The 72,089-nt window shown below is 35.0% G+C and overlaps 3 protein-coding genes across 3 annotated transcripts; all 3 read right to left on the reverse strand.

Annotated features, from left to right (window-relative positions):
- Positions 1–26,288: 26,288 nt before the first annotated feature.
- On the reverse strand, positions 26,289–28,445 carry LOC141661580 (uncharacterized). The gene is made up of 2 exons (XM_074468589.1): positions 27,881–28,445; positions 26,289–27,423 (listed from the first exon to the last, which is right to left on the reverse strand). Exons 1-2 carry the CDS (start codon positions 28,166–28,168, stop codon positions 26,857–26,859), a joined length of 855 nt encoding a protein of 284 aa, XP_074324690.1. The 5' UTR covers positions 28,169–28,445; the 3' UTR covers positions 26,289–26,856.
- A 12,615-nt stretch (positions 28,446–41,060) lies between these two features.
- LOC141660656 (uncharacterized) lies at positions 41,061–41,888 on the reverse strand. Its single transcript, XM_074467643.1, has one exon. It carries the CDS (start codon positions 41,886–41,888, stop codon positions 41,061–41,063), a length of 828 nt encoding a protein of 275 aa, XP_074323744.1.
- Positions 41,889–43,937: 2,049 nt separating this feature from the next.
- Positions 43,938–47,963, reverse strand: LOC141661581 (ent-kaurenoic acid oxidase 1-like). The gene is made up of 8 exons (XM_074468590.1): positions 47,084–47,963; positions 45,537–46,014; positions 45,175–45,438; positions 45,005–45,094; positions 44,833–44,911; positions 44,638–44,744; positions 44,412–44,533; positions 43,938–44,301 (listed from the first exon to the last, which is right to left on the reverse strand). Exons 1-8 carry the CDS (start codon positions 47,308–47,310, stop codon positions 44,199–44,201), a joined length of 1,470 nt encoding a protein of 489 aa, XP_074324691.1. The 5' UTR covers positions 47,311–47,963; the 3' UTR covers positions 43,938–44,198.
- Positions 47,964–72,089: the final 24,126 nt, after the last annotated feature.

The following is a 72,089-nucleotide window of genomic DNA, read 5'->3' on the forward strand; positions in this document are numbered from 1 at the left end:
CATTGGTTGTGTTTAGTACTCTTCTTTCATCAGCACTACCCAATCCAGATTTATCTCTTTCTTCCTTTCCAGTAACCACTCTTTCTTCAAAACCACTTGATGCAGTCTTCAAAGGTTGAGTCTGTTTGGCTTTGGTGAATCCTGGTAGGAGTAACTTTGAGGGTTTAACATGAGCAATGTCAGAGGTTTCCTTTTCCTTATCTTCTGATATCAAGTCAACTTGAGCTATGTCAGAGGTTACTTGCTTCTTTGTAATATCAGAACAAATATATCTTGACTCTGAACAACTTGAGCCATGTCAGAGGTTGTCCTAGAAATCTTCCTTGAAGTCAGTGTAAGATCAGCATCTTCAACAGTAATTTCTTCATCCACAGGAGGCACATAAACCTTTATAGGTTCACCAACTTTTTCTTTGCCCTTGGACCTTGGATCTATCTGCAATTGTGATTTGACCTTCGTTGCTACAGGATTTGTCTTTTCTTTTATCACAATGCCTTTGGCCTTAGGAAGTTTCTTTTTACCAACAGAAGCTTCAAATTTAGAATTGACTTTTTCTGACTTAAGTCTAGCTTCTTCTTCCATCAGACTCTCCAAGTCCATTCCTGGATTTTCTTTCAGAAATAACTATCTTGAAATTTCTTCATCAAGATCCAAAAGTTCATCAGAACTTATTCTTTTACCAGTATCAGAAGTAATTCTTTTTCCAGTATCAGAACTTGTTCTATGACTTGTAGCTTCAGCTCTTCTTGATGAGAAACCACTACCTTGACCATTACCTCCACCCATTCCAAAGTTTCCCTGGTCATCTTTTCATCATCCTTCCCCTTCAGTGTCTTAACAGTTTTGCATTTGGACTTAATTACCTTCTCCCCCTTTTTGGCATCAGCAGGTAATAGAAGAGAGACAAGCAATTCCACTGAGGATTGGATTTCATCAAGTTGAGATTGCTGAGAAGCTTGATTTTTTAAAATATCATTAATCTGAGACTGTTGCTTCTCTTGGGTCTTCTCAATGTAAGCAACTCTGTCAAAGGTAGGTTGGAAGAAAGTTTTCTTGTCAATTTTCTTAATCGTTTCTTGCTTGAGCAATTCTTCCTGAATTTTATGTAACTCTGCATGAGTTGTTGAATGTAGACCTTGCAGATGTCTAGTACCCAATGTAGTGACTCGAAGCTGTGTCTTGAAATCAGCATTAATTAACATCTCATCAGCTTTTGCCAAGTGCTCAGCAAGAATCTTTTCAGATGGAACAAAGGTAATTGTGTTCCATTCCTTAGTCCACTCCTGTCCTCTAGGAGTTTCACTCCAAGGTACTGGTGCTTCTCCTCGAACAAACTTCTTGACTAGTTCAGATTTAGAAACAGTCTGTTGAGGTGCATGTCCTGAAGGACCAGCTTCGTCAGCATCTGCATTTATAGCAGCATCACCAGTATCATCAGTATTTGCAGCATCAGAACTGACAGAGTCAGCATCCTCTAGTTAAAAGAACAGTATGAGAAGCAATTGAGACTTCAACATCCTCCTCTAAGTTATGATCTGCTTCCAAGTGCTGATCAACATCCATAGTCTGATGCTCACCTATATTCTGATCATCAACATCTAGATGCAGAGAAGGTGTTGCAGACAATTCTGGAGTTTCATTAGCATCAGTAAGTGGTGTTGTTGATGGATTTATTGCTATTGGAGCTTCTAAATAGAGAACCTCAGGCACAACTAGATTGTGAATATCAATTTCAGCACTTTTGCCTGGGTCTTCAGTAGATACTAGTTCATGTACAGGAGACACAGGTGGTGTAGATGCTTTATCTGTAGCAGTAGCTTCATGAGTTGGTGACAATGAAGAGGGAGATGCAGTAGCTCCAGCAAATTCTGGCTCTTTTGAGATCAGAGATTCCTGATCTCCTTCCTTAGCTGCTGCTTCCTCATCATCTGAAGCTGGCCTGTGAGCTCTCTGTTTCTTTCTTTTCTTTGAAGGTGTAGATTCCTTGGGAGTTTCAGCATAAGACATTCTTCTAAGCCTTTTGAGAAGCTTAGATCCCCCAATTCCAGTATCCTTCTGAGAAGAGACCTTCTCAGCTTCTTGTATAACAGGTTCTGACACGGGAACCTGTTCCTCACTATCTGACTCATCTCTCAGAACAAACTTCCTTCTCTTCTGTGTTGTCTGAGGTACAGTCTTTGTCCTCTTGGGCTTGGAAGATGAAGGCTTGACAGTATGTGCTGATGATGAAGGTTGAGGTAGCTGTGAAGTTTTGAGATATGTCCTGACAGAAGGTTGAGTAGATTGAGGTGTATGTGTGGTATGTTTTGATGGTTGTTGAGTTGTCTGAGTGGTGGTGGTGGGTTGTACATCAGGGTAAACAGATCTGTAGGTTAGAGGATCAGCATTTACCAAGATCTGTTTTACAGACTGAGGTATCTGTAAAGGTCTAACCACCTTTTTCTTAAGGACAGCATTTACCAAGTCATTAAAAGCACGTTTTGCAAGTTTAAAAGGTGGAAATAAAGAACTGGCCGATTGGGGTTCATTAGCACAGCAAAAGGTATATATAAGCTGACAGAATCTAGCAAAGTAAACTACATTTCTATCCTCTGTCATCCTATCCCCAATAAAGCCGAGCACAGCACTTGCAAAATCAAAATGAGTTTGGTGAATAATAGCATACCCGATGTGCTGACTCATGATTGGAATGACATCAAAGTTGGAACACTTATTGCCAAATGCTTTAGTGATGCAGTCGAAGAAAAAGTTCCATTCCTTTCTGATATGTGCTCGTTTCAACTGTCCAAGCTTGACCAAACTCTTCTCATACCCCAAATTGGCCATGAGCTGCTGTAGAACTGGTTCCTCCGGTGTTGAGAAAATGCAGCCTTCTGGTAAGTGTAGAGCTTTACGAACTGCTTCAGGAGTTACCACATGCTCAACATCATTGACTTCGAAAATAATACTTAGAGTACCAGTAGCACCACCATTGTCAAAATGCCCAGTCCGCCAAAACGTCAGAACTTGTTGGCTGGAAATGACTTGAGGCTGGGTCAATGCATACCCAATTTCACTGTGTGCTAGAAGATCTTGCACAAAGTATAACTCAGATGGAGCTTCATCATGATTTAAGATTGCAGCATAGTTGTTGGGAATGAACTTGGCTCCATCTATGATCAAATCCTTAGGTGCCATGAGAAAAATTGAGAATTAAGGTTGCCTGTAAGGTGTTTGATAAAATGTCTGTACGAAAAACAACGTCAGGAGATGAGAGAGAATAGAAGTAAAGAAAGATAAAGTGTGAAAGTAAATAAAAGATTTTACAATCTTCTCTCTCTTTTACTTATACACGGTAGAAAAAGTAACCGTTGGACACCTGTCAGACATGCAGCAGTAAGGAATAATTAATGGGCACGGGAAAACAGTAATCATTACTTATCACATGCAATTTTTCAAGGAAAAACCGTTCCACTCACCAAGTAATCCCATTAATCAAGGTAATTCAGTTTTAATTTAAGATTTAAATTGTTTCCACTTATTAAATCATTTTTACTACGAAACTAATATTCTGTAAAAATACATCAGGTGAGAGAATGACCAAAAAATAAATCAAGGAATCAGGTACTGCCATGTCAGAATCAGAACTTGATTTTTATCAGTAATAAAATGGTCATCAGAATATGAATAAATCAGGATTTAAAAATGTATCAGAATTTCATACAACTCAGAGACAACATCTTGCAAAAATATAAAAATTCATTAAGAGAATATATTCATGAAATTGAAATTACAGCACAGGATTACAAGAGTGTCCTAAGCTACAAAGCCTATTTCTTCTTCCTACTCTCTACAAACAGAACAGCGAGATGAATGATTCGCTCTTGCTATCGAAGAGCTTCCAGCCGTGTTTCTTCCAATTGCTCAACATGGCGATGGTAATCCATATAAAAGAACAAGAGGTCTGCTAGAACCTCTTGGGGAACAGAGTCCCAAACATTATCAGGAATAGCAGTAACATGCCATTCCTGTTGCCACTCTGGACAGCTCATGGTGAGAGAGAAGGTATCATAGTTTAGAGCTAAGTTGTAGTTCACCATGATTGTGATGAGAGAGAAATAGATGAGAGTGAGAGCTTGAGAGTTTGAGAGAAAATGAGAGATGTGCTGACTGGAGTGAAGTGTTAGTTTTTATAGGCAATGGAATGCCAAGAGACGCAAGGAAAATTTAATGCTGACAGGTAGAAATAATTCTACCTCGTCTCCCTAAGACTGAGGAGAGTAAAAACAGCCATTGGAAGTGTAAAACAGGGTTTAATGCACACAAGAAATAAGTAAATATTATTGTGCATGAACGTGTACCACTAACCCCAATTGTATTAACTGTTAATATTCCACTCAAACATAGTCTGATTTATAATAAGACTGTTTCAGATTTTAACCAAAAACAAGTCAAGTAAAGAATCAGAATTTAATATCATCACTTGGACTTATATCAGAACTTAACAGTCATCAGAACATGATTTCTTAACTCGAAAAGTTGAATGGCTATTTCTGTAATTCTTCACACAAACTCTGATTTCGGTTCTTCAGAACTTAATAATCAGAACTTCCATCAGAACATGTCCTCAAAATTTATGCAATTTGACACATAAACTGTTCATCTAAAACAACATTGATCGCCACCGTAATTGTTATCATTCATATGGTAAGTGTGTGCATTAAGCTAAATATCAGACAAGGAGTAAAGTATGATTCACTTCAGTACATCTTAGAAATAAGGCATAACTAAGAACTTTACTTAAAATCTGTCATTATTCTGAAGCCTACTATTGAATGATTTCATGCATGAGTCCACCTCAACTATTTTGTGCTTATTTTATGCATCTTTTGAAATTCCATTTTACAGTGGCTTCTCAGTGTAAGTGAGTCACGACTGCTTATCAGAATTTATGCTATTATCAGAGTATTTCTCCAGTAATCATAGAGTGTGAAAAGTCACCAAGAAAAATAATTATTTTTGCTTTTCTGATGCATATTACTTAATTCCAGCAATGCACTTGGGTCGTCCCTTCCACATTTTTACTCTAGATCTCAAAGGAGTACCTGATTTTTATTCCTTGTTCTTTTCCTTTTTCTTTTGATAAGTGAGGTTTATCAGCACTTAGTACATTCAGCAGATTTACTAACATCAGAACTTAACAAATGAGAAGCATTATTCTAGTTTTTGAGTTAGTAATAAGATAGATAAAGTAAACTTAACTAAGCTCAATGTCAGAATTTGCTTGTGTCAATAGATTTCCACATAAATAATTACTTTTAACATGGGATCTCTAGTATAGTAAAGACTACTAGGTCAGCATCTAGCACAGTGATCCTCATAGGATTGAATAGTCACATAAACAGTCATATCACTATCAGAGTTTAGAAATTCACATCAGACAACAATCAGTACTTAAGCAAATTTCAATTAGGCACAGAATACACAAAGAGAGTAATATCTGTAAATACTGATCATAAAGTCTGATGCATCAGAACAAAAGCTAAGCAGATTTAGAGAAAGAACCTGAAACCATTCCAAGTTCATTTACCAATCTTGTAAAAGTAGCTTCACATAGTGGTTTTGTGAAGATATCTACTAGTTGTTGATCTGTTGGAATAAAGTGCAATTCCACTGTACCTTCATCCACATGTTCCCTTATGAAGTGGTACCTAATGCTGATGTGCTTTGTCATTGAGTGTTGAACTGGATTACCTGTCATAGCAATAGCACTTTGATTATCACAGTAAATAGGGATTTTAAAATATGTAAACCCATAATCCAATAACTGATTCTTCATCCAAAGAATTTGTGCACAGCAGCTTCCTGCAGCAATATATTCTGCTTCTGCAGTTGATGTGGAAATTGACTTTTATTTCTTGCTAAACCAAGAAACCAATCTGCCTCCAAGAAATTGGCAGCTTCCACTTGTGCTTTTCCTGTCAATTTTGCAACCTGCAAAATCTGCATCTGAGTAACCTATTAGTTTAAAATCTGATTCTCTGGGATACCACAATCCCAGATCAGCTGTTCCTTTAAGATACTTGAAAATTCTTTTCACAGCTGTTAGGTGAGGTTCTCTTGGATCTGCTTGAAATCTTGCACAAAGACATGTAGCATACATGATATCAGGTTTACTAGCAGTTAGATAGAGTAGAGAGCCAATCATACCTCTGTAATCAGTAATATCTACTGATTTACCAGTATCCTTATCCAGTTTTGTTGCAGTGGCCATGGGAGTGGATGCACTTGAACAAATCTTGCATTCCAAATTTCTTCAGCAAATTTCTGGTGTACTTAGTTTGACAGATAAAAGTGCCTTCTTCATTCTGCTTGACTTGAAGGCCCAGAAAATAGCTAAGTTCCCCCATCATACTCATTTAATATCTTGACTGCATCAGTTTGGAAAACTTCTTGCAAAGTTTGTCATTTGTAGAACCAAAGATGATATCATCAACATATATCTGAACCAGAAGTAAGTCCTTTCCATGGTTGAGGTAGAACAGTGTTTTGTCTATAGTTCCTCTGTTAAATCCACTTTCCAGAAGAAACTGAGCTAAAGTCTCATATCATGCTCTTGGAGCTTGCTTAAGGCCATAAAGTGCTTTATCAAGCCTGTAGACATGAACAGGATATTTGGGATCTACAAAGCCTAGAGGTTGTTCCACATATACTTCCTCCTCCAATTCTCCATTAAGAAAAGCACTTTTCACATCCATTTGAAAGACAGTAAACTTTTTGTGAGCAGCATAAGCCAAAAATATCCTTATGGCTTCCAATCTAGCAACTGGTGCAAATGTTTCATCATAATCAATTCCCTCCTGTTGAGAATATCCATTTGCAACCAACCTTGCTTTATTCCTTGTAATTATGCCATCACTATCAGTTTTGTTTCTGAATACCCACTTTGTACCAATAACAGATCTGTTCTTTGGTCTTGGCACTAGGGTCCAGACTTTGTTTCTTTCAAATTCATTCAACTCTTCCTGCATTGCTTGCACTCAATCAGCATCTTGAAGAGCTTCTTCCACTTTCTTTGGTTCAGTCTGAGAAAGAAAATAATTGTAAAGACATTCATTTGAAGTAGTTGTTCTAGTTCTGACACCTGCATCAGGATTTCCAATAATTAAGTCAGGTGTGTGATTTAGTCCACTTCCTTGCAGATGGAAAGTTTTCTCTAGAACTGGATGCTCCCCCATGATCCATGCTATCTTCATCAACATTTTCTGATGCTCCCCTGAAACTATGCTCTCTGAGTTGGATCCTTCAGAATTTAAGTTTTCAGAACTATCAGAACTTGGCTTATCAGAAATTGATGAATAAGAACTTGAAGAGCCAGTTGTATGTTCTGATGCTTCTTGAGATGTGGATATATCTTCAGTATGCTCCCCCTGCACAGGTGCATCTTCCTTTGACGTAGTTACCACAGTTTCAATAACATCAGAGTTTAATCCATCAGAGTTTGCATTATCAGGATTTAGACTTCCAGGATTTTCAGTATCAGAATTTGAGTCTTCATTTTCGAATCTCCGCTGATCATGATCATTGAAATCTTCAAGTCAAGTAATCTTCTTATCATCAAAAGAGACATTGATAGATTCCATGACAACCCTTGTTCTTAAATTGTAGACTCTGAAGGCTTTTGTGGAAAGTGGATATCCAACAAAAATTCCTTCATCAGCTTTTAAGTCAAATTTGGATAGTTATTCAGGGTGAGTCTTAAGAACAAAACACTTGCATCCAAATACATGAAAATATTTCAGATTTGGCTTCTTTTTCTTTACCATCTCATATGGTGTGTTTCCATGCTTGTTAATGAGTGTTGCATTCTGAGTAAAATAAGCAGTCTACACAGCTTCAGCCCAGAAATATGTTGGTAGCTTTGCTTCATCAAGCATATTTCGTGCAGCTTCAATAAGAGTTCTATTCTTTCTTTCAACAACTCCATTTTGCTGTGGGGTTCCAGGAGCAGAAAATTCCTGCTTAATTCCATGGTCTTTGCAGAACTCTTCCATGATCAAATTCTTAAACTCAGTGCCATTATCACTTCTTATTATCTTTACAGAATCTTTGACCAATTTATCCAGTTGTTTGACATGATCAATCAAGATAGATGCAGTTTCACTTTTTGTGTGCAAGAAATACACCCATGTGTATCTGGTGAACTCATCCACTATGACCATAGCATATTTCTTCTTAGCAATAGACATGACATTTATAGGACCAAATAGATCAACATGTAGTAGGTGATAAGGCTCAAGAATTGATGATTCAGTCTTTCTCTTGAATGAAGATTTCCTTTGTTTAGCCTTCTGACAAGAATCACAAAGGCCATCAGGAGCAAATACTGACTTTGAAAGTCCTCTCACAAGATCTTTCTTGACTAATTCATTTATATTGTTGAAATTTAAATGAGAGAGTTTCTTGTGCCAGTTCCAGCTTTCTTCAATTGATGTTCTACTAATCAGACAGACTGCAGAACCATCAGTACTTATTGAAAGCTTGGCTTCATAAATGTTACCATGCCTGTATCCTTTCAGAACAACTTTGCCTGTAGATTTACTTACAACTTCATAGTGTTCTTCAAAGAAATCCACATGATAACCTCTGTCACAGATTTGACTAACACTCAGCATATTGTGTTTAAGTCCTGAGACTAGAGCTACTTCTTTAATGATGACATTCCCAAGATTGATATTTCCATATCCCAACGTTTTTCCAATGTTGCCATCTCCATAAGAAACACTTGGGCCAGCCTTCTCCACAAAGTCTGATAGCAGGGCTTTATTTCTAGTCATATGTCCTGAACATCCACTGTCCAGAACTAGGATATTTTTCCTGTTGCCCTGCAATCACAAAGACCACTAATGATTAGTTTTAAGGACCCAGATTTTCTTGGATTCTTTGGCCTTATTAAGTTTGTTAACATTTGCAGCGGATTTAGCATCAGAGTTTATGTTAACATTTTTCTTATCAGAATTTACACTATCAGACTTTGAATCAGAACTTACACTAGAAGGAACAATGCTAACTTTCTTTAAAGAAGGTTTTATTTGATAATAATCATAGTACAGACTATGATATTCCTTACAAGTATAAATGAAATGCCATAAACTACCACAATGAAAATAAGAATTTTGTGGCTTATATCTAACAGACTGACTCTTAACTCCTGACTTTGAAGGTAAGGAGTTTATGTTCTTATTCTTCCTGCAAAAAGAAGCCAGATGGTTAGAACTTCCACAGTTATGACACGTTTTTCTAGGAGCATCAGGAACAGGCTTATAATCATTGTTTTTATTCACACCTTCCTTTCCATTTCTATTTTTCCTAGGTGATTTTACCTTGTTTACATTCTTAACATCTTTCAGCTTATGCTTAAGCTGCTTCTTTGTCATTAAGCCTACATTTACTTCAGTTGTCTTTTCCTATTTTAGTTTGTCAGAAGTTAATTCCATTTTAACTTCTGATTTCTCAGTATCAGACTTTACAGCTACAAACTTAACAGGTTTTAACTTTGGCTTTTGTTTAACAACTATAGACTTAATATCTACAGTTCATTTATCATTCGTATCCTCTTCATAACCTAAGCCCTCTTTCCAGTTTTCACTACTTAACAAACTCTGAGTTGTTCTGCCAGAGTTAGTCCAAGTCCTGATAATCTCTCTTTCCTTTTCTAACTCAGCTTTTAGAGATTCATTCATTTTAAGTACTTCATCCCTAACATAGAAAGCATCATCTCTATCTTTCTGAGTTTGATGGAACATGACTAACTCTTTTTCTAAATAATCATTCCTCTTTTTACAAGCAAGATTTTCAGAAGTTAATCTTTCAAATGTTAAATTTTGGTCTCTATAGCTAATGAACATGGTTTTAAGATATCTTCTCAACTCATTAATATCATCAGTATGAAAGGCATAAGTAGTTTGAGGTACCTTTAACTCAGCAGCTTCAGTACTGCTTTCAGTATTTGCCATATCAACATTTTCCATCAAGGCATAGTTCTCCTCGCTTTCAGAGTCTGAAGTGTCTGTCCAGTTTTTCTTCTTTGTGACAAGAGCCTTGCCTTTGTCACTCTTCACTTTCTTGCAATCAAGCGATATGTGGCCTTCTTCACCACAGTTGTAGCATTTGGCATTTGTATAATCTCCTCTGTTAGACTTTCCTCCTTTGCCTTTAGATTTTCTGAAATTCTTCTTATCAGAACTTGCACCTCTCCTGGAAAACTTCTTTCCCTTCCTGAACTTCCTGTATGCAATCTTCGTGATTCCTTTCACCATAAGAGCACACAACTTCATCATCTCTTCATCAGCATCCGTCTCAGGCAAGCTTTCAGTTTCTCAGTCATCATCACTATCAGAACTTGATGACTCAGTATCAGACTTTGTGAAGAGAGCTTTACCCTTGCCTTTCCTTGAGGTAGATGTCTTGGGAGATTCTTCTTCAGCCTTAAGTGCAACTGTCCTTGACTTTCTTCCTTTTCTCTTGCTTCTTTGTTCCATCTCAAGTTCATGAGTCTTGAGCATCCCATAAATTTCATCAAGAGTCGTTTCATCAAGATTATAGTTGTCTCTTATAGTTGTTGCCCTCAAATCCCAGCTTTCAGGAAGAGCTAACAGGAATTTAAGGTTTGAATCTTCAAGATCATACTCTTTATCAACCAATGACAAATCGTTCAAAAGTTTGACAAATCTATCATATATATCAGTCAATGACTCATTAGCCTTTGAGTCAAAGTGTTCATACTCTTGAGTGAGTATTGTCTTCCTGTTCTTCTTAATCGAATCAGTTCCCTGACACCTTATTTCCAAGGCATCCCATATCTCCTTTGCAGTCTTACAGTTAATCACCCTATTTGACATTACATTGTCAATGGCACTATACAGTAAGTGTCGTACCTTAGCATTCTTAGCAATTGAAGCGATATCTTCAGCAGTGTAGTCGCTCTTCTCCTTTGGTACTGACTTTGCTGCTTCACCTGCAACTGCAATAGCAAGCATGGTTGGTTTGTGAGGCCCTTCATTGATTCTTTCAAGATATTCTTGATCAGTTACTTCCAGAAACATGGTCATCCTCACCTTCCATACGGGATATTCAGATGGCTTCAATATGGGAACTCTAATAGTCTCATATCGACTATGGATTTGTGTCTTTGGTGGTTCTTCAGTTTTGGTGGGCTTGGTTGGAGTTTCTGCTTCAGAAATGATTGTTTTTGGATCTTAAACTGTTTATGTGTTAACAGATAGGCTCTGATACCACTTGTTAGGTCACACACACTGTAGAGGGGGGTGAATACAGTGTATAGCACAATCAAATCGAATTCTAATAACACAAGTAACAGAAAACAAACTTTATTCAAAGCAATAAACTCTGTTACAGTATGGAACTGTCCTCTCTCAGTGATGAACAAATATCACGAGAGCTGCTAGGGTTACAATAAATAATATTCTCGATAACAATAACACTTATAGTGTAAACCCTATGTCTGTGTTTATATACTACACAGTTACAAGATAATCACTAATTGATATGGAATATAATTCTGCTTCCTAAAATATATCAATCAGATATCTTTTCTTCCAAGTATTCTATTCTTCATAGAATTCCTTCTTCATGCATATCTCTTTTTACGTTTGTCTTGATCTTCTTTTCCTTTCAATCAACCGCCTTCCTTATCTAAACGTTTCCTTTAAGTCCTGATATTATCTTCTGATAAATATCTCATGAACCTTAAGTACTGATAACTTAAGTTCTGACTTCAGTATAAGTGCTGATTTCAGTTAAGTACTGATTTGTTCTGTTTAAGTAAGATCTGAAAACTAAACATAAATCATATTAGTCATGACATTATCAAATATATCTAACATGGAAGCTGTTGAATCAACTTCAAGGGTCTGTGAGAATAAGGGAAAGGGGCTTGTAGTAGAAAGTGAAGATTTATTGAGCCAAAATGACATGGAGGACATTGATGAGCACCTAGCTTTTCTTTCCAGGAGATTTTCCAAGCTCAAGTTCAAGAAGAACTTTGGAGCAGCCAAGCCAAATAGAAACATGGTGGATAAATCAAAATTCAAATGTTTCAAATGTGGCTTGGCAGGGCATTTTTCCAGTGAGTGTAGGAAGTCAGATTCCAGTAAGAAAAAGTTTGAGTCTGTGGATTATAAGCAAAAATACTTTGATCTACTCAAGCAAAAGGAAAGGGCTTTTATTACACAAGAAAATGACTGGGCAGCAGATGGTCTGGATGAAAATGAAGATGTCAGCTATGTCAATATAGCCCTAATGGCCAAGTCTGATGAGACAGAAACAAGTTCCTCAAGCAATCAGGTAATTACTACAAACCTTGCACATTTATCTAAAGTTGAGTGTAATGATGCCATTAATGACATGTCTACAGAGTTATATCATTTGCGTGTTACACTTAAGTCTCTTACTAAAGAAAATGCTAAAATTAAAGAAAATAATTTGTTTTTGAGTGAGAGGAATAATGTGCTTGAGTCTCAGTTTATTGATTTTGAGAAATTAAAAATTGAGTGTAAGATTGCCAAGAAGGAATTAACTGAGTCCTTGAAAAAGGAAGAAATTTTGAAGAAGCAGCTCGAGCGTGAACAAGAGGTGATTAAGGCATGGAAAACATCAAGGGATGTCCATGCTCAAATCACCAAAGTTCAAGGAATTGAGTCCTTCTGTGATGAAGCCTGGAAAAAGAACAAAGAGAAACTAGAACCAAATTTGGTAGATGGACTGCTAACAGATGTAGACTCGACAGATGATGAGGATCATCCGTCGGACAACAAAAAGTGTTATCCGTCAGACAACAAAACGTGTTATCCGTCGAATGATGAAAATCATCATCCGTCGGCTGTGAGCAAGCCCATTAGTAAAGCCAAACTAGTTAAGCTGAATGAGAAGTATGGGTCTGTTTCTAAGAACTTTGTTTCAGGAGAGTCGAGTCAAGTTAAGAAAGGGAAAAAGGCTAATGTTGGTCACATGACTGTCAAACAGTTAAGTGACAGACTTGAAAAGATTGAGGTAAAAACAGAGACTAAAAGGAAAAAAAATAGGAATGGTAAAGCAGGGATTAAAATCATAATAACTACACACCTGATAAATATGCTCCTAGAAAAATCTATGTCAAGTGTGGTAGTGTAAATCATCTGTCTTTTAATTACAAATCTGCCATGCCTACTTCCATATTTGTGCAACCTCAATTTCCTATCATGAATGCCATGCCTCACATGCCTGTTAATGCTATGTCTACACAGAACATGAATGCACAGTTTGCTAATATGCCATTTGCACCTAATCCTTATTATGCTGCATATAGTATGCCATAAATGCCATTTAGCATGCCTTACTGGAATAACATGTTTACACATAGCATGCAATTTCCTGTTAGTCATAATATGCATGACAATTCTGTTGCAATGAATGGTTTCAAAGGCCCAACTCAAATGACTAAGGATGAATCTGAAATCCCTAAGCCAAATGAGATAAAGCCTAAGAAACAGAAAAAGAAAGCTAACAAGGCAGGACCCAAGGAAACTTGGGTACCAAAATCAACTTGATTTGATTTTGATGTGTGCAGGGAAACAGAAAGAATCTTTGGTACTTGGATAGTGGTTGTTCAAGACACATGACTGGTGATTCTACCCTGCTCACAGAATTTAAGGAGAGAGTTGGCCCAAGTATTACTTTTGGAGATGACAGCAAGGGTTATACTGTAGGATATGGCTTGATTTCAAAGGACAATGTCATCATTGAGGAGGTTGCTTTAGTGGATGGTCTCAAACACAATCTGTTGAGTATCAGCCAACTTTATGATAAAGGCAATTCAGTAACCTTCAACTCAGAAGCCTGTGTTGTAACTAATAAAAGAAGCAACAAAGTGGTTCTCACTGGTGTGAGAAAAGGAAATATGTACCTAGATGATTTCAACTCATCTAATGCAGAATCTGTAACTTGTCTTCTCGGTAAAGCAAGTCAGGATGAAAGTTGGATATGGCACAAGAAGCTATCCCATTTAAACTTCAAGACCATGAATGAGCTAGTAAAGAAAGAACTGGTCAGAGGCATTCCTCTAGTGGAGTTTTCTAAGGATGGACTGTGTGATGCCTGCCAAAAGGGGAAGCAGATTAAAGCATCATTCAAGAAGAAACTTGATTCAACAATTGAAGAGCCTCTGCAACTGCTTTACATGGATTTGTTTGGACCAGTCAATATATTGTCCATCTCAAGGAAAAGATTTTGCCTAGTAATTGTAGATGATTTCTCAAAGTTCTCTTGGACATATTTCCTAAAGTCTAAAGATGAGGCTAGTGAAATCATCATCAATCACATAAGGCAAGTCAATAATCATCCTGATTTCAAGGTTAGAAGAATCAGGAGTGACAATGGAACTGAGTTCAAGAATTCTGTCATGAGAGCATTTTGTGAGGAAAATGGGATTCTGCATGAGTTTTCAGCAGCAAGGACTCCACAACAGAATGGAGTAGTGGAAAGGAAGAACAGATCACTTATTGAAGCTGCAAGGACAATGCTTGAAGAATCAAAATTACCAACATATTTCTGGGCTAAAGCTGTAAATAATGCATGCTACACTCAAAATATTTCTCTGGTTAATCAAGCAAGATGCATGACTCCCTATCAATTGTTCAAGAACAAGAAACCAACTCTTAACTTTCTTCATGTCTTTGGCTGTAAATGTTATATTCTGAGAAATCAAACTGATCAAAATAGGAAGTTTGATGCTAAAGCAGCTGAAGGAATTTTTGTTGGATATGTTGTTGGTAAAGCATATAGAGTCTACAATCTAAGAACCAATATTATTGTGGAATCAATACATGTTGTGTTTGATGATAAAAAGATTGAAGGACTGAAAGATGGAGATTACCATGAGAGCCTCAAATTCGACAATGTGGAGATGGTTAGTGATGACAGTGATGATGAAAGTGATCAAGAAACATTGTCTAAGGATAATGTAGATAAATCCACTACCAATGAAGCACAAAACTCAACATCTATCGAGTTGCATAATGCTTCATCCATCGGGAGGCAATCTGTGTTATCCGTCGGGGGACAACCAGCTTCATTCGTGGGTACTCAAAATTCACCATCCGTCGGGTTATCAAAAGGAGCAGGGAGTCAAGATAGATCACCTATAGAAAGTTCCCCTTTCTCAAATCAAAGATCAAAAACTCAGGGGGAGTTTCTAACAATAAAAACTCAATCACACATCAAGACAACAATGAGGTTTCTTCATCTAGAGCTAATATACCTCAACAAAGGAAATGGACAAAAGATCACCCCTTTGAGCTTATCATTGGTGATGTTTCTTCTAGAGTTCAAACAAGAAGAGCAACTCAGGAAGAATGTCTATACAGCAGCTTTCTTTCCAAGGAAGAACCAAAGAAGGTAAAAGAAGCTTTGTTGGATCCTGATTGGATTTTAGCTATGCAGGAGGAGCTAAACCAATTTGAAAGGAATAATGTATGGAAGCTGGTGCCCAAGCCTAAAGGAAAGAATCCAATAGACACCAAGTGGGTATTCAGAAACAAGATGGATGAAAATGGCATAGTTGTCAGGAATAAAGCTAGATTGGTTGCCAAAGGCTACTGTCAACAAGAAGGAATAGATTTTGATGAAACATTTGCTCCTGTTGCAAGACTTGAAGCCATCAGAATCTTCTTAGCCTATGCAGCTCATGCCAATTTCAAAGTCTATCAAATGGATGTCAAAAGTGCCTTTCTGAATGGAGATTTGGAGGAAGAAGTTTATGTCAGTCAACCTCCTGGTTTTGAAGATCCAAATTTTCCAGAACATGTCTATTACCTTCTGAAAGCACTTTATGGACTGAAGCAAGCACCTAGAGCCTAGTATGACACTTTGTCAAAGTTCCTTTTGGAAAATCACTTCACAGGAGCAACTGTAGATAAAACTTTATTTTTCAGAAATTTTAATGGCTCTAGTATACTTGTTCAAATTTATGTAGATGATATTATTTTTGGCTCTACAGATGAGAAACTTTGCAAAAAGTTTGCCAAATTGATGCAAAGTAAGTATGAAATGAGTATGATGGGAGAACTAACTTACTTTCTTGGTTTACAAGTTAAGCAAGTTAGTGATGGATTATTCATTAGTCAAACTAAATATATTTTTGATCTTTTAAAGAAGTTTGATCTAATGGATTGCACATCTGCAAAAACTCCCATGGTCACTGCAACTAAGCTTGAATTAAACACTACTGAAAAGTCTGTGGATATTTCAAGTTATAGAGGCATGGTTGGCTCACCTCTGTACTTAACAGCTAGTAGGCCAGATATAATGTTTGCTACATGTTTATGTGCTAGATTTCAGGCTGATCCTAGAGAATCTCACTTAATAGCTATCAATAGAATTTTCAGATATCTCAAGGGAACACCAAACCTTGGCATTTGGTACCCTAGAGATTCTAGTTTTGATCTAACTGGTTATTCAGATGCAGATGATGCAGGTTGTAGAATTGATAGAAAGAGTACAACAGGAACCTATCAATTTCTAGGAAACAAGCTTGTGTCCTGGTTCAGTAAAAAGCAAAATTCAGTTTCTACTTCTACAGCTGAAGCTGAATATATTGCTGCTGGCAGTTGTTGTGCACAGATTTTATGGATGAGAAATCAATTGCTAGAGTATGGTTTGCAAGTTGAGAGGATTCCTATTTTCTGTGATAACACAAGTGCAATTGCCATCATTGAAAATCCAGTACAACATTCAAGGACAGAGCACATAGATATCAAGTACCATCTCATAAGGGAACATGTAATGAATGGTACTGTAGAACTACATTTTGTTCCCAGTGAGAAGCAGCTTGCAGATATCTTTACCAAGCCACTGGATGAATCCACTTTTTCAAGGTTGGTAAGTGAGTTAGGTATGCTTAATTATTCTTAAATCTATCTGAGTTAATTTGCAAGTTGAAATGCAGCCAGAAATTTAATTGATTTTTTCAGTCTTGGATGAAATTTTGGCTAAGTCAAAATTTACATCTCGACAGATGACCCTTATCCATCGAGTTTGGTCATCCGTCGAAATATACTTTGCTAATAAAAATCAATTACTTTTCTGGAATATTTTATGTCTCGACGGATAACAGTTTATCCTCATCCGTCGAATTGTCTTAATCTCAGCCGTTAATTCCCTGTACATTATCCATCGAGTATACTTACAGTTTGTAAGCATAACACGACGGATAATGAGTAGAATTTTTACAGTTTATTTTTAAACGGCTATTTTAGGCAATTTCTATTGGTTACTTTATTTTACTTTATTATTTTTATCAGTTATTTTTGAGATAGTATAAAAGCTTATTTCATTGCAATTGCTTTTCTTTTATTATTCTCAATTCAACTGCTCTAATTTCATTCTCTCTCAAAGCACTTACTCTCTTTCTCTTCAAGCTCTTATTCTCTAACAATGGCACCTGTTGTAAAGATTATGTCTCAAACTGGGTTCATTTATGAGAAGAACAATTTCACTGCATTAGTGAACAAGGGTATTCAGCAATCGGATGACTATCACAAGATGATGGACTTTGTGAAGAATTGCAAGATCAATTATGCCATGCTGGAATCACCCACAATCTTATGTGAAGTTTTGAAGAGATGTGGACCACTGCTACCTACAACTCTACAGATAAGACCATTACTCTAACCATTAAAGGTAAAGAATTCTGTATCAATAGTGATGTGATAAAAGCATGTTTCAAAATTCCTGATAACAATGTGACTTCACCATACACTGACACTGATATAGTCAATATGCTCAATTCCATGCATTATGCACTTCCTACTTCTAAACTGAGTAATATTAGGAGAATGGGTCTTAGGAAAGAGTGGAGTTTCTTGTGTGATGTAGTTACAAAGGTTTTCTCAAGAAAGATCAGCAATTTTGATTCAGTGAATATTTTCATGCTTAACATGCTATACATGCTAGTTACAGATAAATTTTATAATTTCAATGATCTTGTCTTGTTTGAGTTAGGTTTTAAATTAGGGGAGTTAAATAAAAGAGGTAAAAATGTGTATTATGCTAGATTTCTTATGTTATTAGCTAACCACATCTGTGAAGAGATTGTGCTTGAGAACCCTAACAACAAACTGGATTGTTGGGTTCAAGAGAGAAGGCTCATTGCAGATTTGAACAGGGCCAATCATCACAAGGATGTGCCAATGTTCTACTTTCCTATAATGCAAGCACCTCAGGTGAGTGAGGTAAGTTCATCCATCCCTACAACTATTCCAACCTCCACAATTTATTTGAGTTCAAGAGTAGCTATGGCAACTGTTCCAATGACCAAATAGTTGCCTACCAAAGCTGCCAAACCTACTATTATTTCAAAATCCAAATCAAAGAAAGCCCCCTCTGGTATTTCCCAAAAGATGCCAGTTGAAAAATCCACTAAAGCCAAAGAGGGGAGTGTGAAGGAGGGTAAGTTAGGTGAGGGAAGGGGTGAACATAAAAGAAATCCCAAGAATAAGGTTAGAGAGTTGTGTGAATCCCAACCTAGCCACACTGCAGTTTCCCAACAAACTGCAGTGCTTAAAAAGGACAAAAGCTCATTTCTAGCTGCATCCTCCCAAAAGGATGTAGCTATTGAATAAAGCTCTCAACCAAGAGCACAGGCCAAGAGGGTTAGGGACACAAGCTCACCCAAAACTTATGCCAGAAAGAAGAAATCAAAAACCTTTGGGGATGCACAGGGTACACACACTGTGCAAACTGGTGCTAAAGACACAGTCACTGCACCTTCACAAATTCAGCTTGATGTGGCTCCAATAAATGTGGAGTCACAGCCAAAATCTCTAGTTATAGAAGCACCTCAAACACCATACTCACCAACAAATTCTCTGGATGTGGATATGATAAACATATCAATTTCTGATTCCCCTTCTTTAACTCTGTTGGGGAAGCCAAAATCTAGTGTAAGTGAGCATCATCTTTTAGATGATTTGTTGGCTCACTTGCCAATTCTTTCAGGAACTGTTGTGTCATCTGTGCCTAAAATATCTTCAATCAGCACATAGTCAACAATAATTTCTATTCCCAGCTCATTCATTTCTACTCTCTCGACGGATATTGCTCATTCGTCGAGTAGTGATTGTATCCCGACGGATAAGCCTAACAGCAGTTATTCGTCGGATAGCAAAGTCACTCACTCGATGGATATCACTCATCTGTCGAGTATCTCTGCACAGCTTCAAACTTCAATTCTTTCAAGTGTAGAAGATTTAGTGGTTGTACAGTCACTCTTAGGATTGAGAGAGAAGAGTGTTTTGAGTGAGAGTCTGGGTTGCTCCCAGGAAAAAGGAGAGGAAATGAGTGAAAATATGCAATCCATTTCTTCAGGATTGGCAAAAGGGAGTGAGAGGAGTCCCACCTTAGTAGGTGAAGGTGAGGATGTGAGGGTGGGGAGCCAGGGTGAGACCCTGATGCAACAAAAGAGAGAAAATGAGAGAAATGCAGGTACTGGAGCAATATGGATGGATGTCATTGCTAGTGAGTCAATGAATGCCCAGGATGCAGACAGGGAAGGACTATCTCAGCATTCTAGAGTTGTTATAGATTCTACTTCTCTTGATGCTGAGGTATTTACTCACCTTGTTCCAGCTTATCAAATTCTAGCTAAACAGGGCAATGACAATTTAGAAAGGATGCTCAATCTGGTGCATATCACCCAGTCTATGCAAAGGGCTAAGGATGCCATCACAGCTTTGCCTTCTAAGCTGGTGATGTGGAGTATGAGACTGGGGGTTCAGCTGATTTCTTTGGAGATGGGAGTGGGGATAGTGAAGATGAAACAATGGACATAGGGGGAGAAGTAGGCTCAAGCTCAAGGTCAGGTATGCCATCATGGGCATTCTCAAAGCACTATGATGAGCATTACTTCAAGACAACCCTGATCCAGTTAATTAATCAAACTCATACTGCTCTTCAAACCACTACCAATTATAGCACCAAGAAGCTCCTTCAGGCACATCTAGCCTCCCTGCAACTTCAGCAAATCCAGGGCTTCTAGCATGCTAGAGATGTGAACACCATGAAGGGTGATATTGAGGAGATGAAGAAGGCCATTTCAGATAAAATAGACTCTAAACTTCCAGACACTGCAATGATTGACATCAAGAGGCAATTAAGGAAAAATTCTGATCTTGCAACCAAGATAGAATCTTTGGATACAAGAGTGTCAACTATGGAAGCATCTTTGACTGCCATTCATCTCCATCAAGCCCAACAGACTGATCTACTTCAAAAACTGGTGGCAGCTCAAACCCCCTCCACAACTCAACTTGATGATAAAAAAGGGGGAGAAAGAACCAAGTGAGGGGGAGAAGCTTCAGATACAAATCAGTAAAGTAATTGTGCCTTCAATTACTATCTCAAAGCCACTAGTCACAGATGGTATAGATCTAATTCAAGCAGCAGCAGCCAACTTGAAAGTTACTGAGAAGGAAAAGTTGAGTTTGGTCAACTGGGAGAAGATTGATGAGGAGATACAGAAGAAGTTTGAACTTGTCAAGGAGCCAGGTAAGTCAGCCATCCATCACTCTCAAGTCAAGCAAATTAGTATGAATGAGATGAGCATGAACTATCTGGAAAGAGGACAATCTTCCTGCATCAAGTCTTCAAAAGCTGAAATGATTCTTAAACCAAGGGCAAACTACTCTAAATCATCTTTGAAGAACCCCTTGGACACTGTGTATGAGACACCCAAGCCTGATGAGAAGAAGCTTCTGTCAAGATCAATTGCCTTCTATAAAGATCCAGCTAATTCAGCTTCTAAAAGGAGGATTTCTAAGATTTTCAAAAATGGGAAAGAAATTTGTGTGGTGGCTGGACACCCTCAATTTGCTCAAGCAAAGAGAGAAGAAAAAGTTAGATTGAAGCAGGAAAAGAAGCAGGCTGCTCTAGATGCTAAAAAGGCTAAACAGAAGAAAGAGCATATTGCTATCTTGGCCAAGCTACATGCTGTAAATTCATCACAACAAATTCCCTCTCAACCATCTGAAGCTACTGAATCAAGGAAGCAAGTTGAAGAACAGAAGAAATCTCCAAGAAAGAAAGAATTGGCTAAAAGAACTAAAAGGAGATTGGATATTGTTGACAAGGAATTGGAAGATCAATTTCCTAAGGAATCCACACTAGCTAGAACTCAAGCAACAAAGCCCTCTGTGGTATTTGAAGACATAAGGGTGGTGGATCCCTACAGGAATATTCATGATGAACCTATTGTGCCCAAGGATGAGCCAATAGAATGGGAGAACATGCCAATTCCAGACTTCAATCTACCAATCCTTAGCAAGCCAAAAAGGACAAAGTCAAGAGCAGTCAAGAAAGTGAAGCTGTCACCTCTCAAATCCAAATCTATAGTCAAAGTTCAGCCCAAAGTCAATAGGGGAGACTATCTGTACTTGTGTGACATCAAAGAATTTTATGATCTAAATCTCTATCTGGATGAACTAGATGAAGTAAGAGGTATTGATACATACAGAAACCTACCTGAAAGGTTAGTGTTCAAGTACAAAGGAGGAAAGGAGATTCAGTGGTTACTTCACAGGATTCTTTAAGAGAGCCAAGCTGTACTGATTAAAGTTTATTCATCCTTCAAGAAGAACTTTGGGTTCAATGTCACTGCAAGAAGACTAGTATTGAAGAAAATTGAAGAACTAAGGAGTGTTAGAGCTAAAGATGCACTCCCAAAGACTCTCATCATCCCATACACAGGGAGAAGAGTGCATCTAATGCCCTACTGGAGGATGGAGTTCATAGATGACAAAGGTGTGAGAAGATTCTTCAGATTAGAAGACCAATTGAGCATCTCTAGCAATGAGACTCTTTTGAAAATGCAAGGAAAGCTGAATCTCTCATAATCTGATGAACTGGAATTCCACAGGCAGCTCCAAAATCAGATTGATGAAAACAACAGAAAGCTTGGAAGAAGATCCAGACCTTCAAGAAACTAGATAAATCTGCTCAGGCTAGAGGAGCATCTTGAAAATGACTGTGAGCAAAACTTTGTACATTTTGTTATTTGAAGCACTTTTCAGTATTATCTACTTTCTTTTAAAGTTGTATATTTAGGGTGTTTTGTTATCATCAAGTATCTCTTAATTTATGGCTACAATTCCAGTAGACATAAATTGGGGGAGATTGTTGTGCATATGTTGTGTACTTGATGATTTCATGAACAAAACACCTTAGTAGATTTTACTTAGTGAAATAATGCAGCACTCGACGGATAAGAATTATAATCCCGACGGATGACTCAATATAGTCCCGACGGATAATGACTTATTTATCCATCGAGTGAGTAGCTTATGTAATAATAAGTCTGTAGCACATTTCTGCATTCACCATTGTATAAATTCTGTAAGTAGTATTCAAGTCATGTTGACTTTAATTAGATATGCAGAATAGATTGATTAATTGTACATAGATGATGTCTTGTAATTCTGCATAAGTGAAATGAAGTCAAGTGCCAGTTTGCTACCCGACTATTAACCTACAATGAAGTCGACAGATGATCAAATAGACAACCCGATGGATGATAAATATCTCGACGGATGATCATGAACCCGACGGATAAAGAATTCATATATCACTTGACAGTGACAACACAGTCACATGCGTCGAGTGGATGCATATGGAATGTGGTAGCCTATTCAACTGGGTTTTCGAGAACAAAGAAGCATTGCGATTTCCATGCTATTATGAAGATATTCAAAGATGCTAGAATAGAGTAATGAAGTAGCATTATAATAGATTAGATAGTTTTTGTTTTTATTATCTTGTCTTATTACTTTATAATCTTGGTGAATATAAACCAAGAAGTAGCAAATAGAAACAAGTATCTGAGAAACAACAAGAGAAATATTTGTAAGCAGAATTCTTAGCATTTCTTTGTATTCTCAGCAGTTCAATATTTGTAAGCAGCTGTGAGTATTTTTGCACACAGGGTTCTCTCGATATATAATATATATCTCTGGTGGAATCATTCAAATCCACCAGAAAGTTTTTAAAAACTCTTGTTTTTAATTACTTGTATTTTGATTCACTTAAGTTTTATTCCGCATTGTGCTAATCAATACACTTATATTTATATTTGAGTTAGAACATTTTATTTCAAGAAGAAGTTTCAAGAATTCCATTCAACCCCCCTTATGTAATTCTTGTCATAATGTTAAGGGACTAACATTGGTCTAGCTACAGCTGCTGTAAACATGACCTTTGGTATGAATTTGCTTGACTTTGCTGCTCTGTACTTGCCTTTTTCATTCCTTTCAAGGTATACTCTCTGTGATTTTTTACTTAGATAAAACCACTTTTCATCAATGTGTACAAAATTGAACATTGGACAGTACTGCCTCTTTGTTGTAGGTGTATCTCCCATTAATAAGTTCAGAACTCATTCAACCCTTTGAAAGAGATTTGCCTCTTTTAAAGCATGATGTAAAGGGTTTGTTTGTGGTTTAATTAGTCCCCTCTTTATCATTCTATTTGCTATTGTTGATGATACCTTAAGTTGTACTGCCAAGTCCCTTATGCATGCTCTGTCTCCCATGTTTATTTCAGTTATGGCACTTGGATGCACTTGTATTCTTTTCCTCCCTGAGTTATGTCCATTTGTTGACATGTTGTATGGCTGACTTGCTCTGTTTTGCCTCCTTACAGTTGCCCATATTGTGCTTATTGTCCTCCTTGTTACATTGAATAAAGTTGTCACTTTTGGATTGCACCATGTTTGAGTTTCCCCTCTATCTGGTTGTTCAGAAGCCACATTATAATTTGCATTCTACTGTCACAGCTGAGCTTTGCCCTTGATTTGTGATGATGAACATCCTCCTCTTCATGTGTTTGCCCTGTTTCTTCGGCTGGTAGATTCAAATCAAAAGGGAAGGAAAAACTCATTTCTGAACAAATGGGGCAAAGCAATAATGCAGCTTTTTCCAATTTGTACTTGTAAAATTTGATTGTAATGTAAATTTTCATTTTGTACTTATACTTTTAGCATAATATGTGTGATACTAATGCTCCATTTTGATTGATTGTAAGAATCCCACTTGTAATTTTAATATTTTATGTATAAATTAGTGTTATCTACCAACTTGTATTGAATTAGGCAGAAATTGGTGTTATTTTTTTCCCTATTTTTTTTTTAACTTTTTGGAATTAACTTTGCTAATGATTATTTGTTAAAACCTGTGCAATTCAGAATACGAGAAGAGTTGTTGGGTAGACAGAGAGTATCACGTTCTCCCGTCTCCCCTGGTCATTCGGTGAAGGCTTGTTTGCTGGATGCTTCTTACTAATGGAATTCGCTTTTTTATTTTTAAAAAAAAAAGTGTTAGGGGCGGAGGGAAAATTTTGTAAATATGTCTATGACCCTGCTGCCTGGCCTTGCCTTGTGGCCGCTGTTATTTTAAAGCCTGAAAAGTAGGGGGTATTAATATATATTCCTAATATAATATATATTGACATTAAAATCAATATATATTCCTAATTTTATGTTTTTTATAATCAATATATATTCCTAATTTTATGTTTTTTATAATTTTTAATTTTTTTAAAAAAAATTGCACTTAATAATTTGCCCCCAATAAAAAAATTTGGACATCAAAAAATGTTAAATAGGTTCAATTTTTTCCTTACGAAAATTTAAGGGGTCATTTTTAATTTATATGTAATTTGAATATATATGTATTTAATTAAACTAAAAATTTAAGGGCAGTCGAATATGAGGATCTTCCTGTTTTTAGTATAATATGTTTTGCAACGTTCTACTCATAAAATATTTAAAATTTTCAAGATTTTTAATAAAATAATAATATTTATAAAATATTATTCACAAAATAATACCTGTGTTTTATGGGCATAAAAAACAATATAACATGGTCTTCAAGATTTAAAAATATTTTCCGGTCTTCCTAGACCTCAGCTATTTTAAAAAAAATATTTAGATTATCCGGCATGTAAACATTGTATAATAGCAAATTATAATGTAATGTAGAGTTTGTTATTTATATCTGTAGTAGAATTTGGCAACCGGAAGATATTAGTTTATCTTGTGTTAACAAAAAATGAACGTCACATTTCCTTAAAAAAACTATCAACGATTTTGAAAACACATGGGCGGAACAATTCTACATACCCAATAATTTAAAATTATAAACAACAATAAAACCCAAAAAAAAATTGTTGGAAAAACATTTGAATCAGTTGTCTTTGATCTACTAATAACTGTTTGGTGACAAGCAAGTTGGCGAACCAATTACGACTTAAAACTCAATTCAACCCACACGGTTGCTTTTGTTGTTCATATATCTATTATTTTAATCGATTTTGTTCCCTACGTCTTATACATATGCGCTGAACTTTCCACTCACAATCAGCTTGAATTATTTATATATTTAGTTTGTTGGAATTCGAAATGTGAATCATTTACGAAACTAAAATCTATATGACCCAATTGCTTTAGTTTTTCTATTGCAGTGTTTTAGGCATGGGTGCATCCGGTTTTTAATATTAATGTGTGTACATGTATAATGATGATAGTGAAGCATTGCTTAAATTAAATCTCCCCTTGTTTTTTTTTTATAAACGAGGTATGTTTGAATGTGACAACACATTGTTTTCTAATAGAATATTTTTAATGTTTACGTCATACTCAGGAGAGAATAACTAGGGAAGATCAGAGCGGGTTTAATGATTAACTTTCGGTTGATTTTAAGAATTTCAGTTAATTAAAGTTTTATATTCTTAATTATCTTAAAAAATTAAGGTTTTTACATTGTCTTGAATTTCCTATGGTTCAAACACACCATGTGGAGTTCTTCGATTTACATTATGCCGAATGTTTCTTTCCATTTTTTGTTTTAAGAGAAATGTGAGAGTTCACAAGACAGTTTCACTACGTCATGTAAAAAATATATAGTTAATTATTAAATGGTAAAAGTCATAGAGTAAACATGATTAAAAGTTAGCCCTACTGATCATCATCGTCAAGAAATTAGGTTACTTTTAAACAGTGATCTGAAAATATTTAGGATAAAAGAATCAAACTATGTCGATCATGAATCGAACATCTTTATTTACATTACATTAGTATTAAAATATAAACTCAAAAAAATCAACTAACAATTTTGTTTGTCAAAAAATACAACTTAACATTGATCATTCATAAACGTAAATAAGATAACTTTAATAATAAAGATTTATATGTTATCGTCCCAGACATGTTTGATTCTCGCTCATCTCAAATATTTGGTAAAAAGGATATTCACATATAAGCCTTAATTATTCAAAAAAAAAGGAACCAATTTACCATTCATGTACAATAGGATTATAGGTTCTCAGAACTGAATGGATAAACCTGGAATGCAGAAATCAATAGGAACAAACTTTTGGGGGCAATGCATGAGTTGCCAGTGAAAATCACGTGAATTTCCCAACTGCCAATTTCCTAGATTCCAACTTGTTGTCAACTGTCGATACAAGATTAACTTCAGATAATGTGAACATCAGCTAGAATCAATCTCAAAAGCAGCCCCCCCCCCCCCCCCCCTTTTGTCTATTTTCTTATTCAAAGCTTACACATCTTTCTGTCCCCCAACCTGAGCAAAGAAAGCACACTTGCACTTATTTGCTGACCAAATCAAACACTACGTACATGGAATACAAATTTGTTTTACTTGTCACGTATTATCCTTTTCGTCGATATGTCGATATATATATACACTTAATTTCTCGATCAAAAGTGTATATATACGTGACAGCAACGTACACATCAAAATCAAATAAATAACGTCACAATATTCGGATGACATTTCGTTGATTTCTCTGCAGAAGTCCCTCGAGCACCACCCTCTTCTTGTGTTCATCGGAATTTAAATCCGGCACATTGGAATCCTCCAGACCAGTATTGACAATAACATTACAATCCACTGCCGTTGGTAACCAGGGAATCATGTAAAACCATGCAGATGTGCAAAGAATGGCATACAATTTACCTAAAAATAATATTAATACTAAAATCACAACTATAACCGATAATCCAATCATCAAATTTGAATCCAGAGCTTCTTTACTTTCATTATTCTCGTGACTGACAATGTCGTTACCATTTTTACGACTAGCCAGCAATTTGGGTTTTTTCTGAGGCGGTAGACAGGTTTGATCAACTCGAGCAGTGACGACAGTACTAGGATTGATGTTTTCCGGTGGTGAGCTTGATTTGCTAATTGACCTGGTTTTTTTGGCCTCTTTTTTCCGGCTAGAGTTTTTCTTATCATACTTGGCTTTCTTTGCAAAAGAATTTAAGTGATTCATTTCACGACTTTCGAGGATGATTTCCTTGACAGTCCCCACCCTTTTCTGAAATACATAAAAAAATTAAAAGGAAAATTAGCCAAGCTGGCCTTTTCTCTAATACATAAAATTAAAAAGGGAAATTAGCCAAGCTGGCTATACACTATATAGATGTAACTTCTTTCACCAATCTCCATCTCTCCAACATAAATATACATATTATGCCTACATTACATTAGAGTAACAAATTCTACGAACATGTTACTTAAAAAGTTCCTGCAATACAAATTATCGGTCACACAATACTATGACTACATGTCACCGGTAATTAGTTTATCTAAAAACTTTAAGTTGTGATGATAAAAAATTTGTAATTTGAAGTCTAATATAAATTTTATCAACTGCACCAGCGATACAAATAATGGGTCACACTATCAAAAATACGAATATGTAGGTTTATACGCCAAGGATTACTAGTTTGTTTTGTTTAAAATAGTTATAATACAAATGATATGAACATTACCTTGTAACTACTAATGGCGTTGACTCCGATAGGCAATCTGTATTTCTTGGAAGAAGTGATGTCCTTGTTATCCAGCTTAACAGAACATGATTTGCTAATCGGATCGAAGCTACCGGACATAGATAAATCGACAGGAACAGTTTTGGCGTCAGATTTCTTGGTCCAAAGCCTGCTGGGCCAAGAAATGAATGAGTTTTTCTTCTTCATTCTAGTCAAGCTACCAGTTTTGACCAAGTCTTCTTCGATGTTTTTGTTTGAAGCTCTTCTGTAACATCCAAAACATGCCATGATGAAGCTTTACCGGCCAGGGTTGTAAGATTTACGACTGGCCGGCCTGTGTTTTATATTTAGTGGGTTGAGGAGAGAGTTGGGTGCGGAGCTTTTCTTCAATTTGATATGGCTGCACTTCTGTTCAGCTCACAAGTCATAACTACTGGAATCATATATATATATTTGTGTACGCCATATATACTCGACTAATTTTATTTTAACTTAGCAAGGGTCTGTTATCGTCTTCGAATCTTTTAGCCCCGATTTGTAATAAAGATACTAATTTGTAAGCCTGTTTTCTAAAAATATAGCATCCTTGCAAAATACAAATACAACGATATTCCATCATATATTTAAATACAAGTATGTGTAATTATTTAAAAAAAAAACCTCCTAAATCTCATGGTAGTCAGTCACTAGTCAGAGAATACAAGGTGAGGATGGGCCGGACCACATTGGTGTTGTATGAATTTTGCGAGTGTAAATCTGTAAATTATACTCCCTCGGTTCCTCCCATTTATTTACACTTTCCTTTTTGGATGTCCCTCTCAATTGTTTACATTTTAAAAAATTTCAAAAATAGTAAATTTTTTATAATTTTTAAATTAACTACATCTACTACTTTCCTCCACTATACCCACTTTATACATATAATATTAATTGGTCCCACTACTTTACTCATTTTTTCAAATTTTCTCCACTATTTTATAATTTTTCTTAAACTCCGCGCCCCACCCAAATGTAAACATTTGGGACATTTGGGAGGGGACAGGGGAGTAGTAGTTATTAATATGAACTACAGGATTACCACAATGAGTATGGGCCAGAATGTGATATAGCCCACAAACAATTTGGAGCCCCTGTGCCCAGGCAATATGGTTTTGGATCATTTGGCTATCTGGTTTTAAAAGTCAAGATAAAAAATGACGATCATGTTGTAATATACTAGTTTTAATTTTAGAAGGGGCTACTAAATTTGAGAGGGAAAGAATGATAATCGGAGGGAGATAGATAGCATATTTTTAAGATGCTTGGTACCAATTTTCATTAACCAAAGGCCATGTATTTATAGCCAAGTTGAAGAACAAAAACATTAAATGCATTATCAAAATTTCTACTCCTAAGACTAGCTTTACTATTTTACCATTGACTTAAAAATTACAATTAATTATAACACTCCCCTTTAATTGTCATTTAACATGGATCATAGATTGCCTCGTTAAAACCTTGTTCAAAGAAAAACCCAGTGGGATAAAAACTTTGACGAAGGAAAAAGAGTACAATCACCCCTGGAAAACTAATCATTCTCTGAATTTTGTTGTAACAAATTCTTGAGTCGACGCATTCCAATGTTATATCGTAACTTCCCAAATGTTTAACTTCCCAAATGTTGAATTTGGTAATGATTTCGTGAATAAATCAGCAAAGTTGTCACATGACCGAATTTGTTGAACATCAATTTCACCATTCTTTTGAAGCTCATGAGTGTAGAAGAATTTTGGTGAAATGTGTTTTGTCCTGTCTCCTTTGATATATCCTTCCTTGAGTTGATCAATGCATGCAGTGTTATCCTCAAACATAATGGTAGGACTTCTAGTGATGTCTGGTAATCCACATGATTCCTGAATATTCTTGATGATAGATCGCAACCAAACACATTCTCTACTGGCTTCATGAATTGCAATGAGTTCTGAGTGATTTGTTGAGGTTGCCACTGTAGTTTGCTTCGTGGATTTCCAGGAAATGGTTGTACCACAATATGTAAATACATATCCAGTTTGTGATTTACCAAAATGAGGATCTGACAGATATCCAGCGTCTGCATATCCAATCAACTGAGATGTTGATTTTTTCGGGAAGAATAATCCAAAGTCTGTTGTTCCACGGAGATAACGAAATATATGTTTGATCCCATTCCAATGTCTTTACTGTTGGATTTTTAATCGTAGCGGGGGCATGGTAAAACACTTTTACACACATAAAATCCAAATAAAAGCATATAAATCGTGGTAAAAACATAGGGATCGATTACTAACCTTTAATATGCGATCCAAAAGCAACGTTCGGAGATCCTTAGCAGCTGCTCCTCAAACGTGAAGCACTCCACCGGTATCCACCAAGAAAACGACGTTAAGGAGGAGGAGGAGGTGGAGAGAATTTGTTTTTCTAAAACTTTTGGGTTTTTGGGTTCGAATAAAAATAGGGTCTATAATAGTATATTTATAGGCAAAATTTTCAGCTGAAATTTTCCCATAAATATTATTATTATTATTATCCCATTTATTATTCTCATTAATAATTAAAACACCTTTTAATTATTAATCTTTTTTCTAAACACTTTAGAAATAATTCTCTCTCTTGATTTAATTTCCAAAAATTAAATTCTTAATTAATAATATTAAGAACTTTTCTTAATTAATTTATAATCAATTAAATCTCATTTAATCAATTATTAAATTTGCCAATTAATTATTTATTTCATAAATAAATAATTATTAGCCATTATTAATTATTTCCTCCACCATTAAATCAATCTCTTTTTATGGTGTGACCCTGTAGGTTCAATATTAAGCCGGTAGTAGAAATAAATAATAATAAAACTATTTTATCATTATTTATATAAATTCTCTAATTTATTAAATATGATTAATTAATTAATCACATTTATTCTACATCGTGAGGGATACTTCTCAGCATATCGCGACTATCCGGATAATATGAGGATACTTCTCAGCATATCGCGACTATCCGGATAATATGAATTCACTGCTTAGAATACCAAGAACCTATTCAGTGGATAGTTACCGTACAATAAACTCCTTCTACCCTACAATGTCCCGATTAAATACAAGGCATGGATCTCGTGTCAAGCCTATCTAATTCAATCACTTGTTTACCATTTACTATGCTTAGTTCTATGCAAATTAGAAACTCCTTTCTAATTTCATTTACTCTGGCCAGAGATTCCTGAACTAGCATAAGTGGATCAGCCTTGAACATTCGCTTCCTTCACTGGAAGGGGTAGATCCTTTATTGATCATACACTATATTCGTATACAAATTCCTATACCCAGTAGAGCCCTAATAATTGTCCCTGGAGACGAAGAACTAAACCAAAGCATAGTTCAGTGTACACAAGATGACTATGATGACCTCAAGTCTAAGGATACTTGTACAACTATCACTATGTGAACAACTGCTGACACGTGAGTGAACTCCATCAGTTGTTCAGCTGTGCGAGTCATGTTCAGTTAACTTTTTCTATAATAAGCACCTACATACTAGCTATAGTGTCACCACACAAATGTCTATGAGAACAGACATCCTTAATAATGAAGCAAGCATAGTATGTACCGATCTCTGCGGATTATTAATTACCAGTTAGTAATCCTACGACCAGGAACTATTTAAGTTTAGAGTTATCATCTTTTAGGTCTCACTATTATGATCTCATCATAATCCATAAAAAGCTTTACTCTAAACTATGGTATATCTTATTTAAACACTTAAATAGATAGAGCCCGTAATAAAAAATAAAACAAGTCTTTTATTAATATCAATGAAATCAAAACAGATTACACAGGAAGTTATTCCTAAATCCTAATTCATGATTGGACTTAGGACATATTCCTTTCAATCTCCCACTTGTACTAAAGTCAATCACTCTGGTATCTAATACCCATCTTGTCTTTATGACGATCAAAGTGACTTTCATAAAGTAGCTTTGTGATTGGGTCTGCTATGTTGTTATGTGTGTGAACTCTAATTCAATACAATACAAGAAATGTTACCGCGCTCCCACTAACCCTTTTGTAGACGCATGGTTCATCTACGTTTTTGATAAAATCAAACTCTTTGATTGTCTCATCAAAACGAATGTTCCATCTTTCGAGAAGCTTGCTTTAAACCACATATGGTTCGCAGTAGCTTACATACTAGGCTTTCATTTCCCTTGGAAAGAAAACCATCTGGCTATATGCCAGATCTCATAGTCGTAGTAAGCAGCAATCGCAAGCAAAATCCGAACTGATTTTAACAGGGCTATAGGTAAAAGGTTTCATCAAATTCAATCCATTGTCTTTGTTTGAATTCTTTTGCCACAAGCCTGGCCTTAAAGGTCTCCACCTGGCCATCCACTCTAATCATTCTTTCGTATACCGTATACATAGATTCCATTCCGGATTTCATGGCACTATGCCATTTCTCCAAGTCAACACTACTCATAGCCTCATTATAGGTTACAGGGTCGTCATCATCAATGATCGACAACTCATTGTCATTCTCAATGACAAGGCCATAATACCTCTCAGGTTGGCGAGACACTCTCCCTGACCCATGAATGGGCTGTTCCATAAAAGGTTGTTCAGTCAGAACAGGTGTTTCCACTTGATCCGTAGTAGTTTGTGCTTCTTGAACTTCATCAAGTTCAATTTTGCTCCCACTGTTTCCTTCAAGGATAAACTCCTTTTCCAAGAAGGTAGCATGTCTGGAGACAAATACCCGATGATCGGTGTAAAAGTAATACCCTAAAATCTCTTTAGGATATCCCACAAAACTACATTTTACGGATCGAGATTCCAGCTTATCTGGGTCAACTTACTTGACATAAGCTGGACATCCCCAAATCTTAACGTGTTTAAGACTCGGTTTCCTTTCTTTCCATATCTCATACGGAGTTTGAGGAACAGATTTGGAAGGCACCATATTCAGTAAATATGCTGAGGTTTCCAATGCGTAACCCCATAGGAATACTGGAAGATTCGCATAGCTCATCATGGACCGAACTATGTCTAACAAAGTTCGATTTCTCCTTTCAGATACCAATCTGGAGGAGTCCACTGGGAGACTATACCATTTACTTTGAGATAATCTAGAAACACTCCATTAAAGTATTCACCACCTCGATCTGATCGAAGAGTTATAATACTATGTTTGGTTGTTTCTCCACTTCATACTTATATTCTTTGAACTTTTCAAACGCCTCAGACTTGTGTTTCATCAAACACATATCCGAATCCAGATCTATCATCTATGAAAGTAATGAAGTATGAAAATCCACCCATGGCTTGCTTAGACATTGGTCCACATACATTTGTGTGTACCAATCCTAGCAAATCTGCAGCCCTCTCTCCATGTCCACTAAATGGAGACTGCAGTGCCACAATAAAGTGAGATTTTCATCATCCCTTTTCTTTTATTAGTTTGTTCAATCTGAAGTAAATTATGTCACATATATACAGACCATTATTTAAAGCACCACGTCTATAAAGAATATTATCTCTAAGAATAGAACATTCATTATTCTCAATAATAAATGAAAATCCAGCCAAGTCTAACATGGGAATAATATTCCTCACAATCGAGGGAACAAAATAACAATTATTTAAAACAATAGTCTTGCCCGTAGGCATATGTAAATTAAATGATTCTACATCTTCAGCAGCAACTCTTGCTCCATTTCCCATCAGTAGAATCACCTCCTCTTCCTCAAGAGTCCTACTTATCCTTGGTCCCTGCAACAAATTGCAGATTTGAGAACCACAGGCGGTATCTAATACCCAAGTAGAAATTTGATTTAATGACATATTCACTTCTATCATGAACATACCTGAATCAGAAGCAGTAGTCTCACTACCCTTCTTCTTCTTCAATTCTGCAAGGTAAACCTTACAGTTCCTTTTCCAGTGCCCCACCTTATTACAGTGAAAGCAAACAACTTTGCTCTTGGGGTCTTCAGCTTTTGGTGGAACCGGCATTTTCTCACCTACTTTCTTCTTCTTGGAAGAGTTCCTCTTCCTATTCTTAGGATTGGAACCTTCACCAATTAGAAGAACAGAACTCTTCTTACGGGGAAAATTCGATTCCGCAGTCTTCAACATGTTGTGGAGTTCAGGCAGGCTGACATCCAACTTATTCATGTGAAAGTTCACAACAAACTGCGAGAACGAACTCGGAAGCGATTGCAAGACCAAGTCTTGGCTCAGCTCCCCATCCATGGCAAAACCAAGTTGTCCAAGACGTTCAATCAAATTGATCATCTTAAGTACATGGTCATTCACAGATGATCCCTCAGACATCCTACAACCGAACAACTCCTTCGATATCTCATATCGAGCTGTCCTCTCCGCCACATCATACAACTCTTGTAGGTGCATTAGGATAGTGTGAGCATCCATATGCTCATGTTGCTTCTATAGCTCAATGTTCATGGAAGCTAGCATGATGCATTGAGCAACATTTGTATCATCTATCCACTTACGACACACAACATGTTCATCATTATGTGCATCACTAGCAGGTTCAGTAGGCTTAGGTGAGTCAATCACGTATTCCAGCTTCTCAATCCTGAGAACAATTCTCAAGTTTTGAAGCCAGTCAGCATAAATTAGGACCAGTCAATTTGTGAGCATCCAGTATGCTCCTGAGTGATAGTGCAGAAGACATAATGTATATTGTAAATCTGTAAATGATAAACACATAACAACACTTAGCAAATATTCAATTTCATTTCAAAATACTATATGAATCGGGTCTTTATTCATAAGTGGCTCCCACTAGTTTATCTAATTTATTCAACCCCCTACGTGAAAAATTAAGCATTCATAATGCTAGTAGGAATAGGGATCCTACATTCCATTACACAACCCCGGATGTGGCACGAACCGCCATGTAATGTTCAATAGGCAGACAACTCTTGTCAATTACATCTTATGTTATTCCCTAATCAAACTTTAGCCTCTTGAATAATTGAGTCTCGGCTGTGGCACGACAAACTCAATATTCTAAGTCAAGTCTAACCCAACATTCCGTACAATTGAATCAGTCCCCAAAGGCCCACGGCTGTGGCACGTACCGACCTTTAGATTCTTATTCAATGTACACATCTCTATGTAACAGACAAGTATTTCTTATTTCGAAATCAAAGCCCTCGGCTGTAGCACGAACCGACAATGATTCAAAAATAAGAACTACTTTTCTATCATGTTGGAAGGCTATGACCGACACAAGCCCGTTGTGTCATTGGCCAATTACTACTTGATATTATTTAATTTTAGAGGGATTATATTACGTTACAATCATAATCATATTATAAAGAGATTCTTCCTTTTAAATTAAATATTTCAAATCAATAATCAGATGATTCCCAGATCGGGTGGAGCATTGCCAAGAGGCGTCATTAATAACCCTTTCTTACAGATAGAAATCTGTTGTTGACAGAATCATCCTTTATCTCATATCAAAAATTCATATTCAATTACGTGTTTCATAAACACAAGAATCTCATGATTGTATTCATAATATTATTCTTAAGGTTATGAAACAATTTCACTATACTAGGTTGTCTAACAAACGCCTTATGTTCATTTAAGTTCACCTAAATCTATCATCGCATGATAAACTAAGCATATATCACATATATTAACATGAATAAACATCAAGGTAGGCATGTTATATCATCTAGCACATTAGTCTAAGCATTATACATCTCTATGTATCACATGAAGCATTTAAAAGCAGTTAAAACAGTTAAAAAACAGCTTTAAAACACTTACGAAAATATAAACAGTTCAAAACTTTTATATCAACTAAAATTGATCACTCCATTAGATCCGTCTCGGAAAAACGAATCCAACGGTATATTGCACGCCTAAAACGGAGTTACGAAACTCCCAGAAAATCAATTTTAATCTGGACAGTCGGGCTGTAACGCATTACAGGAACGCGTTACAAGCCCTGTAACGCATTCCGGTGATGCATTACAACCCTTTTAACCAATTAAAAGGTGTAACGCATTCCGCGAATACGCCACAGGGTGTAACGCATTCCCGGAATGCGCGCCACCTTTTTTTTTATTTCGATCGCCGCGCAGCCGCCCATGGAAATCCGTGCCTGACAGTTCTGACAGCCGTACCTTTTCTTTCTTTCCCTGCAGCAGCATCAGCAGACAATACAAACATATATATATACTATATATACATATATTTATACTTATTAAATTACGAATTTAATTGTAAGAACTTCAAAAATTCATAATAAAAAATCTATACATCATAAAATTATGAAAAAAATACCCAGACGATCTACAACACTTGTAGAACCAGATCAACATTCAAAATTATTCTGAGAAACGATTTCTCATCAGACAAAATTAATCCATGATATAACTTGTAAAAATCATAATTAATTCATACAAGCACATAAAATTCTGAAATTTTTACCACAGATCTATATGCATACAACCTATGCTCTAATACCATTGTTGGATTTTAATCGCAGCGGGGGCATGGTAAAACACTTTTACACACATAAAATCTAAATAAAAGCATATAAATTGTGGTAAAAATATAGGGATCGATTACTAACCTTTAATATCCGATCCAAAAGCAACGTTCGGAGATCCTTAGCAGCTGCTCCTCAAACGTGAAGCACTCCACCGGTATCCACCAAGAAAACGACGTTAAGGAGGAGGAGGAGGTGGAGAGAATTTGTTTTTCTAAAACTTTTGGGTTTTTGGGTTCGAATAAAAATAGGGTCTATAATAGTATATTTATAGGCAAAATTTTCAGCTGAAATTTTCCCATAAATATTATTATTATTATCCCATTTATTATTCTCATTAATAATTAAAACACCTTTTAATTATTAATCCTTTTTCTAAATACTTTAGAAATAATTCTCTCTCTTGATTTAATTTCCAAAAATTAAATTCTTAATTAATAATATTAAGAACTTTTCTTAATTAATTTATAATCAATTAAATCTCATTTAATCAATTATTAAATTTTCTAATTAATTATTTATTTCAAAAATAAATAATTATTAGCCCTTGTTAATTATTTCCTCCACCATTAAATCATTCTCTTTTTATGGTGTGACCCTGTAGGTTCAATATTAAGCCGGTACTAGAAATAAATAATAATAAAACTATTCTATCATTATTTATATAAATTCTCTAATTTATTAAATATGATTAATTAATTAATCACATTTATTCTACATCGTGAGGGATACTTCTCAGCATATCGCGACTATCCGGATAATATGAATTCACTGCTTAGAATACCAAGAACCTATTCAGTGAATAGTTACCGTACAATAAACTCCTTCTACCCTACAATGTCCCGATTAAATACAAGGCATGGATCTCGTGTCAAGCCTATCTAATTCAATCACTTGTTTACCATTTACTATGCTTAGTTCTATGCAAATTAGAAACTCCTTTCTAATTTCATTTACTCTGGCCAGAGATTCCTGAACTAGCATAAGTGGATCAGCCTTGAACATTCGCTTCCTTCACTGGAAGGGGTAGATCCTTTATTGATCATACACTATCTTCGTGTACAAATTCCTATACCCAGTAGAGCCCTAATAATTATCCGTGGAGACTAAGAACTAAACCAAAGCATAGTTCAGTGTGCACAAGATGACTATGATGACCTCACGTCTAAGGATACTTGTACAACTATCACTATGTGAACAACTGCTGACACGTGAGTGAACTCCATCAGTTGTTCAGCTGTGCGAGTCATGTTCAGTGAACTTTTTCTATAATAAGCACCTACATACTAGCTATAGTGTCACCACAAAAATGTCTATGAGAACAGACATCCTTCATAATGAAGCAAGCATAGTATGTACCGATCTCTGCGGATTATTAATTACCAGTTAGTAATCCTACGACCAGGAACTATTTAAGTTTAGAGTTATCATCTTTTAGGTCTCACTATTATGATCTCATCATAATCCATAAAAAGCTTTACTCTAAACTATGGTATATCTTATTTAAACACTTAAATAGATAGAGCCCGTAATAAAAAACAAAACAAGTCTTTTATTAATATCAATGAAATCAAAACAGATTACACAGGAAGTTATTCCTAAATCCTAATTCATGATTGGACTTAGGACATATTCCTTTCATTTACATCGGAGCAGAGCTAAATCTAGTCAATAAATTCACAGCAAATGCAATATTTGGCCTTGTATTATTTGCAAGATACATAAGTGCACCAATTGCACCTATATATGGGATTTCAGGACCAAGAACCTCTTCATCGTCTTCTCGTGGTCGAAATGGATCTTTATCAGGCTCTAAAGATCTAACCACCATTGGAGTAGTTAATGGATGAGATTTATCTATGTAAAATCTGTTCAAAACCTTTTCTGTATATGTGGATTGGTGGAGGAAAAATCCTATTGACAAGTGCTCGACTTGTATCCCAAGACAATATTTTGTCCTTCCAAGATCTTTCATTTCAAATTCTGTTTTTAAGTATATGACAACATTATTAACCTCTGTAGCTGTTCCTACAAGATTTAAATCATCCACATATACAGAAATAATCACAAAACCAGATTGTGATTTTTTGATAAAAACACATGGAGAAATTTGGTTACTAATATACCCATTCTTTTGTAAATAACGACTTAGTATGTTATACCACATACGACCAGATTGTTTCAGCCCATACAATGATCGTTGAAGTTTAATGGAGTATATATGACGAGGTTTCTTGAACTCATCCATTTTTAACCCTTCTGGGATTTTCATAAAAATTTCACTATCAAGTGAACCATATAGGTATGCAGTAACGACGTCCATAAGACGTGTTTCCAATTTTTCTTTAGATGTCATACCTAATATAAAACGAAAAGTAATTCATCCATCACTGGCGAGTATGTCTCTTGATAATCAATTCCAGGCCTTTGAGAAAACCCCTGTGCTACAAGTCGGGCTTTATATCTCATAATTTCATTTCGTTTTCTTATGAATACCCAATTATTCCCAACAGGGTTCACACCGATTGGTGTTTGGACAACAGGTCCAAATGCTTCTCTTTTACGTAATGAATTTAATTCTGTTTGGATTGCGTCTTTCCATTTTGGCCAGTCTTTTCTTCGACGACATTCATCCATACTTTGTGGTTCAGGATCAGAATTTATGTCTACATCCAATGCTGCGAAATACACAAATACATATCGATTATGGCTTTACTTCGATCCCATAATTTCATATCATGCACATAATTTATTGAAATTTCGTGATTGTTTAACCCCGTATCTTCAGGGACTGGAATCTCTTCAGGAGATAATACCACTTCAGGGGTATTTGCTTCTTCTGGAGCATGTGCCACTTCAGGGGCAATTTTCTTTATTTTTCTTTTTCATGGTGCAACATCTTTTGCACCGACCGGTCTACCACGCTTCAGGCGTGGCTTTGATTCTGTAACCAATTCTTTTGTATCTGATTTTTGAATTGGTATATCTATTCTAGATGGAGTATTTACTGCAGGTATATGAGATTTAGTTATATTTTTAGAATCGTTAAATGCGTCAGGCATTTGGTTTGCGATATTTTGCATATGTATAATTCTTTTAACTTCAAGTTCGCATTGACTGGTACGTGGATCTAGAAAATATAATCCTGATGCATTCCATGTTATGTCAGGATTAACTTTATTTGAATGTTTATCTCCCCCTAAGGGAGGAAACATAGACTCGTCAAAATGACAATTTGCATATCTTGCGGTAAATAAGTCTCCGGTTAGAGGCTCCAGATATCTAATTATAGATGTGGAATCAAAACCAACATAGATACCCACTCTTCTTCGAGCTCCCATCTTCGATCTTTGTGGTGGAACAATCGGTACATATACAGCACTTCCAAAAATTTTGAAGTGAGAAATATTAGGAACTTGACCAAGTACCAGTTGTAGCGGAGAATGTTGGTTGTAAGAAGTTGGTCTAATCCTAATAATATTAGCATCATGAAGTATTGCGTGACCCCAAATAGATGTAGGTAATTTTGATTTCAACAACAGCGGTCTTGCAATAAGTTGGAGTCTTTTGATAAAGGACTCGGCTAACCCATTTTGTGTATGTACATGAGGAACTGGGTGTTCACTGAGATTCCCACAGACATGCAATAGTCCAAAAGTTGCAGATGTGAATTCGGCGGCATTATCTAAACGAATTGACTTAATGCAATGATATGGGAATTGAGCACGTAATTTGATTATTTGGGCAAGTAATTTTGCAAAAGCATCATTACGAGTTGAGAGAAGACAAACATGACACCATCTAGTTGAGGCATCGATTAATACCATGAAGTACCTAAATGAGCCAGATGATGGGTGTATAGGTCCACATATGTCGCCTTGGATCCTTTCTAGAAAAGTTGGGTTTTCAAGCTGAACTTTAGGAGTGGATGGTCGAGTAATCAATTTTCCTAAAGAACATGCTGAACATGGAAGGTCATTGTTGGAAAGAACTTTAAAATCTTTAAGAGGATGACCAGTAGAATTCTCTATAATACGACGCATCATAGAGACGACAGGATGGCCTAATCTTTCATGCCAAAGTGTAAAAGATTTTGGATCTATGAGTTTGGAAGCAATGACATTGTGTGACTCAATAGTTCTAATTTTCATCATATATAATCCTGAGGAAAGTGAGTGAAACTTTTCTAAGATTTTCTTGTTTGTAGAATTAGCAGAAGTAATAAGAAGATATTCTCTATCAGCCTCAGAGGTAGTTTCGATGTGAAAATCATTGAGTCGGATATCTTTAAAACTAAGAAGATTTCTAGTAGACTTGCTAGAATATAATGCATTTGGAATGTGTATGTGAGTACCATTAGGGAGGATAAAACTAACTTTTCCAAAACCTTCGATTATATTAGATACGCCGGAAATCGTTCCGACTTGAGCTTCGATTTTGGTTATTTGGGTAAAATATTTTCGGTTCTATAGAATCGTATGAGTTGTACCACAATCAACAATTCATATATCTTCAGAATCCATTCTGTATATAATTAAGAAACATAATTTATTTGATAAGAATAAAACACAGTACATAGTTCAAACAAAATAAAGCACACAATACACACTACTATAGTAATTATATGAAACTAATCTTCAGCCTCCCATATGGGAGTTTCGTTAGGTTCATTCGGACCATTAATGCTTATTCCTCCAGTTGTGATTCTCGGGAAATCATCTATGTTATTGTTGGCGAAATTTGTTTCTACCATTTTCTCTTTTGATTTTTGTGAAGATTGGTATAGCTTAATAAGATGATCTGGGGCATGACAATTACGTGTCCAGTGCCCATCCATGCCGCACCTATAGCAAATATTTTCAGTTTTTCCTCTTCGTGATGCCTTTCTTTTACTCTGTGATTCAGATTGCCACTTCCGGTGACCAGAGTTGTTATATGGACGAAAATGCCCGTGGCTCCGACCTCGTCCACAGTACCGCCCTTGGCCCCGTCCACCTCTATACCCTTTTTCACGTACATTCTGCTGGAATGACATATTATTTACTTCAGGTAATGGGGCATATCCTGTTGGACGGGATTGATGATTCTTAATCACCAATTCATGATTCTGTTCAGCAACGAGGAGAGTTGATAGAAGATCCCCGAACTTAGTAAATTTTCGCTCCCTGTACATCTCTGCTAAGTTGATATTGTTGGGGTGAAAAGTTGATAGTGTTTTATCGATTTTTCTTTTTTCCGTAACTTTCTCACCACACATAATAAGCCTGAAACTTATTTTGAAAAAAGCAGAGCTATATGCTCGGACACTCTTAAAATCCTGAAGTCTTAAATTAGCCCAATCATTTTCAGCTGCAGGTAGATAAACTAGTTTCTGGTGATCGAACCTATCCTTTAGATTTTCCCATAAAATAAAGGGATCCTCGACTTCTAAGTACTCAGATTTTAAATCTTCATGCATGTGGTGTCGGAGAACAATTATAGAGGTAAAGTTTTCTTCGGCTGTGGATTTATTTTCTGCCTTTATTGTATCGCTTAATTTCTTTGAACCCAAGTGCAACTTTACATCTTGTACCCATGATAAATAATTATCGCCAGAAATGTCCAAGGCAACGAACGACAAGCTTGTAATATTTGTCATACTAAATCTGAATTAACATGAAAATTATTAAATTTTAATTCATCAATGTAAATATTACATAAAATCCTAGTTAATCGGGTGCGTTAACAAGTACGCAATAATCAATGTATATATCATTATTATCATTGATATTATAAACAAATCTATATATAAAATGACAAATGGATTTTCACCCGCCATACGGACGTCTGCGTATGCAGGTTATCTCCGACCAATAATAAATTAAAGTGGACAATCCTGCATAAGTTAGTTAGGGGCAAAAAAATTATTATCCGATAAGTATGCAATTTATAAATTAAGGTTCCCACTATAATTCGGTATTACCCAAAATTAGATGGTACCGTAAAATAATTTTAATAGGCGGTGCTCCGGCCATATATATTTAAATTATTAGTAGAGGGTGTAACCACGTCTACTCTGGTTATATATATTTGAATTATATGTAGAGGGTGTAACCACGTCTACTCCGGTTATATATATTTGAATTATATGTAGAGGGTGTAACCACGTCTACTCATATATATGTATATTTAAATTAAAATTATACCTTCTCAGTTTCGGCAGGGCTTCATGCTGATAACGTGTTGTATTATACTAGCTTTAATTTTAGAAGGGGCTACTAAATCTGAGAGGGAAAGAATGATAATCGGAGGGAGATAGATAGCATATTTTTAAGATGCTTGGTGCCAATTTTCATTAACCAAGGCCATGTATTTATAGCCAAGTTGAAGAACAAAAACATTAAATGCATTATCAAAATTTCTACTTCTAAGATTAGCTTTACTATTTTACCATTGACTTAAAAATTACAATCAATTATAACAGATCCTTTCTTTTTTCACAAGCAAAACCAAGAGAATCTTAGTTAAACATTATGACTTCACGAAATTTAGAAAATCTTATCAGAATAATTGTTAAATTAGCATAGCCATACTGAGAATATTATTTTCGTTTTAGCTATACAAAATTAATTTTTTCTTTTGTAAAATAGAATAAATAAGGAAAATACTTTATTTCTTGTGTGAACTTTTATTCATGAGTTTCTTTATCTATTTATTAGTGATGAAAAGTGAAGTAAATATTTGGAACAATTAACTGTATTGTGACAATTGCAGAGGAGAACTGGAACCAAATTGCTATCTACTTGGCTCATTATGGTGCTGCTAACTATGATCAAATAGTTGTCGTTGAACAAGCGCTTGGTAGGATTTTGGAGCTTTGGCATTTAGACATGGGGTTTGGTCAGTTTGGGAGAAGGTATTCCGCATATGTTACTTGTACTCTTCATTTCACCTTCAATACCTACCTCGAACACTCAATACTCGGAGATGAACACTCATGCTTAGACTCTTATTTTAATTAAGCCGTCCGAAATTTTAAATAAGTTTTTTAATTTTCAACATATTGGCTCTGCCCCTCTTAGAATAACAGCATCTGCCATTTTGTGAGCGTTAAATCTGTCTTGGCCTACTATACACCCAATAAACCAGTTGGAGTCAGTTATCAAACCTTTTGCTGGATCTTACAATCATTTCTTTGTTAATGGGGTGATTTTTGTTTACCTTGTTGAGGAACCAGAGTTCCTTTTGCATACCATGTTGCTACCACACAGTGGCTTAATGTTGTAATCTTTACATCTGAGTTTTCCGACCATGCCAGGGAACTGACTTTGATGCACTGCTTCATTTAGGGAGTAAGTATATGTGCTTTGCTGTCAAGGGCTCTAATGATTGCAACTATCAGTATTTAAAAATAACACAAATGTAAGTTTGGAGGATCGATGTTAAGACTGTCAATACAGTATATAAAAGGAAAGTTGCTCATAGCACCACCTCGGGCTTACATAAAAATATAAAAGCAAGTTTGGAGGATTTATAATGTGCCAAGTCACCGCACTAATCTCTTAAGATTAAGATTTTCCTGGTACATAAACAAAGCAAGACCATAGTATGATCCATAAACAAAACATAAAACGAACTACGGATACCCGAAACAAAATATGAAGATCAGGAACACTAAGATAAGCAACTAGTACATATTATGAAAAGAACTGCTGATAGTCATTATCAAGTGTATAAGACTTGATAACATGCCAACTTCTTCTCCTCTTTCCCTTAAATCTATGACTTCTTAAGAATCACTTGGAACTCTCCTGATTTTTCCTAGACAATTATCTTTAGGCCTGCAATGGGGTAAGAACATCAATGGACACGCGGGATTATCTCTTTCAAGCCTACAAACCATGAACGAAAAACAAACATACATTAGTCATATATTACAAAAGATAAACTTTCTATATTAGTCCAAAGAATACCATAAACATTTGCAAATATAGCTACTTACTCATAGTTAAGAAGGAAATGATGAAGAAATACTGAAATTTCGAGCTTCGCAAGATCATTTACGGGGCAAAGTCTGCTTCCTGCTCCAAAAGGAATGAACGCTCCAGCTTTTGGTGTGAAATCCTTTTATAGTTGACCATATAAGGCGTATGAATCAACAAAACATACAAATACATGTATATGTGTGTGAGTGTGAGTGTAATCCAAAGAAAGAACATGAAACCTACATCCCATCGTGATGGATTGAACTCCATAGGCTCGGGATATAATTCGGAATCATGGTGAACAGTCCTAAACCAAACTAAAGCTTTCCAACCTTTAGGAATCAAATAACCTGGCCAAAGTATTTTGGTTTGTTGATATAATTATTTTCATATAACAAGACCATTATGATGTAAATTTGAATTATTCATATCACATACCGTTTATTTTCACATCTTTTTTTGCCTCTCGAAAGACAGTTAGTGAGAATGTTATTAGGCGAAGTGTTTCATCGATGACCTATAAACAAACATAGAGTTTTTATAAGGAAGTACACTTTTTATTTGAAGAATCTGAACTATATGCTCAGAAAGAATTAACACATTAAAGTACCTTCGAAAGATAGTCCATTTGTCTATATTCTTTCAGCGTCATTCCGTTCTTATTAAGCGGTCTATTCTTCGCTATAGTCTCTTGCTCCGCCTACATTCCCATCAAACTTTACAATTAGGGATAATTAGATTCACTCCCCTTGCCCCACCCCCGTGTACAGAAATAATTACCTTGGCTTTTTGAAAAAAATCAGGATTTTTTTGTAAATGGACTGTAGCCCACATAATAATATGCCCAGAAGATTCATGACCAGCATTCAAGTACATGAGAAGAACATCAATAATTTCTTCATCATTAAGTTTCCTACCATTTTCATCTTCCACAAATAACAAGGCATCCATCATATCTTTTTTTATTGATACTGCATCACTCTTTATTCGTGATCTACGTTCATTCAATATAGATTGGAAAATAGCCACAAGTTTCTTTCGTGCCTGAAATTTACGATATAATTTTTAGTTACATATAAATGATATTGATGCAATATTGAACCATAACATAAGAACATAACTAAAAAAACTAGAACATATACCTTAAGTGCGCTATAGTATGCAAATCCGGGAATATTTATCGCCATGGCTCTAACTCCATAGTTAAGTGTACTATACTCTCTTTCAAGTGACTCGAGTACAACTTCCCTTTCAGAGCTCAAAAAGATGTACATAACAATGCGAAAAGTGAGCTTCCTTACTTCTGTCAAGAACTCGATTTTCTCCATTTTGGACCATTTATCCAAAGCTGATTTTACTAGATCTTCAATGTAATGCATATATATTGTGAGTGCCTCGTTACCATTTATCGGTGCAGCTGTTAAACGTCGTAGTCGTTTGTGTTCTTCATAAGAAATGCCAATGAATGATTTTTCACCCATGAGTTTCACCGTGGAAACAGGCCATCCTGGCATAAATGTCTCATCGTCTGTTAAAACTCTTTTACAAGTTTCAGGTGTTGTAACTATTACACTGGGGTTCCCAAACATAAACGCCTTAAAAATACCAGTTTTCCCGAATCTGTAATTTGTAAAAAGTTAGAAAATATCTGATTAACAAATATTAAAAAAATACTAAATTTACAGAGTAAGCTGCTGCTACAGTTTAGAAAATAGTATACAGAGTAAGCTGCTGCTGCAGTTAAAGGTGTTAGCTTAAATGCTTATGTATTCATATTCTAAATGGACTGACTTGATATAATCGAAATACTTCAAGAGAGTGTACATGCATATAATAAACGAAAAGGTCTTTTTTAATCTGATACTCCTAAACAAAGTTGACAGCTAAAGCTTTCGATCAAGAGGAATCGATACTGATAAAGACAATGATTGTAGTGTACATACAAATCGTAGGAGAAAACCAGAAAGTTGTAGAAACTTACAAAAATCAACTAATAATTTTTACAGGAAGACACTAGTGAACCAGGGAATACAACAAAAAGGTTACCTACCAATTGAAGTTGGTAGGTTGTCAAAAGGTTGCCTACCAAGATTGTCAAAACTTGCCAATCCTTGGCAACCCTTGGCAACCCTTGGCAACTTCTTAAATTAGCAAAAAGTTATAAAAAACATCTAAAGTGTATATTACTCAACCCACTTTTATATTGAACTAAATATAAAATTAATATAGAGGGACCACATGGCTAACCTTTAAAGTTGCTTAACTATTGGAGCAAAATTTCAATAAATGTTCATGGCAAAATTTTAATAAATGTTGTCATGAAGAGTGACATGGATGTGAGAGACAATTAAAAAATAATATATTTAATGATTTGTCATGATTTGACAACTTTGTTATTAATCTCTATTGGAGATACTCTGAGAACTTGTATATTTTGTATACAAGTCCACCTGTTTGTAATATTTGATGCAGCAAATATTTACCATGTATATAGACAAGTAAATCTGCATTTACTATGTGAAAGGATAAGACCAGATAAACCTATATTTGTAAAAAAAATATAATGTTTGTTTTGGAAACACAAGTTGAGCTGTGACATGTTAACTCTGATCAGCCTGTGAACACACGCATATATCTATCTATACATGTGTAAAAACATACAAACAAAAAGAAGAAGAAGATGCCTAACCTGTGAATAAAGCTAGAAACAAAGGAATCAGGATTGCGGGACTTGAAAGCTATGAGAAATGACCACATATTTCCTATGAATGGCCAACCCATGTCACCCGGTGGAAGTTGATAGTGTTTCTCACCCAGTTTGTAATCGTAAAACCAACCATTAGCCCCACGGAGCAATCCCAAAACAACACAGAAAATTGCTACATAAAACACTAAACTCAACCCCATTTCAACCATTATGTGTATGTGTTTGTAGAAAATGAGAGTGAGTTGGAATGAGAGAGTTGGTACTCTATTTATACACAAATTGGATGCTATCAGGCGGTTAAATATATTATAAAATAAGTCAAAGGAAACGGGAACCAACTATAAATTAAGCAATTCCAACAATTTTTTTATTTATATATTCAGGGAATCCTCTCTGCAAGCCCACTAGTGAGTGAGGGGTACCTCGCCACTTGACTGACCCTTTAGAAATTAAGCAAAAACAGCTACTAGCCTGCAACTCCATGAAACTAAAACCACCAAACACAGCAGTAAACCAACTGGAAAAAAATGTAGTGTTGCTAGGTGCCAGGGGGGTGTCAATAAATGTCTGGTTAAAATGATTTATATCTAAAGGACTATCAATTAAAATCGTTTAGAAGTTTATGATTTTAACTCATGAACACTTTGACAAACAATTCAGGATGCATAAGTTAATTAAAAGAAAAAGGATCTGTACAGACTAGATTATTTTGATGTTTAAGAAACATAACATGAAAAATTTCACTCAAGTGAACAGAATTTGAATTAAAAAGTATAACATGTATTCTTTGAAATTATTGTAACCTCTTACATCTAGAAAACATTAGTTATGGTAGCCTTAAGATCAAAGGATCTTCAAGATAAAAGAAAATAAATGTTGAACTTCATGATTAAGGAAAAAAACTCACTAAAATTAGCAAGGTGGTGAGCTGTTAGCACTCTGAGCAGCAGGGCGGTGTGAAAATTGAAAAAATTGAAAATAAATTAGGGTCCTCGTTTGCATAAACAAAAACTAGATTGTGAATATAGTGTGACGATGACAACTTGGACAGACAACTAAGAATGTTATCAGAAAGTTGGCCATAGCTATACAGACTCTACTATTTTGATGTTTAAGGGTCATCTAAGAAACGTAATATGAAAAATTCCCCTGAAGTGTACATAATTTGAATAAAAAAAGTATAACATGTATTCTATGAAATTTTTGTAACCTCTTACATCTAAAAAAATATTAGTCAATAATTTTTCTATAATAGTTGGGCAAAAAATTTAAATTAGTTATGGTAACCTTAAGATCAAAGGATCTTCAAGATGAAGAAAATTGAATGTTGAACTTCATGATCAAGGAAGAAAACTCACTGAAATGAGCAGTGAGCAGTAGGGCGGTGTAGAAATTGAAAATAAATTAGGGTCCTATGAGTGTAATATAGTACACTGATGACAGCTTGCAGAGACAAAGAAAATTTGAAAAAGTTGATTATATTTGTGATGCATGATGAATTCTGCACTAAAATTTAGTTAAAGAATAAATTTTGTAATTCTTTTTAATCCTTTTTGGTAGTTAATTGTATAAAAGTATATATTGTATTTATTTTTCAATTTTATCATTCAATATGATTGTTTTAAACAAATTTCTTATTTTAACACTTTGTATTCAATACAATGTATTCTATTTGAAAATATTTACACATATTTTGACTATAAATCCATAAAAAATATTTAGTTATCAAATATGTATACATATAACTACACATTCATAAGAAAACATATGATATAGAGTTAAATGGGTAAATGTATTTGTTTTCTAAAATTTACTATCATATAAATCATAGACATAATTCCTATTTAAACGCCTATATGATCTAAATATTTTTTATATAATGGATTATTATTTATCCCTCCTATAACTTATGGGAAATAAAATAAATTTAAATGGACGAACTTGAAATGTCAAAAATATAATATGAAATGTTATGTATGAGATATAAAATATATAATAGTGGAATAATTATTGTGAAAATAAATAAAACAGTGTTGTAGCACACAAAAATGCATAAAATGCATGAAAATTATTTTTAATTTTTCACAAAGTAAAAAAGAAATTGTTGGCCAAAATAATTTCTTAAGTTCTTAAAGATGTGTCCAAAGACCTAAATAGGTATTAGAACTTGTTTTAATTGAATTTAAATAAAATTGCTACGTCTATTTTATTATAATATTTTTTTAAAAATCAGGTCACTCCAATAGTTATAAATATATAGGCACATTACCATATTAAAGTAGCGATCAACAAAAAATTTTGGACTTTCTATTTTATAAATACCAGTTTTATAACGGGTCCTAATTATTATTTTATGTTATATATATATATAGTTTATAATTTATAATTTTAATAAAATTTTAAAATAGGTAATAACATTTTTCATATTTTTTATGATTTCTTTTTCGATATTTCGAATTTTCAGATTTTTATGATTTAACTTTTTTTTTTGGAATTTTCGGGATTTGTTTCATATTTTTTAAATTTTTCGTAGAATATTTAACGGTGCTAACAGATAATGTTATGTTTGAAATTTTCTAATTAATTAATAATCATTTTAAAAAAATTACTCGGTAGGCTATAGGTCATTGAAATAAAATAGTCTATTAACCCTTACTGAAAATATACCAGATTTTTTTGAATAAATAGTCCAACCATATATTGTAGATATATAATTTATTCAAACATATTTGGATTACTGGCCTGATCCCATAAGTCACTGAACAATATTATGCAATGCTACAAATTTACGATCCCCGAACTAAGATAAGATAAACCGAAATAAATTAAATCAATTGTTAAAAATTAAATCAAAAATAAGGGTAGAGAAAATTTCTCCACGAACTCTTAATAAATATTAATAAATAAAGACAAATTTGATCAAAGTAGATGGAAAATAAGAAAAAAAAATATACACGATATATTGGGGTCCCCTTCTCAATCATGATTTTTTTTAAATTTATTTTTTAGCCATCCGATCTGGGTCCTTTATTTTGAAATTAAATGGTCGGGATTAGATCATTTTGCAATGATTCTTTGCGAAAAGGGTCTTTCGCAATGATTAGTTACGAAATGGTCAAAATTACTTTTTCCCATTAGTTCCTTCCGCAATGAATCATTGCGGAAACCATGAACTGATTAAACCTTATTTTCTGCAATTAACAGTTTTATTCGATTAAAAATAAAAAACACCAATAATACAAGCAATTTTCGAGCGATTAAGACGATAACATAAATAATTTCTTGTTCTTTTTCTTTGCAAGTGATTCACTCGAGTCATAAACATGTTTGTTCTTCTTCTTTTTTTCTCATATATACGCGTGATTGTATGTATATATACAGGTGAGCGGGAGACTGTCGATGTTAAACTATTGACTGCTAACATGGGTAAATGAGTATTATATGATCATCAAAGGCATCTGATTATTGGCTAGGTTGCAGGGTGTTCTCGAGAATATTTACATGATTTTGGATTTGCCTATCACCGGTTATGCTGTAACTCATGTGGAGTTTGATAACACAACGAGGCGAGTATAGCTGGAGTGGGGTGACTCTCCAAAAACTACGGAAAAGATATGATTCTAGGCTGGAGGGGAGGAAAAAATATGGTTCTAGGACGAAGGGGGAGTACCCTTATACTTCTTATACTTGGGGGACGACTGTTCTCAACCATTTATATAGATAATTGTCCAAGATAGTACATAAGTCTTCTAAGTATTTTAATGGATGTGAATTGTTGTTGATGTTGCGGGCTTGAGAGCATGTATTGCTTGACCAACCAGAGATTGCGCCGTTTTCTCAAAATAATCTAATTGTAGTAAATAATGAAATGAGTATTGTTCTATTTAAATTATAATTTATGATTTAATATAATATATTTTTACTAAATTTGATAAAGTACTTTGTTTTATTATAGTTAAATTATTTAGTATTAACAATATATTAAATATAAAGTAAGGACAAAAAATTAAATAAATATCAAAATTACATTTCGTAATAAATTGTGGAGGCATCCACAATAATTCATTGCAAAATAATTATGTAATATTTCATTGCGGACATCATGGACGGCCCAAATTTATTAGTTTCACGTATAGTTAATCATGTTTACGAAACTTTCGCATAAAGAGAAATTTATCTTTAATTCAAAAAAGTCCATGAAAGTCTGTAAAATAAAAATATAAATTAGAATTTATTTAGAGAAGAGAGAGGAGTGAAACGGAGGGGAATTACACATAGCATAGATAGTTGGCTTAATATTCAAATAATATAACTTATCGAGCCCGTACTGGACGTGCCAATAGCAACCCAATAAAGGCCGTGATCTGAACCATTAGAAAAGGACTGTTGCCGATGCAAGGTGAAAAAGAAAGGTCTCCCCGTGCTTTTCTTTATTCTTTGAGCGTTCTATAAAAATATGGAGAATTGTTCTATTTATGTTTCAGAAAATAGATGAAAATAACAATTGTAATTTTGTGCAAGTTACGCATACTTTTCAACATGTAATTTAATAATTTCATTTGCAAAATAACGGGGGTTGATTGATTTTAATTGTCCCTTTCCGTTTATTCAGTAAAAATATAATCTGAATTTATATAAAATACCTTGATGTAGGGAATGAATTTTGCCTAGAATAATTATTTCAATGATGATTGACTTTGTGAAAACATGCATGGGATATAGATACCCTCAACCACATGATTCATATTATTTAATCCACCGGGGATTATGTATCTAATACCAAATCACAAAGAATCGATTATTAAAATTTTCATTCGCAATTGATTGTCGTTTTATGATTATCAATAACTTAGAGTTCGGTAGCGAATGATAATGAGATTGAGCGGTTGATATCTACATCTCAAGTAGACATATTTCACCGGTCCCCAAATTTAAATTTTATTTAAAACGTGCAAGGAGGTAAAATGTGGATAAAATTATAAATCATGATTGAATGACAAATACATATAAGGATCATTTTTGACGGGGTGACGGATAGAGTGCTATGATAAGTAATCATTTTTATTATTCTTTTGGACACGAGAAGGAACATTTACACCGTCGTGAGTTGTGACAGGGTTTGAAAGAGTTATGAAAATATCATCGTCGTACACAATTTGGAGAAATGCATATGAACCATGTGACCGTTTAGAACAAGTTCAATAATGATGTTAAAATACATATAACTATTTTATAATTTAAAATTAAAAGTGATTTTTAATATTAAAATAGAATATATGATTTAATGATATATGTAAAATAGCATAAAATATATTTAAATACAATTATATTCTAATTATATTTTTTTAAATTATAAAATCATGTTTGTCTCTATTACTTTATCTATGTATTTTGACACTTATATAATTAGGTGGCTTATTATAATAATATCTATATTTGAATTCATATTTAATATGAAATATAGCATTCGGTTGATATTTACATCTCAAGTAGTCATATTTTACCGGTCCCCAAATTTAAATTTTATTTAAAACGTGCAAGGAGGTAAAATTTGGACAAATTTATAAATCATGATTGAATGACAAACACATACAAGGATCATTTTTTACGGGGTTACGGATAGAATGCAATGACAAGTAATCATTTTTATTATTCTTTCGGACACGAGAAGGAACATTTACACCATCATGAGTCGTGACAGGGTTTGAAAGAGTTATGAAAATATCATCGTCGTACACAATTTGTAAAAATGCATATGAACCATGAGACCATTTAGAACAAGTTCAATAATGATGTTAAAATACATATAACTATTTTATAATTTAAATTTACAAGTGATTCTTAATACTGAAATTAAACATATGATTTAATGATATATGTAAAATAGCATCAAATATATTTAAATAATATTATATTCCAATTATATTTTTTTAAAGTATAAAATCATGTTTGTCTTTATTACTTAATCTATGTATTTTGACACTTATATGATTAGGTGGCTCATTATAATAATATCTATATTTGAATTCATATTTAATATGAAACTAACATAATAACCCGTGCAGTCATTTTCTAGAGTTTTTTTATGCATCATGCAATTATAATGTTTGTAGAGCAACTCCAACAATATCCGTTTATAGGCTCTTAAGTCAAATTTTGAAGAAATAGAGGTAAAATTTCTCTCCAACAAGCTACATGTCCCCCTCTATAACATTAGGAGTTTCAAATGCTTCCTCACTTTTAGGAGTGAATATCCCCTCAACTATTATTATATTATATTTTTCTTACCCGTTATTTTATATTTAATGAATGAATATAAACAGAGCAGTAAGTGTACGTTTAAAACGAAATGATTAAACTTAATCTATAGAATGTCGTTAGTATGTTTATAAATAAAAAGCTACAAATTAACATATATGTTGAATAAAAAATCTTTAATTTTATTTAAATAAACTATATGTACTGCACTATATTATTACTGAGTTAACTACTAACTTACAATTAACTTACTCAATTTAAAAGTATAAAAATTGCATAACTGAAGTCAGAATGACTTGAAATCATAATATACAATAATGTAAAATTTATATTAGTGTTAATATTAAAGTTGATTTTAATGAAAAATATTAGTTTTTAAAGTTCAACGTATGTATGTATGGGAAAATGTTAGTTTTTTATTTATACTACTGTTAACAAAGTAAGATTAAGTTATATGTATGTGTGTGTTAGTATGTAAATTATTGTATGTTAAATCTCTTAGTAAATTATGATGGTTTCAATTATTTATATGCTAAATATCTGATTTATGTACATGTATAATCATTATTAACATCTAGTGAGATAATTGATTACTTAAATAACATGAATTTATAATTATTCAAAAATTAAAATTATGTAAGAAATAAATTGTTATAATGTATATATGGTATTCACATTAACAGTGACAAATAATCCATATCTATTTTTTACGCAACGGGGTATCAATCATGGTTGTAACATAAAAATGAATTATATATTTTTAAGACTTATCATTGATATTCATGACTGTTTTCAAGAATTCGAAAGAAAAATTGTATTTAAATCGTTATTTAAACCGTTTTTAAGTTTCTTTCATTACGACTCTAATATTTCGTCATATAATAATTTGATAACATTTTATACTATTCTTCTCAAATTAAAAAATTTCAGTTTGATAAAGTTTTATAAATATCAGTTGAACTGATTAATTCCTTCAAATTATTGAACAATATATATTTTTTTCCTTAAATAATATAAAATGCATTGAATCAAATACTACAATATAGTATATATATAACTTTTATTTGAATAATTCAAAATATTAAAATAATTCAGAATATTTCTACAATATTATATTGAGCAATGAATATTGTTGATCAAGAACAACGTCCACTTTAGTATCATTACGGGACCTGCTCTTAAAATTCCATGCTTAAAGGCCCCTCATGGGATTCATGTGTAAGGTCTTAATGATTTTTCATGGGATTGTTTGTCAAAATCCCAAGTACTCTTGGTGAGATTTATGTTTAGGAGTTTTTTAGAGTTTTATGTTTGTGTTAGGTCACACACACTGTAGAGGGGGGTGAATACAGTGTATAGCACAATCAAATCGAACTTTAATAACTCAAATAATAAAAAACAAACTTTATTCAAAACAATAAACTCTGTTACAGTATGGAACTGTTCTCTCTCAGTGATGAACAAATATCTCGAGAGCTGCTAGGGTTATAATGAATAATCTTCTCGATTGTGATAACACTTATAGTGTAAACCCTATGTCTGTGTTTATATACTACACAGTTACAAGATAATCGCTAATTGATATGAAATATAATTCTGCTTCCTAAAATATATCAATCAGATATCTTTTCTTCCAAATATTATATTCTTTCATAGAATTCCTTCTTCATGCATATCTCTTCTTATGTTTGTCTCGATCTTCTCTTCCTGTGAATCAGCTGCCTTCCTTATCTGAACGTTTCCTTTAAGTCCTGATATTATCTTCTGATAAATATCTTCTGAACCTTAAGTACTGATGACTTAAGTTCTGCCTTCAGTATAAGTGCTGATTTCAGTTAAGTACTGATTTGTCCTGTTTAAGTGAGATCTGTAAACTAAACATAAATCACATTAGTCATGACATTATCAAATATATCTAACAATCTCCCCCAACTTGTAAATTAACATAATATACAAGTTTAACAGATATTTGATGATGTCAAAAACATTAAGTATAAATGCATGAGAATTTGACTAGATAACTACAACTTACAGTCCTTAAAGCTTTACCAATCTTTAACTTCTGATAACAACTTCAGTCTATATTCATATCAGAATTTGAGCAGTTGTAGATCTTGACTTGGCTTCATCTTCTGATCTCTCTGATGTCAGGAGTTGTTCTGAGATAGTTCTTCAACAAACATCTCTCAGCATATCTGAGTTCATCAATCATCCTCCTTTTAGCATCTTTAAGTTCTGCAATATCTTCACCAATTTGAAAGATTGCAGCCCTGAGATCATTAATTCTAGCTTTCTTTATGTCCTGATCCAGTCTGATTAAATATGCCTTGTCAAACTCAAGATTGAATTCCACAGCCCTGTAACCCAGAAAGGTAGTTATAATCTTAGCAGAATTGTGTTTCATCTCAACAATATCACCCTTGTGATCTCTGTACTTTGGAAGATATGTGCTGTCAGACTTAACAGAATAAAGCTTTTTATGTTTCTGAATTTGACTCTTCAAAAAGTTTGCATCACTTTCTGTTATTTTGTCATTCACTTGAAGTAAGAATAATACATGTTCCAGCTCTTCAAAATACTTCAGTGGAATGGCATTTTCCCTTATATGATAAACCCTACCATCTGTCATGAAGTACAACACGATGTGTTCTTTCAAGTAGGTATGATAAACCATTTGTACAGATTCTAGTTGATTCAATCTCTCAGGAGTTGCTCCAATACCTGGTTCACTTAAGGAAGTTGAATCATTGGTTGTGTTCTGTATTCTTCTTTCATCAGCACTTCCCAATCCAGTTTTATCTCTTGCTTCCTTTCCAGTAACCACTCTTGCTTCAAAACCACTTGCAGCAGTCTTCAAAGGTTGAGTCTGTTTGGCTTTGGTGAATCATGGTAGGAGTATCTTCGAAGGTTTAACATGAGCAATGTCAGAGGTTTCCTTTGATTTATCTTCTGATATCAAGTTAACTTGAGCTATGTCAGAGGTTACTTGCTTCTTTGAGATATCAGAACTAACTATCTCTTGACTCTGAACAACTTGAGCCATGTTAGAGGTTGTCTTAGAAACTTTTTTTGAAGTCAGAGCAAGATCAGCATCTTCATCAGTAATTTCTTCATTCACAGGAGGCACATAAACCTTGATAGGTTCACCAACTTTCTCTTTGCCCTTGGACCTTGGATCTATCTGCAGTTGTGATTTAGCTTTGGTTGCTACATGATTTGTCCTTTCTTTTATCACAATGCCTTTGAGCTTTGGAAGTTTCTTTTTACCAGAAGCTTCAGATTTAGATTTGACTTTTTCTGATTTAAGTCTAGCTTCTTCTTCCATCAGACTCTCCAAGTCCATTCCTGGATTTTCCTTAAGAAATAACTGTCTTGACATTTCTTCATCAAGATCCAAAAGTTCATCAGAACTTATCCTTTTACCAGTAGCAGAAGTAATTCTTTTTCCAGCATCAGAACTTATCCTGTGACTTGTGATTTCAGCTTTTCTTGATGAGAAACCTCTACCTTGACTATGACCTCCACCCATTCCAAAATTTCCCTGGTCATCTTTTTCATCATCCTTCCCCTTCAGTGTCTTGTCAGTTTTGCATTTGGACTTAATTACTTTCTCCCCCTTTTTGACATCAGCAGGTAAGAGAAGAGAGACAAGCAATTCCACTGAGGCTTGGATTTCATCGAGTTGAGATTGCTGAGAAGCTTGATTTTTCAAAATATCATCAATCCGAGACTGTTGCTTCTCTTGAGTCTTCTCAATATAAGCAACTCTGTCAAAGGTAGGTTGGAAGAATTTTTTCTTGTCAATTTTCTGAACTGTTTCTTGTTTGAGTAATTCTTCCTGAATTTTATGTAACTCTTCATGAGTTGTGGAATGGAGAACTTGCAGAGTTTTAGTACTCAATGTAGTGACTCGAAGCTGTGTTTTGAAATCATCATTAATTAACATCTCATCAGCTTTTGTCAAGTGCTCAGCAAGAGTCTTTGCAGATGGAACACGGGTAACTGAGTTCCATTCCTTAGTCCACTCCTGTCCTGCAGGAGTTTCACTCCAAGGCACTGGTGCTTCTCTTGTAACAAACTTCTTATCTAGTTCATTTTTGTGAACAGTTTGCTGAGGTGCATGTCCTGAAGGACCTGCTTCATCAGCATCTGCATTTGGAGTAACATCACTAGTATCATCAGCATTTGCAGCATCAGAACTTACAGAATCAGCATCTTCTGATAAAACAACAGTATGAGAAGCAATTGAGGCTTCAGCATCATCCTCTAAGTGCTGATATGGTTCCAAGTTCTGATCAACAGCCATATCCTGATGCTCACCTATATTCTGATCATCATCATCTAGATGCTGGGAAGGTGTTGGAGACAATTCTAGAGTTTTAGTAGCATCAGGAAAAGGTGTTGTAGATGGATTAATTGCTGTTGGAGCTTCTAAGTAAAGTACCTCAGGTACAACCAGGTTCTGAATATCAATTTCAACACTTGTGCCTGGATCAACAGGAGATACAGTTTCATGTACAGGAGACACAGATGGTGTGTTTGTCTTTTCTGTAGCAGCTTCATGAGTTGGAGTCAAAGGAGAAGCAGTGGCTTCAGCAGATTCTGGTTCTTGTGAGATCAGAGATTCCTGATCTCCTTCCTTAGCTGCTGCTTCCTCATCATCTGAAACTGGCCTTTTAGCTCTCTGTTTCTTGTATCTCTTAGAAGGTGGGGATTCCTTGGGAGGTTCAGCAGAAGTCATTCTCCTAAGCCTTTTGAGAAGCTTAGATCCCCTAATTCCAGAATCCTTCTGAGAAGAAACTTTCTCAGCTTCTTTAACAACAGGTTCTGATGAAGAAACCTGTTCCTCACTATCAGACTCATCTCTCAGAACAATCCTCCTTCTCTTCGGTGGTGTTTGAGAAACAGTCTTTGTTCTCTTGGGCTTGGAAGATGAAGGCCTCACAGTAGGTGCTGAGGATGAAGGTTAAGCTGTCTGTGAAGTTGAGAGATATGATTTGAGATATGTTCTGAGGGAGGGTTGAGGAATTGATGTATGAGTGGTATGTTCTGATGGTTGCTGTGGTGTTTGGGATATGGTGGTGGGTTGTATATTAGGATAAACAGATCTATAGGTTTCAGGATCATCATTTACCAAGATCTGTTTTACAGACTGAGGAATCTGTAAAGGTCTAACCACCTTTTTCTTAAGGTCAGCATTTACCAAGTCATTAAAGGCTCGTTTTGTAATTTTAAAGGGTGGATATAAAGAACTGGCTAGTTGAGGGGGATCAGTACAACAAAAGTTATATATAAGCTGACAGAATCTAGAAAAGTAAACTACATTTCTATCTTCTGTCATCCTATCCCCTATAAAACCTATCACAGCACTTGCAAAATCAAAATGAGTTTGGTTAATAATAGCATACCCGATGTGCTGACTCATTATTTGAATGGCATCAAAGTTTGAACACTTATTCCCGAAGGCTTTAGTGATGCAGTCGAAGAAGAAGCTCCATTCCTTTCTGATATGTGCCCGTTTCAACTGTCCAAGCTTAGCCAAACTCTTTTCATACCCCAAACTGTCCATTAACTCTTGTAGAGCTGATTCCTCCGGTATTGAAAAAGTACAGCCTTCTGGTAAATATAAGGCCTTGCGAATTGTACCAGGAGTTACCACATGTTCAGAATCATCCACTTCAAAAACAATACTGGGAGTACCAGTTGTACCAGCATTATCAAAATGCCCAGTCCGCCAAAACGTCAAAACTTTTTGGCTTGAAAAGACTGGAGGCTGGGTCAATGCATACCCAATTTCACTGTGTGCAAGAAGATCTTGCATAAAATGCAACTCAGACGGAGCTTCAGCATGATCGAGAATTGCAGCATAGTTATTTGGAACGAACTTAGCTCCATCAATGATCAAATCCTTAGGTGCCATGAGAAAAATCGAAAATTAAGATTGCATGTTAGGTGTTTGATAAAATGTCTGTATGAAAAACCAACGTCAGGAGATGAGAGAGAGTAAAAGCAAAGAAAGAGAGATAACGTCTAAAAGTAAATAAAAGATTGTATAATCTTCTCTCTCTCTGACTTATACTTGGTTAAAAAAATATAACCGTTGGACACCTGTCAGACATGCAGCAATAATGAATAGTTAATGGGCACGGGAAAACAGTAATCATTACTTACCCATATGTAGTTTTTTAAGGAAAAATTGTTCCACTTACCCAGTAATTCCATTAATTTAGGTAAATCAGTTTTAATTCAAAATTTAAACTGTTCCCACTTATTCAATTATTTTCACTGCAAAACCAATATTCTGAAAATAAATTTCAAGTGTGAGAATGACCAAAATAAATCAAGTAAACAAGTACTGATATTTAAAAGTCAGAACTTAATTTAAATCAATGATTAAAATGATCATCAGAACATGGATATATCAGGATTTAACAGTGCAGTTAAATGTGCAAACATCTCAGAGACATAATCTTGCAAAAATAAGAAATTTTATTAATATATTAAGAGAATACATTCATGAAATTGAAATTACATCAGAGAATTACAAGACTGTCCTAAGCTTCTAAACCTAACATCAACAGCTTTAGTCCTAGCTCAAGAAGCAGGGCAAAGCTGACGATGAAGAAAAACAGGAAGAAGAAAATAAATTATTTCTTCTTCCGACTCTCTACAAAAAGAATAGCGAGTCGAATGATTCGCTCTTGTTGGCGGAGAGCTTTCAACCTTTCTTCCTCCAATCGCTCCAGATGGCGATGGTAGTCCATGTAAAAGAACATGAGGTGTGTGAGAACCTCCTGGGGAATCGAGTCCCAAATCTCATCAGGAATGACAATCACGTGCCATTCCTGCTGCCATCCCTCACGACTTAACTCCATGTTGAAGGTCTCATAGTTTAAAAACATATTGTAGTTAACCATGATGTTGTGTATATGAGGGAAAAGAGAGTAAGTGTTTGAGGAAAGAATTGATGTATTGGCTGATGTGAAGTGTTGGTTTATATAGGCAAGAGAATGCCAGGAGAAGCAAGGAAATTTAATGCTGACAAGGTAGAAATAATTCTACCTCGTCTCCCTAGACTGGGAAGACGAAAAACAGTCATTGGAAGTGTAAGACCGGGTTTAATGCGCACAAGTAACAAGTAAAAATTACTGTGCATGTACGTGTTTTACTAACCCTAATTAGATTGACTGTTAATATTCTACCCAAACATATTCTGATTTAAAATGAGACTGTTTTTAGATTTTATCCACAAATAAGTCAAGTAAAGGATCATAATTTAATATCAGAACTTAGACTTATATCAGATTTTAACAGTCATCAGAACATGATTTCTTAACTCGAAAAATGAATGCCTATTTTTTTTTGTAATTCTTCACACAAATTCTGATATCGATTCTTCAGAACTTAATCATTAGAACGTTCAACAGAACTTGTCCTCAGAATTTATACAATCTGACACATAAACTGTTCATCTAAAATAACATAGATCACCCCAGTAATTTTCATCATTCATATGGAGTGTTAGTGTGTGCATTAAGCTAAATATCAAACAAAGAGTAAAGTCTGATTCACTTTAGTACATCTTAGAAATAAGGCATAACTAAAACTTTACTGAAAATCTGTCATTATTCTGAAGCCTACTATTGAATGAGTTCACGTTTGAGTCCACCTCAACTGTTTTGTGCTAATTTTGTGCATCTTTTGAAATTCCATTTTACAGTGGCTTCTCAGTGTAAGTGAGTCACAACTGCTTATCAAAATTTATATTTTTATCAGAGTATTTCTCCAGTAATCATAGAGTGTGAAAAGTCACTAAGAAAATATTTTGCTTTTCTGATGCATATTACTTAATACCAGCAATGCACTTGGGTCGTCCCTTCCACATTTTTACTCTAGATCTCAAAGGAGTACCTGATTTTTATTTCTTGTTTCTTTTCCTTTTTCTTTTGATAAGTGAGGTTTATCAGCACTTAGTACATTCAACAGATTTACTAGAATCAGAACTTAACAGATGAGAAGCATTATTCTAGTTTTTGACTTAGTAATAAGATAGACAAAGTAAACTCAACTAAGCTCAATATCAGAATTTGTTTGTGTCAATAAATTTCCACAGAAATAATTACTTCTAACATGGGATCTTTAGTGTATTGAAGACTACTAGGTTAGCATCTAGCACAGGTATCCTCATAGGATTGAATAGTTACATAAACAGACATATCATTATCAGAGTTTAAAAATTCACATCAGACAACAATCTGTACTTGAGCAATTTTCAAGTAAGCACAGAATACACAAGGAAAGTAATTTTTGTAAATACTGATTATAAAGTCTGATGCATAAGAACAAAAACTAAGCAGATTTAGAGAAAGAACCTGAAACCATTCCAAGTTCATTTACCAATCTTGTAAAAGTATCTTCACACAGTGATTTTGTGAAGATATCTGCTAGTTGTTGATCTGTTGGAACAAAGTTCAATTCCACTGTACCTTCATCCACATGTTCCCTTATGAAGTGGTACCTAATGCTGATGTGCTTTGTCATTGAGTGTTGAACTGGATTACCTGTCATAGCAATAGCACTTTGATTATCACAGTAAATAGGGATTTTAAAATATGTTAACCCATAATCCAGTAACTGATTCTTCATCCAAAGAATCTGTGCACAACAGCTTCCTGCAGCAATGTACTCTGCTTCTGCAGTTGATGTGGAAATTGACTTTTATTTCTTGCTAAACCAAGAAACCAATCTGCCTCCAAGAAATTGGCAGCTTCCACTTGTGCTTTTCCTGTCAATTTTGCAACCTGCAAAATCTGCATCTGAGCAACCTATTAGTTTAAAATCTGATTCTCTGAGATACCACAATCCCAGATCAGATGTTCCCTTAAGATACTTGAAAATTCTTTTCACAGCTGTTAAGTGAGGTTCTCTTGGATCTGCTTGAAATCTTGCACAAAGACAGGTAGCATACATGATATCAGGTCTACTAGCAGTTAGATAGAGTAGAGAGCCAATCATACCTCTATAATCAGTAATATCTACTGATTTACCAGTATCCTTATCCAGCTTTGTTGCAGTGGCCATGGGAGTGGATGCACTTGAACAATCTTGCATTCCAAATTTCTTCAGCAAATTTCTGGTGTACTTAGTTTGACAAATAAAAGTGCCTTCTTCATTCTGCTTGACTTGAAGGCCCAGAAAATAGCTAAGTTCCCCCATCATACTCATTTGATACCTTGACTGCATCAGTTTGGCAAACTTCTTGTAAAGTCTGTCATTTGTAGAACCAAAGATGATATCATCAACATATATCTGAACCAAAAGTAAGTCCTTTCCATGGTTGAGGTAGAACGGTGTTTTGTCTATAGTTCCTCTGTTAAATCCACTTTCCAGAAGAAACTGAGCTAAAGTCTCATACCATGCTCTTGGAGCTTGCTTAAGTCTATAAAGTGCTTTATCAAGCCTGTAGACATAATCTGGATATTTGGAATCTACAAAGCCTGGAGGTTGTTCAACATATACTTCTTCCTCCAATTCTCCATTGAGAAAAGCACTTTTCACATCCATTTGAAAGACAGTAAACTTTTTGTGAGCAGTATAAGCCAAAAATTTCCTTATGGCTTCCAATCTTGTTGAGAATATCATTTGCAACCAGCCTTGCCTTATTCCTTGTAATTATGCCATCACTATCAGTTTTATTTCTGAAGACCCATTTTGTACCAACAACAGATCTGTTCTTTGGTCTTGGCACTAGGGTCCAGACTTTGTTTCTTTCAAATTCATTTAACTCTTCCTGCATTGCTTGCATCCAATCAGCATCTTGAAGAGCTTCTTCCACTTTCTTTGGCTCAGTCTGAGAAAGAAAAGAATTGTAAAGACATTCACTTGAAGTAGCTATTCTAGTTCTGACACCTGCATCAGGATTTCCAATTATCAAATCAGGTGTATGTGATTTAGTCCACTTCCTTGCAGATGGAAGGTTTTCTCTAGAACTGGATGCTCCCCCATGATCCATGCTATCTTCATTAACATTTTCTGATGCTCCCCCTGAAACTATGCTCTCTGAGTCGGATTCTTCAGAATTTAGATTTTCAGAACTATCAAAACTTGGCTTATCAGAACTTGACGATTCAGGACTTGAAGAGCCAAATGTATGTTCTGATGCTTCCTGAGATGTGGTTATATCTTGAGTATGCTCCCCCTGCATAGGTGCATCTTCCTTTGGCGTAGTCACCACAGTTTCAATAACATCAGAGTTTAATCCATCAGAGCTTGAAGTATCAGGATTTAGACTGTCAGGATTTTCAGTATCAGAATTTAAGTCTTCATTTTCAAATCTCAGCTGCTCATGATCATTGAAGTCTTCAAGTCCAGTAACCTTCTTATCATCAAAGGAGACATTGATAGATTCCATGACCACTCTTGTTCTCAAGTTATAGACTCTGAAGGCTTTTGTGGAAAGTGGATACCCAACAAAAATTCCTTCATCAGCTTTTAAATCAAATTTGGATAGCTGTTCAGGATGAGTCTTAAGAACAAAGCACTTGCATCCAAATACGTGAAAATACTTCAGATTTGGCTTCTTTTTCTTCACCATCTCATATGGTGTCTTTCCATGCTTGTTAATTAGTGTTGCATTCTGAGTAAAACAAGCAGTCTGCACAGCTTCATCCCAGAAATAGGTTGGAAGCTTTGCTTCATCAAGCATTGTTCGTGCAGCTTCAATAAGAGTTCTATTCTTTCTTTCAACAACTCCATTTTGCTGTGGAGTTCCAGGAGCAGAGAATTCTTGCTTGATTCCATGGTTTTTGCAGAACTCTTCTATTATCAAATTCTTGAACTCAGTACCATTATCACTTCTTATTATCTTCACTGAGTCTTTGACCAATTTATCCAGTTGCTTGACATGATCAATCAAAAGAGATGCAGTTTCACTTTTCGTGTGCAAGAAATACACCCATGTGTATTTGGTGAACTCATCCACTATGACCATAACATATTTCTTCTTTGCAATAGACATGACATTTACTGGACCAAATAGATCAACATGTAGTAGGTGATAAGGCTCAAGAATTGATGATTCAGTCTTGCTCTTGAATGAAGATTTACTTTGTTTGGCCTTCTGACAAGAATCACAAAGGCCATCAGGAGCAAATACTGACTTTGGCAGTCCTCTCACAAGATCTTTCTTGACCAACTCATTTATATTGTTGAAATTTAAATGAGAGAGTTTCTTGTGCCAATTCTAGCTTTCTTCAATTGATGATCTACTCATCAGACAGATTGCAGAACCATCAGTACTTGTTGAAAGCTTGGCTTCATAGATGTTACCACGCCTGTATCCTTTCAGAACAACTTTGCCTGTAGATTTACTTACAACTTTACAGTGTTCTTCAAAGAAATCCACATGATAACCTCTGTCACAGATTTGACTAACACTCAGCAAATTGTGTTTAAGTCCTGAGATCAGAGCTACTTCTTTAATGATGACATTCTCAAGATTGATATTGCCATATTCCAATGTTTTTCCAATGTTGCCATCTCCATAAGAAACACTTGGGCCAGCCTTCTCCATAAAGTCTGATAGCAGGGCTTTATTTCCTGTCATATGTCCTGAACATCCACTGTCCAGAACTAGGATGTTTTTCCTGTTGCCCTGCAATCACAAAGACCACTAATGATTAGTTTTAAGGACCCAGAAATGCTTGGATCCTTTGGCCTTATTAAGTCTGTTAATATTTGCAGCGGATTTAGCATCAGAGTTTATGTTAACATTTTTCTTATCAGAATTTACATTATCAGACTTTGAATCAGAACTTACACTAGAAGGAATAATGGTAACTTTCTTTAAAGAAGGTTTTATTTGATAATAATCATAGTACAAACTATGATATTCCTTACAAGTATAAATGGAATGCCATAAACTACCACAATGAAAACAAGGATTTTGTGGCTTATATCTAACAGACTAACTCTTAACTCCTGACTTTGAAGGTAAGGAGTTTATGTTCTTATTCTTCCTGCAAAAAGAAGCCAGATGGTTATAACTTCCACAGTTATGACACATTTTCCTATGACCATCAGGAACAGGCTTATAATTATTGCTTTTATTCACACCTTCCTTTCCATTCCTATTTTTCCTAGGTGACTTTACCTTGTTTGCATTCTTAACGTCTTTCAGCTTATGCTTAAGCTGCTTCTTAGTCATTAAGCCTACGTTTACTTCAGTTATCTTTTCCTGTTTTAGTTTGTCAGAAGTTAATTCCTTTTTAACTTCTGATTTCTTATTATCAGACTTTACAGCTACAAACTTAACAGGCTTTAACTTAGATTTTTGATTAACAACTATAGGTTTAATATCTACAGTTCCTTTATCATTCTTATCATCTCCATAACCTAAGCCCTCTTTCCAGTTTTCACTACTTAACAAATTCTGAGTTGTTCTTCCAGAGTTAGTCCAAGTCCTGATAATCTCTCTTTCCTTTTCTAACTCAGCTTTTAGAGATTCATTCATTTTAAGTACTTCATCCCTAACATAGAAAGCATCATCTCTATCTTTCTGAGTTTGATGGAACATGACTAACTCTTTTTCTAAATAATCATTCCTCTTTTTGCAAGCAAGATTTTCAGAAGTTAATCTTTCACATGTTAAAGTTTGATCTCTATAACTAATGAACATGGTTTTAAGATATCTTCTCAACTCATTAATATCATCAGTATGAAAGGCATAAGTAGTTTGAGGTACCTTTAATTCAGCAGCTTCAGAACTGCTTTCAGCACTTGCCTTATCAGCATTTACCATCAAGGCATAATTCTCCTCACTTTCAGAATCTGAGGTGTCTGTCCAGCTTTTCTTCTTTGTGACAAGAGCCTTGCCTTTGTCACTCTTCACTTTCTTCCAATCAGGAGATATGTGGCCTTTCTCACCACAGTTGTAGCATTTGACATTTGGATAATCTCCTCTGTCAGACTTTCATCCTCTGCCCTCAGATTTTCTGAAATTCTTCTTATCAGAACTTGCGCCTTTCCTGGAAAACTTCTTTCCCTTCCTGAACTTTCTGTATGCAATCTTTGTGATTCATTTCACCATAAGAGCACACAACTTCATCATCTCTTCATCAGCATCTGTCTCAGGCAAGCTTTCAGATTCTGAGTCATCATCACTTTCAGAACTTGATGACTCAGTATCAGACTTTGTGAAGAGAGCTTTACCCTTGTCTTTCCTTGAGGTAGCTGCCTTGGGTGATTCTTCTTCAGCCTTAAGAGGAACTGTCCTTGACTTTCTCCTTTCCTCTTACTTCTTTGTTCCATCTCAAGTTCATGAGTCTTGAGCATTCCATAAATTTCATCAAGAGTTGTTTCATCAAGATTATAGTTGTCTCTTATTGTTGTTGCCTTCAAATCCCAGCATTCAGGAAGAGCTAACAGGAATTTAAGGTTTGAATCTTCAAGATCATACTCCTTATTAACCAGTAACAAATCATTCAAGAGTTTGACAAATCTATCATATAAATCAGTCAATGAATCATTAGCCTTTGAGTCAAAGTGTTCATACTCTTGAGTGAGTATTGTCTTCCTGTTCTTCTTAATCATATCTGTTCCCTGACATCTTGTTTCCAAGGCATCCCATATCTCCTTTGCAGTCTTGCAGTTTATTACCCTATTTGACATTACATTATCAATAGCACTATGCAGTAAGTGTCGTACCTTAGCATCCTTAGCAATTGATGCGATATCTTGAGCAGTGTAATCACTTTTCTCCTTTGGTACAGACTTTGCTGCTTCACCTGCAACTGCAATAGCGAGCTTGGTTGGTTTGTGAGGCCCTTCCTTGATTCTATCAAGATATTCTGGATCTGTAGCTTCCAGAAACATGGTCATCCTCACCTTCCATATGGCATATCCAGATGGTCTCAATATGGGAACTCTAATAGTCTCATATCGGCTTTGAATTTGTGTCTTTGGAGGTTCTTCAGCTTTGGTGGGCTTAGTTGGAGTTTCTACTTCAGACATGATTGTTTTTGGATCTTAAACTGTTTGTGTGTTAACAGATAGGCTCTGATACCACTTGTTAGGTCACACACACTGTAGAGGGGGTGAATACAGTGTATAGCACAATCAAATCGAACTTTAATAACTCAAGTAATAGAAAATAAACTTTATTCAAAATAATAAACTCTGTTATAGTATGGAACTGTTCTCTCTCAGTGATGAACATATATCATGAGAGCTGCTAGGGTTACAATGAATAATCTTCTCGATTGTGATAACACTTATAGTGTAAACCCTATGTCTGTGTTTATATACTACACAGTTACAAGATAATCGCTAATTGATATGGAATATAATTCTGCTTTCTAAAATATATCAATCAGATATCTTTTCTTCCAAGTATTCTATTCTTTCATAGAATTCCTTCTTCATGCATATCTCTTCTTATGTTTGTCTCGATCTTCTCTTCCTGTGAATCAGCTGCCTTCCTTATCTGAACGTTTCCTTTAAGTCCTGATATTATCTTCTGATAAATATCTTCTGAACCTTAAGTACTGATGACTTAAGTTCTGCCTTCAGTATAAGTGCTGATTTCAGTTAAGTACTGATTTGTCCTGTTTAAGTGAGATCTGTAAACTAAACATAAATCACATTAGTCATTGTCACACCCCCAACTTAAATAGCAAAATAATTATAGCTATTACATCATTTTACAACCAAAATCCAAGATCTTACAGTTTAGGGTTTGGAACAGCCCAACACTACCAACTATTACATCTGATTACAAATACCGAGTCCTCACACAACTATTATTACTTATTCTACCTGGGCTCGAACATAAGCATCCGCATCACAGGTCTTACGGGCAGTCTGCTTGAATCTAACCATGGCTGTTAGCTGTAATATCAGGGTAAAGCAAGAAGTGAGCCAAAAGCTCAACAAGTGCTAACAATACAACGCAAAGCATAAATCGAGATATACCTTTAGGAATGACAATGGAATGACATAATCAATGATAATCGAGAGATAAAACTTATGTGAGTTGGCATCATTTTGCTTGCATCAAAACAAATTTTAAAACCATTCTTAATCAAAATCATTTTATGACGCTACGGATTACAGCCGGTGATCAGCCGCGAAGTAATCCCGAACCTCGCTGGGTTCTAAAACATTATTGGGAATCCCTAGGCAACTTTTAAGCCTAATATAAGTGTGGAAAGGACTCGCGTCTCAGTCCAGATCCACCATTCAAGAAAACATTTGTCCCCCTTTGGGACTGAAAAATCCACGTTTTAATCATTTTAAAAACTGATGCCGATTTATGACAAAATCTCTTTCGACTGTAATTATTTTTATCAAGGGATTATAGATCAACTTGAAACACTGGAAATATGACACTAAATCTCAGGGCCATGATCTACTAGACTTTACTATATTAGGGTAATTGAGAGGTTTCCATAAACAAGAACTTAGACAAGGAAATTAAGCCAGGCTATTGGATAAGATGAAAGAGTAATGCCAAACTAGGCTTAAAGCAACAGTTGTAGACAAGATATAGGTATTAGAACATCAAAAGATAGGCATCACTGGTTCCAATAGGATAAAGGTGTTAAAATATAAAGAAAGCGATCATCAGCTCAGTATATAACAGGGTATCAAGCTTTAGGGTAAGGATAGGGTTATCAAACAATCATGAATGTATTTAAGAAGTGATTGGCTTTTAGGTATCAAGATAAAGTTTCTATCGAGGTTATTTCAAGAGTTGAATCAAAGCATCAGGGTGCAACATCAAGATTTCTCAGGGATCAATAGCATGATAAACAAAAGGATCAATAAGATATTATAACGCATCTCTAATTTATCATGGCATTAAACTATCATGAAAGACTTTTGAACTACTTGCAATATGTACTCGAGGGTTCATGGCATCTCTATGTAACTCAAAGATAAACAAAAGATACGCTTGATTTAAATACATCAAAATGACTCAGGATAATTGCATCGATATATATATATGAACTGTTTACAGCAAATACGAAGGTCAAGTTGAATCACTTGCCTTGAGATAGACTGGTCTGGTCTGACTGGTAGGAGCAACAACTGGAGCTTCACTCGACTTTTAAGGCAAGTTTTCCCTCGTCTCGAGATCCTACATAAATAATAATAATCCTCATTATAATATATTCTTTCCATCTTAACCTATTTACAACCCGAAATTAAACATGGATGGCACTTAGGCCTATACACACTTAATTCATATCCAACATTTATATTTTTAAATATACACACGTAGCCACATAATCACATATCGTATATTAATACCAAATAACATCACATACACCATAACGCCACACTAGGCTTGGATGATCTCGACTCACCACTTAAATTACTTGGTCGCTAACTAAGCGAAGTCTTCGAATTTGGGCTTCCTAACTCAATGTGCCTTTCCTAAATTATCCAAAACCTATTGACCCTCACTTGTGCCTTTTGTTCTACTGACCTTATACTATCTTACAACTATGGTGGTCGACCTAATACTCACTTCTAAGTGTCCTAAAACTATGTGATAAGTGAAAGTGCTCACTGGTGTAAATTTCAGAATGGTAACTAAGGTTTCTTGAGTGCATTAGACACTCTTAAACTACAAGTTTTTCTTCAAAATTTTTACGCAAGACTCTCCTGACCTAAGGGCATCTCATAAGCTTGATGTGGCTCAAAGGCCTGGCTTGGGCCTTCTTGGGCCTAAGCTAAAAGTCCAAGGTTCCCCTGTTTTTCTGGGCAGAAAATGCCCTGACTTGAATTAACTTGTGGCACATGGTTCTAGCTCATATCCTATGAACTATGGTTGGAAAAACTTCTCTGACATACCCTCTAACTAAGGCCCAATTGGGCCTAATGAGGGCCTACCCATGACATGGCCAAATCTCCCTATTTCTAAGTTGCAACAAAACTGTCCCCTGCTGGACAGATTTTGTTATTCTACTTGTGCACCTAACCAAATGACATGCAAACCTCCAACCAACTCCTAAAACCTATTATATACTCCCCATACTAGCTTCTGGTGGCTTGGGCCTCAAAGTGCACATCAATGACATGGTCAAAACTCACTCTAAACCTCAGGGTACTAAACTGATTTTTCTGCAGAAACTATAACTTCTCATTTTCCAAGATTTTAACTTGACAAACCCAACTAACAACAACTAAATACTTAAACCAAGACCTATACTTGGTATTCTACTGAACTAACTCCCTTTTTCTTAAAATACCCTTGGTGAGATCATCCTTACCTAAGGTGCAACTATGGCAAAACAAAAGAGACTACTCTTAACAAATCGCAAATCTTCATGCCTTTGAAACAACAAGATATATATTTTTATAAAAGATAACCACAAATTATTACCATGCAACAAGAAGCATAAATCAATATTATCACATTATTCCTACTGAAATTAAGGCTCACTAACAAAATCTTTCCAAATAATCAAAATTTCACAACAAACTAAGAGAATTCCACATGCATGCATGCCTTCGGGTTTTTCAAACCAAAACAACATGATTTCCAAATAAATTTTTATCATAATTCAACATGCAAGCCTAACATGGATTACAACTAAATGATCAACTAGCATGCAAAAGGATTTTATCAAGACTTTACTACAAAATTCATGTTATCATCACAAAATACACAAAAATGTTAACAAGGCAACAAAACACCATCCATTCGGCTCCTATCAAGTCATGGCCGAATGGATTAGGGTAAAAACAGCATTCGCATAGGTGTAACACTCTTATGTCTAGCCATTCTTGACCCTATGATACTATACTCATGGTGAAAGCCTTAGATTCACAAGAATCAAGGAGGTTCACTTTGAGTTTAACAAAAACATCACCATGCAAGGTCAAAACATAGGTTTTTCACTCTATACTTTTGAAATATATAAGAATAACATATAGGGAGTAAAATTACTTGAATATAAGATGATTGTTTGGGTGAAAGAATGAAGAAATGAAGGGGATGGAGGGCCTCGGCTATGGGATGGCCGAGAGTGAGGGTTGAGCCGAGAGGGAGGGAGGAGAAAAGGGGAGGGTGGAGTGAAAATGGAGTGATCATCACTTTAGTTTTGTTTTTATGTCTTTGACTAGACTAAATGTGAGTGGATTTAGGAAATGACAAGAGTAACCCTCTAGCTAAAGTTAGGCAAGTTTGCATGCAAGGTCAAGGAGGTAATTTGGCTAGCAAAATGTGAGTTAGTGGGGTGGAGAATGTCTTCTTTGCCCTTTGGTTAAATAGAAGAGAGTTTGCATGCAAGGTTATTCATGTAATTTGATAATTATTAAGCAACTAATTTCCAAAGATTTATTTTTATATAATAAAGTACAAGTTCAAAAATTATAAAATTTATACCATAAAATAACTTGGATTTTTAGAGACTTTATAAAAATCATTTTCAAAATTTGTGTACAAAATGTCTTTTAAAAGAAAATTTTTCCAAAGCTTAGAATATTCCTTATAAATCAAAAATAAAGAAATTAAATAAATTCTTGCTTTGAAAAATCATATACTACCCAAAGCAAATTTATAATGCAGAAATTTTCACTCACACAAACGTACAAGCATTGAATATATTTTTATTTAACTTAATATTATTCACAAATAATATTACATAAAATGCCGGTCGTAACATCCTCTCCCCCTTAAGGGATTCTGTCCCCAGAATCTAAGAGAACAGATGAGGATACC

This window comes from Apium graveolens, chromosome 5, assembly GCF_009905375.1.
Source record: "Apium graveolens cultivar Ventura chromosome 5, ASM990537v1, whole genome shotgun sequence".
NCBI classification, from domain to species: domain Eukaryota; kingdom Viridiplantae; phylum Streptophyta; class Magnoliopsida; order Apiales; family Apiaceae; genus Apium; species Apium graveolens.

Coding starts and splice junctions, on each gene's coding strand:
- LOC141661580 (XM_074468589.1), bottom strand. CDS start 28,168: ATGGCATGTTTTGGATGTTACAGAAGAGCTTCAAACAAAAACATCGAA. Junction 27,424..27,880: donor ACGCCATTAGTAGTTACAAG/GTAATGTTCATA, acceptor TATGTATTTCAG/AAAAGGGTGGGGACTGTCAA.
- LOC141661581 (XM_074468590.1), bottom strand. CDS start 47,310: ATGGTTGAAATGGGGTTGAGTTTAGTGTTTTATGTAGCAATTTTCTGT. Junction 46,015..47,083: donor GTTTCTAGCTTTATTCACAG/GTTAGGCATCTT, acceptor TACAAATTACAG/ATTCGGGAAAACTGGTATTT. Junction 44,302..44,411: donor CATTTCCTTCTTAACTATGA/GTAAGTAGCTAT, acceptor CATGGTTTGTAG/GCTTGAAAGAGATAATCCCG.
- LOC141660656 (XM_074467643.1), bottom strand. CDS start 41,888: ATGCATGAAGATTTAAAATCTGAGTACTTAGAAGTCGAGGATCCCTTT.